At 36.1% G+C, this 72,089-nt stretch overlaps 3 protein-coding genes and 2 long non-coding RNA genes across 6 annotated transcripts in view; 3 read left to right on the top strand and 2 right to left on the bottom strand.

Moving 5' to 3' along the window:
- The first annotated feature begins 765 nt into the window (after positions 1–765).
- On the top strand, positions 766–1,536 carry LOC142530012 (uncharacterized). The gene is made up of 3 exons (XR_012816010.1): positions 766–1,042; positions 1,127–1,214; positions 1,314–1,536. It is a non-coding gene; the product is annotated as an uncharacterized LOC142530012 (long non-coding RNA).
- A 9,344-nt stretch (positions 1,537–10,880) lies between these two features.
- On the bottom strand, positions 10,881–13,999 carry LOC142530208 (uncharacterized). The gene is made up of 4 exons (XR_012816064.1): positions 13,862–13,999; positions 11,537–11,580; positions 11,314–11,371; positions 10,881–11,126 (listed from the first exon to the last, which is right to left on the bottom strand). It is a non-coding gene; the product is annotated as an uncharacterized LOC142530208 (long non-coding RNA).
- Positions 14,000–25,405: 11,406 nt separating this feature from the next.
- On the bottom strand, positions 25,406–30,426 carry LOC142529883 (uncharacterized). Of its 2 annotated transcripts, XM_075635570.1 has the most exons (16): positions 30,276–30,426; positions 30,075–30,109; positions 29,785–29,896; positions 29,582–29,679; positions 28,761–28,857; positions 28,568–28,657; positions 28,420–28,482; positions 28,225–28,299; positions 28,086–28,151; positions 27,937–28,014; positions 27,709–27,813; positions 27,534–27,611; positions 27,318–27,437; positions 26,062–26,105; positions 25,839–25,896; positions 25,406–25,651 (listed from the first exon to the last, which is right to left on the bottom strand). In XM_075635570.1, the coding sequence occupies exons 1-16, from the start codon at positions 30,306–30,308 to the stop codon at positions 25,643–25,645; spliced, it is 1,161 nt and encodes a 386-aa protein (XP_075491685.1). In that variant the 5' UTR covers positions 30,309–30,426; the 3' UTR covers positions 25,406–25,642. The 2 variants fall into 2 exon arrangements, with proteins under 2 accessions (XP_075491685.1, XP_075491686.1); XM_075635571.1 differs by lacking the exon at positions 27,709–27,813.
- Positions 30,427–61,610: 31,184 nt separating this feature from the next.
- LOC142529159 (uncharacterized) lies at positions 61,611–63,023 on the top strand. Its single transcript, XM_075634595.1, has 2 exons — positions 61,611–62,061; positions 62,137–63,023. Exons 1-2 carry the CDS (start codon positions 61,668–61,670, stop codon positions 62,820–62,822), a joined length of 1,080 nt encoding a protein of 359 aa, XP_075490710.1. The 5' UTR covers positions 61,611–61,667; the 3' UTR covers positions 62,823–63,023.
- Positions 63,024–68,248: 5,225 nt separating this feature from the next.
- The window catches only part of LOC142528908 (NADPH--cytochrome P450 reductase-like), a 5,114-nt gene continuing 1,273 nt past the window's right edge, over positions 68,249–72,089 (top strand). Inside the window, exons 1-14 of the mRNA XM_075634181.1 lie at positions 68,249–68,776; positions 69,148–69,207; positions 69,319–69,395; positions 69,492–69,549; positions 69,639–69,722; positions 69,979–70,015; positions 70,243–70,312; positions 70,411–70,608; positions 70,730–70,822; positions 70,939–71,164; positions 71,256–71,339; positions 71,422–71,573; positions 71,764–71,860; positions 72,062–72,089. The exon at positions 72,062–72,089 is cut by the window's right edge and continues 122 nt beyond it. Of these exons, the coding sequence (XP_075490296.1) occupies positions 68,423–68,776; positions 69,148–69,207; positions 69,319–69,395; positions 69,492–69,549; positions 69,639–69,722; positions 69,979–70,015; positions 70,243–70,312; positions 70,411–70,608; positions 70,730–70,822; positions 70,939–71,164; positions 71,256–71,339; positions 71,422–71,573; positions 71,764–71,860; positions 72,062–72,089 (1,618 nt within the window). The 5' untranslated portion in view covers positions 68,249–68,422. The remainder of the gene's footprint in view (positions 68,777–69,147; positions 69,208–69,318; positions 69,396–69,491; positions 69,550–69,638; positions 69,723–69,978; positions 70,016–70,242; positions 70,313–70,410; positions 70,609–70,729; positions 70,823–70,938; positions 71,165–71,255; positions 71,340–71,421; positions 71,574–71,763; positions 71,861–72,061) is intronic.

The following is a 72,089-nucleotide window of genomic DNA, read 5'->3' as shown; positions in this document are numbered from 1 at the left end:
CTTATCTTTACTCTTTCATTCTCGCATTCATCGGTTTCTCAATTCCTCACCGAAAATTTTTTTGACGAAGCTGAGAAGATTTAGAGCATAGTTCAGAATGGCAGATAATCGAAATCCAGAAGATCCCAGTGTCCTCTATTTACAAGCGACACATATGTCATCAAGCGTGTCTTCGTTAACAGTTGATGATATTGTCAAAGTGAAGAGGTCAGACCATTTGATTTGGAAGTTGTATACTGATAATTATTTACACAGGCGTGTACTCGCATATTTAAATCATATGGGTTTTTATGGAGTTTTAGAATGTGGCTCTCAAGTTCTTGATAATCATTTGATTACTGCGCTTGTTGAACGTTGGCGACGCGAGACACACAAGTTTCATTTTACATGTGGTGAAACAACAGTGACATTACAAGATGTTTCAATAATCTGGGGTCTAACAATTGATGGTGAAGCAGTAACTGGAGTAGATGTGTCACATAAAGTTGAGGAATGGCAACACATATGTTTGGATATGTTGGGATTTTTGCCAGCATCAAAATATTTGAAAGGTGGTCATCTGTCTGACTGCACTACACGATCATTGTATATCTAATCTTGTTAATGATGAAACTTCAGAAGTAGATGTTGTGAAATTTACTCGTTGTATTGCGTTAATGATTATTGGATAAATAATGTTCCCTGACTACCAAGGAGGGTCAGCTAGACTTATATTTTTGCAACTGCTACGAGATGTTGATAACGTGAAGTCTTATAGTTGGGGTAGTGCAGTTTTAGCATTTCTATCCCGTGAGTTGTGTAACGCGTCACGTATAGAGAAGACTACAATGGCTGGACCTTTATATGTCCTGCAGGTATCATTAATGTGATATGAATATTTAGCATAATATTTTGGTTAAATTTGTTAATTTTTTTATTATTATAAGTAGGTATGGGCATGGAGCAGGATTAAATGTGTTAACCCCGATCGAAATGGGTTAACATTAGTTGTACCTCCCGTTGATCCAGATGCTTTCATTCCAGTTTCTCCATATGGTGCACGGTAATGTTTAAAATTTATGGTGGTAATATCATATATATCTTGTCTATTTTGTTGATATGTAATTTATTTTTTTTATAATTGTAGGTGGAAATATGGATTTAGTTACACACATTCGCCAACACATTCTGTAAGAATTATAAGGGATTCTCTAGATTGTATGAATAATAATGAGGTATTATAAAATGTTAATACGTAATATTGATGACACGAAGACTATTTTGTTTTGATTTATTAAATGAATAATGAATTTTAATTTACTTTTTTTTTACAGTTTAATTGGAGCGTATACCAGAAAAATGACATAGATGTGAAGACGATTATTGATTCATACGATAACAAAATATGGCGATGTGTTTGTCCCCTTATATGCTTTGACATCGTGGAGATGCATCGTCCTAATCGTGTAATGCGACAATTTCGAAGACGGCAATCAATTCCAAGGTCTGCCGTCGACAATGACGATATGCATAATATCACGAGAATAGGACATCGAAACACCGATTAGAGAGAGTATCATAGAAATTCAATTGAGTTATGGAATAATCGGCTCAGATATGTTTGTAAAGGGGTGCAACACGGGCAATCGATGCAAACGGACGAAGACTACTTTCAATGGTACAATCGAATAACTGTGCGCACCATATCACCTGCAATTAATGTCGTTGGTTTTCAACCACGTCCGTGCAATACTTTTGTTGGAGAAATGAATGTTCAACAAAATTTTAGTACGCCTTCTCCGTTTTCGCATCAGTCATCATTAGGATGGGGAAGTGACATGGTTAGCCAACCAAGTGGGTTTGCAGGAGACTCTACGATTATTACGTCAACTGAATTGAATATTGCAGGAATCTCTAATACTCAACCTGATTTTTTCAGTGATCCAAGGTTCAGTGATTTTCGTCCGTTTGGTCAAACTGATTTTCAGACTCCTTATTGGTCCAACACACAAAGTTTCACGAATTTGCTTAACGTTGGACCTCAGCATATTGTGCATGACACTCGACCACAGAGGAATGTTATTTCCCCTGTCACTTATCCAGGTTACTCAAATGAGGAAATTCCTGAAAATGTAGGATTGCGGAGAGGGACGAGAAGACGCAATCCACCTGATTGTAGAACAGGAAGCCATTTGTATCATTTTAATTATGACGATGATTCTGCTAATTAACTGTAACTGTAACATTTCTATTGTTATACAGTTTGCATTGTTGCGTCGTCTAAATTTTATTATTTCTACAGTATAGTGTTAATAAACGAAAGATAAGATGAATAAAAGTGCAGGAAAAATAACACAAATAAACAAAGATGAAATCAAAAATATAAACATAAACGTTCCAATTTTTTTTAAAATTTTACACATCTTAACAGAAGAAAATACACAATCGAAAGTTAATATGAAACAACATAATTGACGTCCATCTCCTCAAATTTGTTGTTCTTTTTTTATCCTGCTCATCTGCGATAAGTAAATTATAATTAAAGAACCAAAAACTATAGTAATAAACAAAGAAGAACATGATATCACATACCTCATTCAGCTAGCATCATGAATCGTTGATCACTACTCATCATCGTCATTATCTGGTGGTGGCACTCCTGTTGCATTCCCTTGCGACTGATAGTCATATTGAAAATTGAACGGAGGAATGAACGAAGGAGGTGGATGGATGGTCGTTGTATGACATATCGGGTTCGGAATCAGTCCTCCAAATATCATCATTATTGGCCTGATCCGGACAACGAGCGCTCGTATCTAATGTTGGATTCGGCCAAAATGGAGCATTATTTTGTTCCGACGAGATATTTATATATTGATCCCAAGGCCCACTTACATCATCGAAACTCATATTACCGAGTCCTTCAGTAACCTGTGGAACATAAGATTCTTGCTCCTGGAAACCACCATATGTAGACGTACCGGGTTGGTTATAAAAATCTGAATCGGATTCATGTGGAACGTAAGATTCAGGATCATCAAATCCAACATTATGCTCAATTGAATTTGCTTCCACGTACAGATGCAAAACATGCATGTTGTCACATTGCATTATGAACTGTAAAGCATCGTCATCAACGAGATTGACTTCAATTTCATGCCAAGATGCTCTCTCCATGAATGAATACTTTGTTGACATCTTCAGAGAAAAATTCGCCGGATCGATTGCTAACATTTTATGCACAACTTCAACTAACTCCATCAAATTAATAGATCGTAATACTCGTATCGGTCTAACAAATGGAATGCTATATTCAATCGATCCATTATCGCTAATTACATGACCACCAAAATATAAGAGTACGTCGATGTTAGACATTTTGTCAATGAAAATTGAGAGAAAATTTAAGAGAAAGTTGATACCTCGTTCCTCGAATTTTTCATCAATTATATAGGAGAAGAAATGTGAAGACTGTATAGCTTCTATTCTTATTTGAATTATTGGTCTTCACGTGATTTTTCAGAATCTCATATTTCACGTGAAGTTCTCAGGCATCGACTGAATGAACGCCTTTCACGTGAAGTTGTCAGGCATCGACTGAATGAACGGACATTAAAAATCGAAAAAATATATAAAAAAAGAAAAAATTTACAAAATACACCGTCCGCGCTTACCAAGCGAGGATTGCATTAGTTGTGCAAACATTTTTTTTTTCAAATTAGTTTTGAAATAAAATTTTAAATTTAAATTATTTTTAAAAAAACCCCTTATTTAATATATTGAGTAAGTCTCTTATGAGACAGTATCGCGGATCTTTATCCATAAGACGGGTCAACTCTACCAATATTTATAATAAAAAATAAATTTTTTTGCATAAAAAATAATATTTTTCTTTGGTAACCCAAATAAAATATCATTCTAAGAAAATTAATCCGTGAGATCGTCTCACATGAGTTTTTATATAATATATTTGGGATGATTATTTGGAAAAATATTTAACAAGATTATTTGATATAAGTCCTACATAGCTTCCTCATAGAGATACTCTTCCTCGATAAAATGACTATTTTTTGTCAGTACAAACTTATTAAATTCAAACACTAGCCTAAAGCCATACTTGACCATCAATGAACTTGACAAGAGGTTCTTTCTTGTGTCTGGAACATGTAGTTGTTGCATTGTTTGCAACTCGCAAGTGTACTATGTCAAATTTTAGTACTCGGTAGAGTACAGATATCGATTCCACAGAGAGTGTAATTTAATTATAATTTAATTACCACAATTAAAATACTCCGACTTTGATTAGAAAATTTAATAGAACGTATGTTGTTGATTTTGAACTAAAATTAATGAAAGCACGCAAACAATTTAAAATCAGCGAAAATAAGAGTCTAGAGATACGATTTCACTTGATCTTCACTATATTAAGTTATTATTGACATCTATATTTATAATCTCAACTCGTTTATTACCAAAGAATTCTCAACTATTCCAACTCTCTTTCCCAAGTGGCGGTGGAAATCAATTATCTAAAGTCAATTTCAATATACATATAAAAAATCAAACAATAAATAATTTAAATAACACTATAGTTCTTTTAATGGATTCGTAGAGTTTTAAGTCTTCCGAACTCTATAAACACCAACGATATATTTTCCTGCGATCTTATTCAAAATCTCCTCTCCTGAGTGATAAATAAATCAACAATTCATAAATATATATTCAACCAAACTACATCGTACTCTAGATTAAATAAATGAGTTCATGAATGAAAAACGACAAAATAAATTCATGTTCTTCAACATCCTAATAGACTAAAATTAAGAAGAAAGGAAGAAGAATTGAATCAGAGTTGCGACTTCCTCGATAGATGCGCTATTCGTCTTCGTTCTAGATCTATTTCCCGTTCTATGGATTTTTGTGCGTGACTGCGGTTCTCTTTTTGTAGCTAAGGTTTAAATTTTTTATATGTTCGTGAATGGTTGTAAAATCCCAAGAAAAGCCCGTCAGATTTGCGCTGTCACCAGTGCAGCCGCGCGCAAGCTTCTGTTTTCTGCGCGTTGCATGCGGGTTTCAGAGCGCCCGCGCTACTGTTCATGGATTTTTTTCGCGCTCCCGCTTCCTCTGCTTTCTTGTTCACTTCATTCTTCCATTTAGAAATTTCATTTATTCCTTGTTGATCGCAAGTTATGCGCTCATGCTTGATTCCTACGGTGACATAAACAACAGCAAAAAACACGTAAATCTCCTCGATAACCGCACACTTTCATGCCAATTCCTTGGGTAAGTTAAGTGCAAATCTTACACTTATCAGTAGTACATCATTAAGGGTCACTTCCATTCCTGATGACATCTTCAAGACCACATTTTCAAGTCCAACTATCTCCAATGTAGCAGAATCCCCATGTACAGTTTTCTCCCAGAACTTGGTGTGTATGTGGAGAGTATCTCATTATCGAAGCATATATGTGGAGTAGCACCCATATCAACCAACCATTTGTTTGGGTTATCCAACATGTTTGTCTCAAAAATGACTGCAAATAAATCAAGTTCAGCAAAATCAAAAGACACCGACATTTCTTGAACACGTTGGTTTGACCCTTTCCTTTTTTGGCTTCCTGCAGCCCTTTTCCATGTGGTTGCGTTTACCGAAATTGTAGAAATTTCCTTCGAATCTCTTCTGGTTATTTGGTGGTGGTGGTTGTTTCCCATCAAAATTTATCTCATTACCTTGGTTACTTGATCAACGATGTTTACTTTCGCAATCATCTTACTTGCCTTGTTTTCAATATTTTTGTTGTCATCCTCTGTCTTCAGTCTCACTATCAAGTCTTCCAATCACATCTCCTTTTGCTTTTGTTTTAGATAATTCTTGAAATCCTTTCATAGAAGAGGGTGTTTCTCGATAATGGAAGCAACTTGGAAATACTCGCTCGGACTCATTCACTTTGCATGAATCTCGTGCAATAATACTTGAAGTTATTGCACTTGACTGACAATTTATTTTGATTCTGCCATCTTGAAGTACAAAAATCTTCCATAATCAACTAGTTGAGACCTGAATCTTCTGTCATGTACTTCTTATCGAGCATCTCCCAAAGTTCTTTCGCAGTCTTGACTTGACAATACACATTGCAAATTGCATTGTCCAATCCATTCAAGATGTAGTTCCTACAGAGAAAATCAATTTGATTACATGCATCCAATGCAACCCTCTTATTAGCGTCGACTTCTTCCTCTGTGACGGTGGGTGGATCCTCCTTATAAATTTTGCCAAACTCAAATTGTAAGATAGAACAACATTTTTTTGTCATCTTTTGAAATCTGCACAGTTGAATGTCTCTGGTTTTTTCCACTTGTGCGATTGGAACACTTGTAGTAGTAGATGATGATGCCGTTTTCGAATTTCAAGATATTAAATTCTTCTTAAGATTGTTGTTGTGTTGTACCTTGAAACTCGAGAATGACAATGAAAAATCTGTAGGAATTTGAATTGAGACAAGAGTTGAACACTCTCTTCTTAAGAAAAATTTTTCCCAACTTTGGTGATCTGGTTATGACAATTCTTCCCCGAGATACTACAACTTCTTCTTACAATAACACTGTAAATTGCAAGAAAAATAACCAGAAAATATGGTGTACTCTTTAAAAAAAGAAGAAGAGAAGGCAAAATGAAGGCAAAATGTGCCAAAAAATTTGATGATCAAAAAGTGTTTTATTGTCTTCTTTGATCATATATTTATAGATCTCAATAATTATGGACATGTTTCATCTAAGAGGTGTCTTTCATCCAAAAGTCCAAAGAAAAAAAATCAAGGGGACACCATTTGGATGCAAGATATCATGAAAACTCACGACTTTCTGTCAATTAGCGCTTTCGAGCTCTTAGGCGCCATTTTACGGGTGCCTATGTGCCTCCCTCTCTGCCCTGGATATTTTAAAGGCACGAATGGCCATTGAGGCCTCCCGTTTAGATGCATCAGCGTCTCCCTTGTTGTTTGGAAAATTTCCTTGCAACCTTTTAGGCACACATTTAAACATTTTTATTCGATCGAATTTTGTTTGCTTTTTTTTTTGTGCTTAATTCTATTCATTAAGCTCAAACATTTCAACACTCTCGAGATCATCGTCAAACCAGTTGGTGATGGCTTAGAGGTTGAAGCAGTCAGTGTGTCTTTTGTCATAATTACCACCCAAATGATAATCAAACTGACTGAATGTGCATACCTAATTAGAGGTAGAAGAGATGTGTATAAAATATATTTAAATACGGAATACACTATTTTTCAAAATAAATAAAAAAATTCTTAGTAAAAAATTGACTTATTAACAACAATTGAGGATTTGTTATTGACTCAAAGGTTTGGGATGATTTCTTTTAACATATAATACAAAATATATTGTGTTATATTTTAATGTCAGATATCTGAACACCTCAAAATTTGTTCATGGGCGAAAAATGACCATGAAAGAGGATGAATTTTTATTTCAAATTTTTCCTGAAAATCATAAAATAATCAACTTTCGACTGGAAAATGTCGATTTTAGGGAAAGATTCAAGATTGAAAAAGATGCACGCAAAGCATATGCTTAGTTACAAAAGCCCACATATTATAAATAGGAGCTCATATATTAACTATTAATATTATTTAAAATATATTGATTACATTGATTAACATATTTTTAAAATTCAAAACTCGAAACCAAACTGATTTAACCAATGTTTTCTAAAACTAAAACCGAGTTTCTGAACTAGACGAACTGAATTTTCAAATTAATTCGGTGTGATCCGTTAATTCAAATTAATCTATTTTTGTTCATCCCGACCTCCAATGGATTATAGGGTTTTTTCTAAAAATATTATAAATTAATAAATATATTATAAAAATGTGGCAAATTATAAAGTTTTATAAAACTAGTACAATCCGAGACTTACTGTCCCGGATTCATATTTTTTATTTTTTTTAATAAAAAAAAGGAAAAGAAAGTGGGGGCACAGATTTAAAAAAGAAAAATAAAAGGGAATCGTCGACGGTTTACACAAAAACCGTCGCTAAGGCAAAGATTCTAACAACCTCATTCTCGCAACTTATTTCTTTCATTCGATCATATATTAATATTATTTGTTGATTTTATCGTCCATTTCATTTGAAGAGATACGAACCGTTAATGTTTAATTTCGTTGATAATATTATAATTATATATTAAGAAGTAATTTTTTTGTGTAATTTTTTTTATAATACTTGTCATTTATTTCAGATATTAGCATCGTCCGTTGATATTATTACAAGTTCCGTATAATTACGTCTGAGAAGGTAATTTAATAAATTTTTTTAATATTTTGTTTGTAGTATTTATATTATATTAATGTAATTATAATTTTGTTCACTAACATTATATGATTAAGTATAATTTAGTTAAATAGTATATTTTTAATATTAATCGCGATATTAAAAAATAGTTTGAATATTAAAAAAATAATAAATATGATTTTTTGATTTTTGAAAATATTTCAAGGTTTTAATTCCAATAAACAATTAATATTATAATTATTGTAATTATTGTAATTGTTGTAGATATAATATTATATCACGTAAATTAAATATAACTATTTTAATTATTGTAGGTATAATATTATATCAAGTAAATATAATTATTGTAATTAAATTAAGTATAGTTATTAAATATTGTAATTATTGTAGATATAATATTATATCACGTAAATTAAATATAACTATTGTAATTAGTGTAGATATAATATTATATCACGTAAATATAATTATTATGATTAAATTAAGTATATTAATTATTATTCGAAAATTCTAAATTACAGTATTACAATTCCAATAATATAATTAATATTATAATTATTGTTATTACTTAAAACTTAAAACTGGTATAATGAACGGTTTTTTTTTAAAAAAATATTATAAATAAAAAAAACTATAACATGTGAAGTTATTAATATAATTACAAAATTGTGTATTAAAATTTTGTATTTATTAATAATTTTGTTCATTGCAGGTACCATATTTATTATTTTTTTAATATTCAAACTATTTTTTAATATCGCGATTAATATTAAAAGATGGATATGATGAACAATTATTTTCGACGATGATGGAAAGAACACCCGCATTTGTACTCATCCTTAGCGACGGTTTTTTGTTAAACTGTCGCCAATAGCGACGGTTTTCAACTCCCTTTTATTTTTTTTTAAAATCCGTGCCCCCACTTTCTTTTCTTTTTTTTAAAAAAAAAACATAAAAAATATGAATCCGGGACAGTAAGTCCCGGATTGTACTAGTTTTATAAAACTTTACAATTTGCCATATTTTTACAATAAATTTATTAATTTATAATATTTTTTTAAAAAAACCCATGAATTATATGGGAAGGATTAATTCTCTACTTAATTTCATTACCTATTATTTTTCAACAATTAATTCAATCGACTATACTTTTATAAAACTTTTATATATTTTCTAATTTTTTCTTCAATAATAATATAGTCGAGTTGTTTAAAATCGATATATTTTCTCATGTACTAAGCCTTGAACCGCACACATACAGTTGTGCAATAGGTTCATTTAATAGTTACTTCATATTCATTCTCACTTTAAGAAAACATTTCGTGTTTCTATAATAATCCGTTATATCTTATTAGACACTCATTCAAACATCCAAATTTTCTTCTTGTGGAGAGATGTGCTACATATTGTTATCATTGTCCTAAAGAGCTCAAAACGTGACAAAAAAAAAGTTTCAATTCGGGCCCATGGGAGGAAAAAATGGTCAAATACAAATTAACCGCGAAAAAGTGAAGGAAAAAAAAATAATAACAGAGAGAAAAGAAAATGTGTGAATTTTATGATAAAATTTTTAGTTGATTTTTATTTTAAATTTAATTTTAAGTTAAATTGAATATTTTTAATAAATAATAAATAACAAGTCTTTGACAGTACAAAATTATGAGAAAATTATATCGTTAGTATTTTATATTTGATTTTTTTATAATTTTGGTCATCTATTTTATCAAAATCCAGTGTTAACCTTTTATCTTTCTATTTTCTGCAATTTAAATATTTTTCATCAGAAATATCGATATGACACAACATATTTTAGAGTCACATTGAAAAAAAAACCAAAATTGCACCAAAATATGATGGAGTAAGATAATTTGATAAAATAGATTATCAAAATAACAAAAAAAAAATATTTATGATCAAAAATACAATTTTCCCAAATCAAATATTAGAAACCTCACACTTTTATGGTTGTAATAATAATAATAATAATAATAATATTATTATTATTATTATTATTAATAGATAAATGGCTGACCATCGGATATCTTCAAATATCCAATCCGTTGGTTTATACATTCTTGAAATTAACAATAACTAGTGATACATGTGTATATAATAAAAAAAAATGTTACAACAATTAAATAACTATAAAAATTTATTATCTTTACAATAATTTTTGGATGAGTAGTAAAATGGTCATGTAAACTTTCATAAAATATAAATACTTTTATGAATTTTTTATTTACAAAACAGATTAAAAGTATATTTGATGTCAATTAAAAAAAACTTATCATGACATCATAATTTATATTAGACCGCTATCAATCCCAAAACTGGAACCTTCGGTCTTACATCCTTAACACATCAAAATGAGTTTGCCCCTGAGTAGCTGAGCAGCAGCACCCATGTCGTTGAAACATGTGAATAGTGAGCATAAAGAAAATCTATAAAAAATTTATCAACGGGATAGTAATATTGGAGATGCCAAGTTTTGAGCTGATTCGGTATCGTAAAACATAGCTATATGGTCAATAGTATATACACAATACTGCCACAGGTGCCGCCATTTACTAAACAAATTAACATATTGGAGATGCCAAGTTTTGAGCTGATTCAGTATCGTAAAACATAGCTATATGGTCAATAGTATACGCACAATACTGCCACATGTGCCGCATTTACTAAACAAATGAACATACAAACCGGTAAAGAGTTTAAGAACATCTGAAGACTCATGTTACGGTTAACATTAGATAAGTATAAAAGTTTTCGACTTGGGTATGCTTAAGTACGGTAAAGATCACCATAATAACATGATTGCGCGAGTCGCTACATCCGCTGAAAAAAAGAAATACACGGGTTACAATAATGTATTTGTGCCATTAATAGAATGCCATTGCGCATAAGCAAAGTTGGAAGTGATTAAGAATTCTGACATTATAAAGGTACTATCTTAACCATAGAATACACCCATAATTCTTTGAAGAAATAGAGGTAAAAAACAAGTGGAAGCAATAGATGGTACCTCAGATGGCAATGACAACAGCAAGTCCCTGTCTGTACCCATATAGCCGCTTAATCTCCTGCACAACTTCCTTTTTTAAGCTTTTATTCGATGTCCTTTCTATTTTCCGGAATACACGTCTTCAAAACAATGCATATGCACATGTGTTTGTGTTAGCGCCTCTGACTGTTATCTGTCAGAGGGCCATTCCAGTTGGAGGGAAAATTTAACAAGAAAGGCATACCTCGGTTTCTCAGGTTTGGCGAGACGTTTAGACATAATAGATGCCTGCATTAAGAGATTTGGTTGTTATTTTAGATATCAGATTTAAGAAAATGCGAGAGACGGGGAGACAACTAAGACATAGGAATATAACATAGTGTATATAATGCTAATAGATATTATTCAAGAAATTATTCAGATTAAAAAAAAGGTGGCCGCTCTTATGTTCTATTTAGGTAAAACTTGGTGTGAAATTGATGATTAGGCTGATATTAAATTGGACCCCAAGTTGGCACAAGAGCAGGATTCATAGGCCAACATAAGCAGCCTCCGTCAGAAACTGCAAAAAAAATAGAGAGAGAAGCAGAGAACTATTGGGTAGAGCTTGGGTGGAAGAATCCTTGCACTCTTCAGAGCCTCCCACCAAGAGAAACAGAAATAAACCCACAAGAACGAGAGATTTTGTGATGCACAGTGATAACAGGATTAGTTAACCAATGATAGTGATAGTGAGGTCAAATTTTGTTTGTTAATTTCTCAATATTTCATGGTTTATTTACTCGAAACACGGCTTTATAAATAAAGCAGTGTAATTTGTTTTTGAGAACTTGTGTGAAAAAGGAGTTGGTTACTCACTTGAAGAGTTCAAATCTTGGTCGAGACCAAGTTCATAAATACAAGGGCTCATCAGAAATATTCTCACTAAAATTTAGCAGCCAAGACTGCATAATTTAATATTGAAAAACATACAAGAGGTGCAAAACATGCCAAAAAGTGAGGACTTCCTTCAGAATTTGAACTTCAATTAGATTTGTATCATATTTTCACTAAAACATTTGAAGTTATATTCTAGAAATCACTAAATATTTCAAAGGTCAGGAACCTATGTTTTCAACATCAAAATAACTGTTTATTAGAAGAATTAGACGCAGAAAGTAACTTGGTTGTTGAATAGAAGACCTTTCTTGGACATCAGCAAGAGGATAAATCACTGAGAATTCAACCAGCAAGTGGATAAATCACTGAGAATTCAACCAGCAAGCGGATAACGTCACAGCCAGTGTTTGCACGGCAGTTCATGCAAAGCATGGCCAAATGGATAATCAAGTGGCAGCACAGACATGCACCACAAAATAGAATGTTGGGTCCGGAAAGCAATCCATCTGCATAGCCTTCATTATAGCCCTCTTTGAAATGGGTTTCTTCTAAATTAAGAGAGGATTCGAATATGTCCTCAATCGAGTCCATGAAATCGTTGGATAATCAGACCAGTTCCCAGGTCTCAAATTGACTTTTTGGTTATATTTTTTCGTGCAGTCACGCTTCAGAAAGACGAGCTAGATAAAATCTTATATAATTAACAAATGCAAGTAAAATGATGAAACAATACAGACATAAATACTAAATACCAACATTATCAGGATGGACAATTTTGTCATTTTTTTCTATACTAAGTGCCACATAGCTTCAAATAACATAATTAATACCTTCCAAAAAGCCATAAGCAACAAAGAGCAGCAATTGCTTTTTCCTCTGTGTGTGTCATATGTAGCTATCTAAGTGGCAAAGTGTTGGGTGCAATAATTGTCTTTGCTTGGTAGAGCGATCGAACCGTGGTGCTTGAGCTGATGTGCGATTTAAAAGATTTGAGTTGCACCATTACCAAGCGCTTTAAATTTGAAGGAATTGATTTGCATTTTTAAGTTGACACTTGGTTATATCAAACGCAATCATAAAATGGAAGGAACACTAAAAATATTCCAATCAATGAAATACGAAAGTAATCCAACCAAGTTGCAAAAGTTTATCCTGGTGGTCTCATGATGAACCATGACAGAACACACTTTCTTCGTTATGTTATTCGAGATTGAATTGGATATATTCTTTTCGGAATTGTTGTAGACAAGAAAACCAAGTTTAGTCACAAATTTAGGGTGGGGGAGACAAACAAACAAACACAAGATCAATGCACCCACGTCCATATGCAGTCAGAATGATTTCATACCCAAATTCAAGGAAATAACTTACAACCGTTGTCAGTTTGGACTTAATCACTTACATAATTATACAGGGAAAAAAAAGAACATTACGGGGTTCGTGTGAGCTGTATAAGCATGCGTGAGTGCCAATTTTCATTGAAAAAAGAAACCCAACAAAGTAATCAACTCCCAAACACTAAATTAAGAGCAGAATGAAGCCTAAAAACAGATTGGCTTGCAACTTAATACACAATACTCCCAAAACCTTAAAAGAATCGACCCTTTTCACATCAAAATCATCTAAAGGCATAACAAATCAAACCCAGACAAGGAAAGGCAAAAAATTATGTGAAAGCAACGATCTTTACCCTCCATAGATATAAGCATCCATATCTGACGTCGTCCGGAAGCTGAAAAACAAAGTCTTTAACCTCGTTTATATTGATAAACACGAGAAACCCATATGCGTGAAGAGGGGATCCATGAAGTAACGGGGCCTACGTGGGTTTTCCAGAACTCGAATCATAAATTTTTCTCTTATATATTCTTATTTATTTATTTATTTATTTATTTATGTATGTGCTCATAAATTGAGAAGCTTAAATTTAAAAATTCAGGGTCAAACAAAAGTCATTAATAAAATGTTCCTATATATATGATATCCGTACATTTCAATAGATATTCCATAGGAAAATTTTGAAAAATAATATTGGTCTGTTTTTAAATAATAATCTTCCTCAAATTTATTTGAATTCACTTATTTAATGGGTTTTTTTAAAAAAATAATTTAAATTTAAAATTTTATTTCAAAACTAATTTGAAAAAAAAAATGTTTGCACAAATAATGCAATCCGCGCTTGGTAAGCGCGGACGCTGCCTACGTGGAGGACCTTCCGCGCTTACCAAGCGCGGACGGTGCTCCAGGTAGGAGCGTCCGCGCTTATCTTACCTGATTCCTTCTTCGTTCCTCACATCCTCTTCTTTCCTCCTCTTATATTTACTCTCTCATTCTCGCATTCATCGGTTTCTCAATTCCTCACCGAAAATTTTTTTGACGAAGTTGAGAAGATCTAGAGCATAGTTCAGAATGGCAGATAATCGAAATCCAGAAGATCCCAGTGTCCTCTATTTACAAGCGACACATATGTCATCAAGCGTGTCTTCGTTAACAGTTGATGATATTGTCAAAGTGAAGAGGTCAGACCATTTGATTTGGAAGTTGTATACTGATAATTATTTACACAGGCGTGTACTCGCATATTTAAATCATATGGGTTTTTATGGAGTTTTAGAATGTGGCTCTCAAGTTCTTGATAATCATTTGATTACTGCGCTTGTTGAACGTTGGCGACGCGAGACACACACGTTTCATTTTACATGTGGTGAAACAACAGTGACATTACAAGATGTTTCAATAATCTGGGGTCTAACAATTGATGGTGAAGCAGTAACTGGAGTAGATGTGTCACATAAAGTTGAGGAATGGCAACACATATGTTTGGATATGTTGGGATTTTTGCCAGCATCAAAATATTTGAAAGGTGGTCATCTGTCTGACTGCACTACACGATCATTGTATATCTAATCTTGTTAATGATGAAACTTCAGAAGTAGATGTTGTGAAATTTACTCGTTGTATTGCGTTAATGATTATTGGATAAATAATGTTCCCTGACTACCAAGGAGGGTCAGCTAGACTTATATTTTTGCAACTGCTACGAGATGTTGATAACGTGAAGTCTTATAGTTGGGGTAGTGCAGTTTTAGCATTTCTATCCCGTGAGTTGTGTAACGCGTCACGTATAGAGAAGACTACAATGGCTGGACCTTTATATGTCCTGCAGGTATCATTAATGTGATATGAATATTTAGCATAATATTTTGGTTAAATTTGTTAATTTTTTTATTATTATAAGTAGGTATGGGCATGGAGCATGATTAAATGTGTTAACCCCGATCGAAATGGGTTAACATTAGTTGTACCTCCCGTTGATCCAGATGCTTTCATTCCAGTTTCTCCATATGGTGCACGGTAATGTTTAAAATTTATGGTGGTAATATCATATATATCTTGTCTATTTTGTTGATATGTAATTTATTTTTTTTATAATTGTAGGTGGAAATATGGATTTAGTTACACACATTCGCCAACACATTCTGTAAGAATTATAAGGGATTCTCTAGATTGTATGAATAATAATGAGGTATTATAAAATGTTAATACGTAATATTGATGACACGAAAACTATTTTGTTTTGATTTATTAAATGAATAATGAATTTTAATTTACTTTTTTTTTACAGTTTAATTGGAGCGTATACCAGAAAAATGACATAGATGTGAAGACGATTATTGATTCATACGATAACAAAATATGGCGATGTGTTTGTCCCCTTATATGCTTTGACATCGTGGAGATGCATCGTCCTAATCGTGTAATGCGACAATTTCGAAGACGGCAATCAATTCCAAGGTCTGCCGTCGACAATGACGATATGCATAATATCACGAGAATAGGACATCGAAACACCGATTGGAGAGAGTATCATAGAAATTCAATTGAGTTATGGAATAATCGGCTCAGATATGTTTGTAAAGGGGTGCAACACGGGCGATCGATGCAAACGGACGAAGACTACTTTCAATGGTACAATCGAATAACTGTGCGCACCATATCACCTGCAATTAATGTCGTTGGTTTTCAACCACGTCCGTGCAATACCTTTGTTGGAGAAATGAATGTTCAACAAAATTTTAGTACGCCTTCTCCGTTTTCGCATCAGTCATCATTAGGATGGGGAAGTGACATGGTAAGCCAACCAAGTGGGTTTGCAGGAGACTCTACGATTATTACGTCAACTGAATTGAATATTGCAGGAACCTCTAATACTCAACCTGATTTTTTCAGTGATCCAAGGTTCAGTGATTTTCGTCTGTTTGGTCAAACTGATTTTCAGACTCCTTATTGGTCCAACACACAAAGTTTCACGAATTTGCTTAACGTTGGACCTCATCATATTGTGCATGACACTCGACCACAGAGGAATGTTATTTCCCCTGTCACTTATCCAGGTTACTCAAATGAGGAAATTCCTGAAAATGTAGGATTGCGGAGAGGGACGAGAAGACGCAATCCACCTGATTGTGGAACAGGAAGCCATTTGTATCATTTTAATTATGACGATGATTCTGCTAATTAACTGTAACTGTAACATTTCTATTGTTGTACAGTTTGCATTGTTGCGTCGTCTAAATTTTATTATTTCTACAGTATAGTGTTAATAAACGAAAGATAAGATGAATAAAAGTGCAGGAAAAATAACACAAATAAACAAAGATGAAATCAAAAATATAAACATAAACGTTCCAATTTTTTTTAAAATTTTACACATCTTAACAGAAGAAAATACACAATCGAAAGTTAATATGAAACAACATAATTGACGTCCATCTCCTCAAATTTGTTGTTCTTTTTTTATCCTGCTCATCTGCGATAAGTAAATTATAATTAAAGAACAAAAAACTATAGTAATAAACAAAGAAGAACATGATATCACATACCTCATTCAGCTAGCATCATGAATCGTTGATCACTACTCATCCTCGTCATTATCTAGTGGTGGCACTCCTGTTGCATTCCCTTGCGACTGATAGTCATATTGAAAATTGAACGGAGGAATGAACGAAGGAGGTGGATGGATGGTCGCTGTATGACATATCGGGTTCGGAATCAGTCCTCCAAATATCATCATTATTGGCCTGATCCGGACAACGAGCGCTCGTATCTAATGTTGGATTCGGCCAAAATGGAGCATTATTTTGTTCCGACGAGATATTTATATATTGATCCCAAGGCCCACTTACATCATCGAAACTCATATTACCGAGTCCTTCAGTAACCTGTGGAACATAAGATTCTTGCTCCTGGAAACCACCATATGTAGACGTACCGGGTTGGTTATAAAAATCTGAATCGGATTCATGTGGAACGTAAGATTCAGGATCATCAAATCCAACATTATGCTCAATTGAATTTGCTTCCACGTACAGATGCAAAACATGCATGTTGTTACATTGCATTATGAACTATAAAGCATCGTCATCAACGAGATTGACTTCAATTTCATGCCAAGATGCTCTCTCCATGAATGAATACTTTGTTGACATCTTCAGAGAAAAATTCGCCGGATCGATTGCTAACATTTTATGCACAACTTCAACTAACTCCATCAAATTAATAGATCGTAATACTCGTATCGGTCTAACAAATGGAATGTTATATTCAATCGATCCATTATCGCTAATTACATGACCACCAAAATATAAGAGTACGTCGATGTTAGACATTTTGTCAATGAAAATTGAGAGAAAATTTAAGAGAAAGTTGATACCTCGTTCCTCGAATTTTTCATCAATTATATAGGAGAAGAAATGTGAAGACTGTATAGCTTCGATTCTTATTTGAATTATTGGTCTTCACGTGATTTTTCAGAATCTCATATTTCACGTGAAGTTCTCAGGCATCGACTGAATGAACGCCTTTCACGTGAAGTTGTCAGGCATCGACTGAATGAACGGACATTAAAAATCGAAAAAATATATAAAAAAAGAAAAAATTTACAAAATACACCGTCCGCGCTTACGAAGCGCGGACGCTGCTCCACGTAGGCACCGTCCGCGCTTACCAAGCGCGGATTGCATTAGTTGTGCAAACATTTTTTTTTTCAAATTAGTTTTGAAATAAAATTTTAAATTTAAATTATTTTTAAAAAAACCCCTTATTTAATATATTGAGTAAGTCTCTTATGAGACAGTCTCGCGGATCTTTATCCATAAGACGGGTCAACTCTACCAATATTTATAATAAAAAATAAATTTTTTTGCATAAAAAATAATATTTTTCTTTGGTAACCCTAATAAAATATCATTCTAAGAAAATTAATCCGTGAGATCGTCTCACATGAGTTTTTATATAATATATTTGGGATGATTATTTGGAAAAATATTTAACAAGATTATTTGATATAAGTCCTACATAGCTTCCTCATAGAGATACTCTTCCTCGATAAAATGACTATTTTTTGTCAGTACAAACTTATTAAATTCAAACACTAGCCTAAAGCCATACTTGACCATCAATGAACTTGACAAGAGGTTCTTTCTTGTGTCTGGAACATGTAGTTGTTGCATTGTTTGCAACTCGCAAGTGTACTATGTCAAATTTTAGTACTCGGTAGAGTACAGATATCGATTCCACAGAGAGTGTAATTTAATTATAATTTAATTACCACAATTAAAATACTCCGACTTTGATTAGAAAATTTAATAGAACGTATGTTGTTGATTTTGAACTAAAATTAATGAAAGCACGCAAACAATTTAAAATCAGCGAAAATAAGAGTCTAGAGATACGATTTCACTTGATCTTCACTATATTAAGTTATTATTGACATCTATATTTATAATCTCAACTCGTTTATTACCAAAGAATTCTCAACTATTCCAACTCTCTTTCCCAAGTGGCGCGTGGAAATCAATTATCTAAAGTCAATTTCAATATACATATAAAAAATCAAACAATAAATAATTTAAATAACACTATAGTTCTTTTAATGGATTCGTAGAGTTTTATGTCTTCCGAACTCTATAAACACCAACGATATATTTTCATGCGATCTTATTCAAAATCTCCTCTCCTGAGTGATAAATAAATCAACAATTCATAAATATATATTCAACCAAACTACGTCGTCCTCTAGATTAAATAAATGAGTTCATGAATGAAAAACGACAAAATAAATTCATGTTCTTCAACATCCTAATAGACTAAAATTAAGAAGAAAGGAAGAAGAATTGAATCAGAGTTGCGACTCCGTCCTTGGTAGATGCGCTATTCGTCTTCGTTCTAGATCTATTTCCCGTTCTATGGATTTTTGTGCGTGACTGCGGTTCACTTTTTGTAGCTAAGGTTTAAATTTTTTATATGTTCGTGAATGGTTGTAAAATCCCAAGAAAAGCCCGTCAGATTTGCGCTGTCACCAGTGCAGCCGCGCGCAAGCTTCTGTTTTCTGCGCGTTGCATGCGGGTTTCAGAGCGCCCGCGCTACTGTTCATGGATTTTTTTCGCGCTCCCGCTTCCTCTGCTTTCTTGTTCACTTCATTCTTCCATTTAGAAATTTCATTTATTCCTTGTTGATCGCAAGTTATGCGCTCATGCTTGATTCCTACGGTGACATAAACAACAGCAAAAAACACGTAAATCTCCTCGATAACCGCACACTTTCATGCCAATTCCTTGGGTAAGTTAAGTGCAAATCTTACACTTATCAGTAGTACATCATTAAGGGTCACTTCCATCCCTGATGACATCTTCAAGACCACATTTTCAAGTCCAACTATCTCCAATGTAGCAGAATCCCCATGTACAATTTTCTCCCAGAACTTGGTGTGTATGTGGAGAGTATCTCATTATCGAAGCATATATGTGGAGTAGCACCCATATCAACCAACCATTTGTTTGGGTTATCCAACATGTTTGTCTCAAAAATGACTGCAAATAAATCAAGTTCAGCAAAATCAAAAGACACCGACATTTCTTGAACACGTTGGTTTGACCCTTTCCTTTTTTGGCTTCCTGCAGCCCTTTTCCATGTGGTTGCGTTTACCGAAATTGTATAAATTTCCTTCGAATCTATTCTGGTTATTTGGTGGTGGTGGTTGTTTCCCATCAAAATTTATCTCATTACCTTGGTTACTTGATCAACGATGTTTACTTTCGCAATCATCTTACTTGCCTTGTTTTCAATATTTTTGTTGTCATCCTCTGTCTTCAGTCTCACTATCAAGTCTTCCAATCACATCTCCTTTTGCTTTTGTTTTAGATAATTCTTGAAATCCTTTCATAGAAGAGGGTGTTTCTCGATAATGGAAGCAACTTGGAAATACTCGCTCGGACTCATTCACTTTGCATGAATCTCGTGCAATAATACTTGAAGTTATTGCACTTGACTGACAATTTATTTTGATTCTGCCATCTTGAAGTACAAAAATCTTCCATAATCAACTAGTTGAGACCTGAATCTTCTGTCATGTACTTCTTATCGAGCATCTCCCAAAGTTCTTTCGCAGTCTTGACTTGACAATACACATTGCAAATTGCATTGTCCAATCCATTCAAGATGTAGTTCCTACAGAGAAAATCAATTTGATTACATGCATCCAATGCAACCCTCTTATTAGCGTCGACTTCTTCCTCTGTGACGGTGGGTGGATCCTCCTTATAAATTTTTCCAAACTCAAATTGTAAGATAGAACAACATTTTTTTGTCATCTTTTGAAATCTGCACAGTTGAATGTCTCTGGTTTTTTCCACTTGTGCGATTGGAACACTTGTAGTAGTAGATGATGATGCCGTTTTCGAATTTCAAGATATTAAATTCTTCTTAAGATTGTTGTTGTGTTGTACCTTGAAACTCGAGAATGACAATGAAAAATCTGTAGGAATTTGAATTGAGACAAGAGTTGAACACTCTCTTATTAAGAAAAATTTTTCCCAACTTTGGTGATCTGGTTATGACAATTCTTCCCCGAGATACTACAACTTCTTCTTACAATAACACCGTAAATTGCAAGAAAAATAACCAGAAAATATGGTGTACTCTTTAAAAAAAGAAGAAGAGAAGGCAAAATGAAGGCAAATGTGCCAAAAAATTTGATGATCAAAAAGTGTTTTATTGTCTTCTTTGATCATATATTTATAGATCTCAATAATTATGGACATGTTTCATCTAAGAGGTGTCTTTCATCCAAAAGTCCAAAGAAAAAAAATCAAGGGGACACCATTTGGATCCAAGATATCATGAAAACTCACGACTTTCTGTCAATTAGCGCTTTCGAGCTCTTAGGCGCCATTTTACGGGTGCCTATGTGCCTCCCTCTCTGCCCTGGATATTTTAAAGGCACGAATGGCCATTGAGGCCTCCCGTTTAGATGCATCAGCGTCTCCCTTGTTGTTTGGAAAATTTCCTCGCAACCTTTTAGGCACACATTTAAACATTTTTATTCGATCGAATTTTGTTTGCTTTTTTTTTGTGCTTAATTCTATTCATTAAGCTCAAACATTTCAACACTCTCGAGATCATCGTCAAACCAGTTGGTGATGGCTTAGAGGTTGAAGCAGTCAGTGTGTCTTTTGTCATAATTACCACCCAAATGATAATCAAACTGACTGAATGTGCATACCTAATTAGAGGTAGAAGAGATGTGTATAAAATATATTTAAATACGGAATACACTATTTTTCAAAATAAAAAAAAAATTCTTAGTAAAAAATTGACTTATTAACAACAATTGAGGATTTGTTATTGACTCAAAGGTTTGGGATGATTTCTTTTAACATATAATACAAAATATATTGTGTTATATTTTAATGTCAGATATCTGAACACCTCAAAATTTGTTCATGGGCGAAAAATGACCATGAAAGAGGATGAATTTTTATTTCAAATTTTTCCTGAAAATCATAAAATAATCAACTTTCGACTGGAAAATGTCGATTTTAGGGAAAGATTCAAGATTGAAAAAGATGCACGCAAAGCATATGCTTAGTTACAAAAGCCCACATATTATAAATAGGAGCTCATATATTAACTATTAATATTATTTAAAATATATTGATTACATTGATTAACATATTTTTAAAATTCAAAACTCGAAACCAAACTGATTTAACCGATGTTTTCTAAAACTAAAACCGAGTTTCTGAACTAGACGAACTGAATTTTCAAATTAATTCGGTGTGGTCCGTTAATTCAAATTAATCTATTTTTGTTCATCCCGACCTCCAATGGATTATAGGGTTTTTTTAAAAAATATTATAAATTAATAAATATATTATAAAAATGTGGCAAATTATAAAGTTTTATAAAACTAGTACAATCCGAGACTTACTGTCCCGGATTCATATTTTTTATTTTTTTTAATAAAAAAAGGAAAAGAAAGTGGGGGCACAGATTTAAAAAAGAAAAATAAAAGGGAATCGGCGACGGTTTACACAAAAACCGTAGCTAAGGCAAAGATTCTAACAACCTCATTCTCGCAACTTATTTCTTTCATTCGATCATATATTAATATTATTTGTTGATTTTATCGTCCATTTCATTTGAAGAGATACGAACAGTTAATGTTTAATTTCGTTGATAATATTATAATTATATATTAAGAAGTAATTTTTTGTGTAATTTTTTTTATAATACTTGTCATTTATTTCAGATATTAGCATCGTCCGTTGATATTATTATAAGTTCCGTATAATTACGTCTGAGAAGGTAATTTAATAAATTTTTTTAATATTTTGTTTGTATTATTTATATTATATTAATGTAATTATAATTTTGTTCACTAACATTATATGATTAAGTATAATTTAGTTAAATAGTATATTTTTAATATTAATCGCGATATTAAAAAATAGTTTGAATATGAAAAAAATAATAAATATTATTTTTTGATTTTTGAAAATATTTCAAGGTTTTAATTCCAATAAACAATTAATATTATAATTATTGTAATTATTGTAATTGTTGTAGATATAATATTATATCACGTAAATTAAATATAACTATTTTAATTATTGTAGGTATAATATTATATCAAGTAAATATAATTATTGTAATTAAATTAAGTATAGTTATTAAATATTGTAATTATTGTAGATATAATATTATATCACGTAAATTAAATATAACTATTGTAATTAGTGTAGATAAAATATTATATCACGTAAATATAATTATTATGATTAAATTAAGTATATTAATTATTATTCGAAAAATTCTAAATTACAGTATTACAATTCCAATAATACAATTAATATTATAATTATTGTTATTACTTAAAACTTAAAACTGGTATAATGAACGGGTTTTTTTAAAAAAATATTATAAATAAAAAAAACTATAACATGTGAGGTTATTAATATAATTACAAAATTGTGTATTAAAATTTTGTATTTATTAATAATTTTGTTCATTGCAGGTACCATATTTATTATTTTTTTAATATTCAAACTATTTTTTAATATCGCGATTAATATTAAAAGATGGATATGAGGAACAATTATTTTCGACGATGATGGAAAGAACACCCACATTTGTACTCATCCTTAGCGACGGTTTTTTGTTAAACTGTCGCCAATAGCGACGGTTTTCAACTCCCTTTTATTTTTTTTTAAAATCCGTGCCCCCACTTTCTTTTCTTTTTTTTTTAAAAAAAAACATAAAAAATATGAATCCGGGACAGTAAGTCCCGGATTGTACTAGTTTTATAAAACTTTACAATTTGCCATATTTTTACAATAAATTTATTAATTTATAATATTTTTTTAAAAAAACCCATGAATTATATGGGAAGGATTAATTCTCTACTTAATTTCATTACTTATTATTTCTCAACAATTAATTCAATCGACTATACTTTTATAAAACTTTTATATATTTTCTAATTTTTTCTTCAATAATAATATAGTCGAGTTGTTTAAAATCGATATATTTTCTCATGTACTAAGCCTTGAACCGCACACATACAGTTGTGCAATAGGTTCATTTAATAGTTACTTCATATTCATTCTCACTCTAAGAAAACAGTTCGTGTTTCTATAAGAATCCGTTATATCTTATTAGACACTCATTCAAACATCCAAATTTTCTTCTTGTGGAGAGATGTGCTACATATTGTTATCATTGTCCTAAAGAGCTCAAAACGTGACAAAAAAAAAGTTTCAATTCGGGCCCATGGGAGGAAAAAATGGTCAAATACAAATTAACCGCGAAAAAGTGAAGGAAAAAAAAATAATAACAGAGAGAAAAGAAAATGTGTGAATTTTATGATAAAATTTTTAGTTGATTTTTATTTTAAATTTAATTTTAAGTTAAATTGAATATTTTTAATAAATAATAAATAACAAGTCTTTGACAGTACAAAATTATGAGAAAATTATATCGTTAGTATTTTATATTTGATTTTTTTATAATTTTGGTCATCTATTTTATCAAAATCCAGTGTTAACATTTTATCTTTCTATTTTCTGCAATTTAAATATTTTTCATCAGAAATATCGATATGACACAACATATTTTAGAGTCACATTGAAAAAAAAACCAAAATTGCACCAAAATATGATGGAGTAAGATAATTTGATAAAATAGATTATCAAAATAACAAAAAAAAAATATTTATGATCAAAAATACAATTTTCCCAAATCAAATATTAGAAACCTCACACTTTTATGGTTGTAATAATAATAATAATAATAATAATATTATTATTATTATTATTATTAATAGATAAATGGCTGACCATCGGATATCTTCAAATATCCAATCCGTTGGTTTATACATTCTTGAAATTAACAATAACTAGTGATACATGTGTATATAATAAAAAAAAATGTTACAACAATTAAATAACTATAAAAATTTATTATCTTTACAATAATTTTTGGATGAGTAGTAAAATGGTCATGTAAACTTTCATAAAATATAAATACTTTTATGAATTTTTTATTTACAAAACAGATTAAAAGTATATTTGATGTCAATTAAAAAAAACTTATCATGACATCATAATTTATATTAGACCGCTATCAATCCCAAAACTGGAACCTTCGGTCTTACATCCTTAACACATCAAAATGAGTTTGCCCCTGAGTAGCTGAGCAGCAGCACCCATGTCGTTGAAACATGTGAATAGTGAGCATAAAGAAAATCTATAAAAAATTTATCAACGGGATAGTAATATTGGAGATGCCAAGTTTTGAGCTGATTCGGTATCGTAAAACATAGCTATATGGTCAATAGTATATACACAATACTGCCACAGGTGCCGCCATTTACTAAACAAATTAACATATTGGAGATGCCAAGTTTTGAGCTGATTCAGTATCGTAAAACATAGCTATATGGTCAATAGTATACGCACAATACTGCCACATGTGCCGCATTTACTAAACAAATGAACATACAAACCGGTAAAGAGTTTAAGAACATCTGAAGACTCATGTTACGGTTAACATTAGATAAGTATAAAAGTTTTCGACTTGGGTATGCTTAAGTACGGTAAAGATCACCATAATAACATGATTGCGCGAGTCGCTACATCCGCTGAAAAAAAGAAATACACGGGTTACAATAATGTATTTGTGCCATTAATAGAATGCCATTGCGCATAAGCAAAGTTGGAAGTGATTAAGAATTCTGACATTATAAAGGTACTATCTTAACCATAGAATACACCCATAATTCTTTGAAGAAATAGAGGTAAAAAACAAGTGGAAGCAATAGATGGTACCTCAGATGGCAATGACAACAGCAAGTCCCTGTCTGTACCCATATAGCCGCTTAATCTCCTGCACAACTTCCTTTTTTAAGCTTTTATTCGATGTCCTTTCTATTTTCCGGAATACACGTCTTCAAAACAATGCATATGCACATGTGTTTGTGTTAGCGCCTCTGACTGTTATCTGTCAGAGGGCCATTCCAGTTGGAGGGAAAATTTAACAAGAAAGGCATACCTCGGTTTCTCAGGTTTGGCGAGACGTTTAGACATAATAGATGCCTGCATTAAGAGATTTGGTTGTTATTTTAGATATCAGATTTAAGAAAATGCGAGAGACGGGGAGACAACTAAGACATAGGAAATATAACATAGTGTATATAATGTTAATAGATATTATTCAAGAAATTATTCAGATTAAAAAAAAGGTGGCCGCTCTTATGTTCTATTTAGGTAAAACTTGGTGTGAAATTGATGATTAGGCTGATATTAAATTGGACCCCAAGTTGGCACAAGAGCAGGATTCATAGGCCAACATAAGTAGCCTCCGTCAGAAACTGCAAAAAAAATAGAGAGAGAAGCAGAGAACTATTGGGTAGAGCTTGGGTGGAAGAATCCTTGCACTCTTCAGAGCCTCCCACCAAGAGAAACAGAAATAAACCCACAAGAACGAGAGATTTTGTGATGCACAGTGATAACAGGATTAGTTAACCAATGATAGTGATAGTGAGGTCAAATTTTGTTTGTTAATTTCTCAATATTTCATGGTTTATTTACTCGAAACACGGCTTTATAAATAAAGCAGTGTAATTTGTTTTTGAGAACTTGTGTGAAAAAGGAGTTGGTTACTCACTTGAAGAGTTCAAATCTTGGTCGAGACCAAGTTCATAAATACAAGGGCTCATCAGAAATATTCTCACTAAAATTTAGCAGCCAAGACTGCATAATTTAATATTGAAAAACATACAAGAGGTGCAAAACATGCCAAAAAGTGAGGACTTCCTTCAGAATTTGAACTTCAATTAGATTTGTATCATATTTTCACTAAAACATTTGAAGTTATATTCTAGAAATCACTAAATATTTCAAAGGTCAGGAACCTATGTTTTCAACATCAAAATAACTGTTTATTAGAAGAATTAGACGCAGAAAGTAACTTGGTTGTTGAATAGAAGACCTTTCTTGGACATCAGCAAGAGGATAAATCACTGAGAATTCAACCAGCAAGTGGATAAATCACTGAGAATTCAACCAGCAAGCGGATAACGTCACAGCCAGTGTTTGCACGGCAGTTCATGCAAAGCATGGCCAAATGGATAATCAAGTGGCAGCACAGACATGCACCACAAAATAGAATGTTGGGTCGTGAACGCAGGACCAAACAGCCCAAACTATGCTAAGTGTATAGAGTGTCGTGTATAACATTTAAGGGAATAAAATCCTAATTTTCGGTTGAAAATATCTGAAATGCAGTCCTTAAATACCGTATATTACCTGCTCTTGAATGATACTCCTTGCTTCAACGAGCTGAGCTTCTAGCTCTAATTCTCTCTCTGTTACATCTGAAGTGAGTTCTGCCACCTTATGTGAATCTTGGAGTTGAAACATGCGCTCCTTTGAATTTGAAATAGCAGAACACACAAAATCTTTAGCTGTTCCAGAATTATGTTCTACTCTCTCAAATTAATAGCTAATTGCAATCTAATCAACCTTTATAGAAGTCATTTTTGTTCGGAGACTTTCTTCTATTTGATCTCTAGCCATGTGAAGAGGCAGATCAAACATGTCCTGCAACGAAAGAAAGCAAGCCTTATTGAACAATGAACTATTAAGGCAGTTAAGCTGCATAGAAAAAAGTGATTCTTTTTTTAAAATTCTGACACACCGTCCTTCCACCTAATGGGGACATTGAAGGGTCTGTATCTGCCCTTTCATTGACAGGACACGACGGCTTCCCATTTGGAGCATTTAGAAATTCACGCATATCAGCCTGAAATCAGTTTTAATGCCTCAAAAACATATACTTGCAGAAGTAAAAGCTCTTCATTAGTAAATCACATGTCTAAGTGATGGAGTTTGTTACGCCACTATTTGCAGAAACTTGAATTGATACCTGCATTGAACGTAGCAATGCCCTCAAATCAGCATTCTCTGCGGCAAGTTCTTGATTTTTGACTTCATAAGCATCCACCTAAAAGCAACAAAGTCATGTGACCTTCGAGAAAGGCAGGAGAAACTTAAATGTTTCATTCGGGTACATACAATCTTTTTGTAGAACTCATTATCAGCCTTTTTTCCATTCCAAGTACCACGTGGCCGGCCTTCTTTCTATTGGCATGAAAATATTAATACAATAATTGATATGAAGCTACAGAAGAAAGAGTGAGACTAATACATTTACCTGTAGTAGATTCATAATTTCCATTCCAGACCTAGATTCCTTCTTTTTCTCCACTAATACTTGATTAAGACGTTCCTGCAAGAAATAGCCCATCGCTAGCAGTTTAACTTGATCATACTCCCTTCATGATTTATATTACACTCCTAACTCCATATTTTGTGCCGATAAGGAACGTAAAAACAACATACAACATACCTGCAACTTTATATACTCTTTCTCTTTTTTCTTCATCTCATGTATCTGCTGAGTTCTAACTTGCTGCTTATTGTATAAATTTTTGAAAAAAACATATTATTATAATGATCATGAGCAATGTGACAATCAAAAGAAGGATAGGTGATACCTGATTACCCAAAACCATCTTCTGAAATTCATCTCGCTCCTGCTGCAACTTATCAATTTGGGACTTGAAAGCTGCAGTAGCTTTAGCTTCCTATTCATGTATCGATACATACATTGAAAGTTATGTACTAATATCATGTCAGTTCATATATAAACAATTCGATGCACAGCAACTGGTTTGGTTTTTTGCTAACCGTTCTAGTCATTGTTGCTATGTCCCTATCTTTGCCAGATAACTGTGTTTCCAACCTCTCAACCTTGGCTTCCAACCTTGAAATGTCTGACATAAGTCTTCAAAAGGAGTAAGAAACCATGAGTCATTTGCTTCATAAAAGGAGCAGAAAAGCTGAAAACAGTTGAGGATGAATCCCGTGTAAAATGTAATGAGAAATTGAGAATCAAATTATTTTTGTTTCCTCGTATTAATTCAAAATATAAGGTGGCCACAAAAATTTGCTAATACGATATGAAAAGCTCTTTCTATGTCAAAATAGAGCATAGTTTGTGTGCAGCTCTTTGACCAAAACCATTTATTCATGTCGTCCTTCCAAATATCAACACAATGAATCAACGTAATTTAAATAGTATCTCAAAATTTCAACATCATTCATTTTCACTCTAAATTAAACCAACCACAAAATAATGTGTTCGCTATATCACCTCAATAATCAAAGTACTAATGCCATTTTAGAAACAGGCCCTCCAGAATCCAATGAAAATCTTAATCTCAAACACAATTCAGAACAAATGTCCACGCAAAATAAGTCATAATGCTTCATCAGCATTTACTTTATCTTGTTTTCTTTTGACAAAATGTAAACCACAATTGAGCTAAATCACCCAAAATAAAGTTGTTTTCTTCATTATCTTTATACAGTTTTCTTTGATACTATCAGATGCATTCATTCATCACATAATTATGAGTAGAAATAGCAACAAAAAAAAATCATTCATCTTCAAATGAAGCAAATAAACATTATCAGAACCATCACAGTCAAAGAGTAATGGAAGGTACCGTTGCCTCTGTTCATTGGCTGACTCCCTGAACTCAATGTCCCTCTGTCTCTGCTGCAACAATGCATACATGCAATTGCAAGTCCTAGCCACCGAAACCTATGTTTAATCGGTGAAAAGAATAATCAAATTTAAAGCATTACCATAAATATTTACACAAAAACCTCAAAGAATCATAACAGACACATTGAAAAGTAATCAAACCGGATCATCAGCGAAGAGATCGAGCGAAGCAGGGAAGCCGAAGGTCACGAGGGTTTGATTCAAATACTTAGCACAGTGCTCCAAGTTGTTTATGTCCGCAAAAGCATACTCACTAGAGAAAAAAGTCCAACACTTCCATATTAAATTAAAACGTCAAAAATTGCCACAAAAAACCAAAGAACATATATTTTCTTTGGTTGCCATAACTTTCTGCACTACATCGTATCATAAACTGAAACGTTTTAGTAAATAACAAAAGCCCATATTTTGTAATGCTGTTTGTTTCTTACCTTATACCCAGAGTAGTTGGATTAGCTGAAGATCCCTGTAAAAAAAACCACGTACACCACAACAGAGCAGTTACAGTTGAAATGTAGCAAAAATAAATAAAAAAAACGAAATGGGTTCCCCAGATTTCTCGGGCCACATGGGTTACCTAAATACAAAAAACGAAATGGGTTTTCAGAAAGGAATGACTGAAGAAAATTTACTCTGAGATCGGTGTCAAATTCAGCAGAAGACATTCCTTCTCTTTTTGTAGAGTGTGTGTTGAAAGGAGGAAGACGAAGCGTAGATCTGAATGGTTGGCAAATTTGAAATTGAAATAAGAGATAATTGGAAATGGAGATTACACAATGTTGGTTTCGGGAATATATTCTTTGAAAAAATAACATTTGTATCTTAGAAAAAATTTGTGTGAGAGTCCTCCGTCGTGTCTTGTCAGACAGATCTTTTATTTGATTTATGCATGAAAAAATATTACTTTTATGCTAAGAATATTATTTTTTATTGTAAATATCAGTAGATTTGACATGTCTCATAAATAAAAATTCGTGAGATCATCTCATAAAAAACCTATTCTTGTACTTTTTTTTACTATTATTTTTCTATTTATATTAGATAGATTAATCTTTTGTGAAGATTTTGAATGCATTATAAATTTTAATATTTTTAAATAATATATATATACATATTTAGTGTAAAATGATGTATGAGTTCATGCGTAAATACTTTCGTTTAGCCGTGTAGTGAATGTTTGAGAAGGGGGCTCTCGTGCTCCACTGAACACTCCAAATGTTTGGAAATTCTTCTATTCAATTTTTTCCATTTTCTTGTAGTTAGATATGTCGTCTGTATAGATATTCTCTTTCTTGTTCGAGCTTTTAATGAAATATATTTCTTAGTGGAACATCGGAAAAGACTTCTTTTTATCACGAGACCGATCGGATCTGTTCGTAGACACCAAAGAGACCTTGTTTGGGAGATAGGTTATGTAAGTTTTATTCCTAAGTTATATTTTATCACAATTTGCCAAAGAATAGCACTTTTAATGTATTGATGGTGATTTTGTATGTTTGTTTAAGTTGGTAGAGTAAATAAGTGATTGACTAATGTTCATGAGTTCGATTCTTATTTCCAATACTTTTTCGGACTATCTTGCTACTCTATACAACAATCATTCATTGTAAGATTTTATATAAAAAAAAATTCAAAATTAATGTCAACTGAGTAGTTTTGCAAAAATTAAATTTGACGTTGCCAAGGCACATGGAGGATATGCTGCAAGGTGTAGTTACTCCATTTTGGCGCAGGGGAGATGCTCCAATGGGAGGTGCGCTATTTCTGCGCCATATTTGGCGCAGGGAATTTCTTTTTTTTTTCATTTTTTTTTGTTTTTTTTAATTATAAATATATTTATCTAATAATATCATATTATTATTATATTAATTTAATAATTAGATATATTTAAATAATATTTTTATTATTTTTATAATTAGATATTTAATAATAAAAATTAAAATATTTAATTATATAAATTTATAAAAATATTTTTAAATAATTTTATTATTAAACATCTAACACACAAATTTATTGAATAATATTTAAATATTCAAGTACTAAGTTAAAATAAAAATAAATATTCGAATTCAGATAATTTAAATGTAAATATAATAAATGATAAATAAACTAAATCATCAATAATTTGAAAAATCGGATCCGATAATATTATAATAAAGGATAAACAAACTAAATCATCAATAATTATAAAATTTAATTATAATTATATCACTAAATTTAAAAATTATACATTTAATAACTAATATTAACATTAATTATAATTATATTGTTAAATTTATAAATAAATAGTAAACAAATGGAATATTCTAGGAATATACTTTTTAGTGTAAGATTTGAAGTAAATGGGTTGGAGATGAATATTATATTTGGTGCAGAAACTGCACTATTTTGGTGCAGTTTCTGCACCAAAATAAATTTATGGGTTGAAGATGGCCTTAGAGTGTCTGCAACAATGTTGGCGGACACTGCAAAGTTTATATAAATTTTTCTATTTAAAAAGATTGGGGACATGTCCCTTATTTTTAAAAAAGAATTATGAATGGCTCATTTTATTTTATTTTAAAATTTTTGGTTTAATATAGTATCATCATTTTGTATCCGGTCACTCAAGCATATTGGGCACAATTCAAAAATTTTGCATACCAAAATTTAAGATATTAGAAAATATTGGTCATGCATAATTTTGAAATTATCTAAAGTTTTAAAATTATTCAATATTTATCCATTTATTATTATTATTATTATTTTATTATTATTATTATTTATAAAAAAATAAGTGGGCCAACATACATACACACCTTCCTTTATTTTTTTCAAAAATTAAATTAATGCATATTTATATAAAATAAAAAGAGCAGAAATATTTTTTAAGATAAATCATTAAATATTATAAAATAGAGATTATTTAAACAAAATGGTTGATTGATTCACCATTTGAAGATTATTTATCTTTCAAATTAATACACTTCAGCTCCAAATCTAATATTTTATTGTGTATAATTTATACTCTAACCTCGACCTAATCAGCATCAAACAACACTACGACTTATTGGAACTAAGTAACTTGATGTTATCTTTAAGGCACTACCCAAATTAGGGTTAATTGATTTTTCAGTCGATCACACATATATTGATGAATATCCACCTTTGGATACACACTTGATGTATGTTAGGATCAAAATGTGTCTAAGGGGGTGAATATCCACTTTAGATAATTGCTTCAAATCTCCACAGCTTTTCGACCGGATGTCCACTTCCACATACATAAATCCGTGGTCATACTTTACCGAGTGGAGAGGTCCCCGGTCATGCTTTACCTTTTTCCAATCTCATAATCATACATTTCCAATCATTTTTTATCGGGTGGCCACAAGACAAATCACATACCTCCAAAATAAAATATTTTTGCACGTAGATCATACTTAAACAAGTTGAGGGCTTAATTAGAACGCTCTGGACATGATGCCCCAACCACAGCATCAAAGATTCAGGAGATCCCAACGAAGACTACAACCAAAACTCGACAAAACGTGAAAAACATGCACAAATTTTCACAGCTTGAGCGCGGTTTTACAAAAAAAATCATGTATCTCTCATTTCTTATCAGAAAATTTCGAGTTTGCTATCGAATCAAAGATAACACAGAGTAATACAAATCATATGTTGAAAACATTTCCAGAAAACTAACCTATAAGTTTCAGAATTCGAAATAACAAAGGGTGACGAGTTTTGTGATATAAAAATTTCACATCTTGTGCGATTTTACGATAAAAATCATATGTCCCTCGTTTTTTATCAAAAAATTACGAATTTGTTATCGAATTGAAGATAACATAGAGTGCTACAAATCATATGTTAAAAACATATCCAGAAAACCAACCTATAAATCGCAGTATTCGAAATAATAGAGGGTGACGGGTTTTGTGACACAGAAATTTCACATCTTATGCGGTTTTACGACGAACATCGTATTTCTCTCGTTTTTTATCAGAAAACTACAAATTTTCTATCAAATCGAAGGTATTACAGAGGACTACAAATCATATGTTGAAGACGTTTCTAGAAAATGGATCTATAAACCGCAGGAATCGAAATGACAGCAAATGGTAGGTTTTGTGACTCAAAATTTTCAGAAATCGTTTAAATCATAACTCATCATACTTTGCACATAACGAACGAATTTTCATGCACAATATACATCAAAATACATAATATGACGAGATCGATGCGTAAAAGAAAAGTTTATACATGCCTTTGCGCCAAAACGCTCGAATAAACGAATATCGACGCGAGGGTACGTGGAGGATGAATGGATGACGATTTCTTGAAGTTTTTCTTGACAAAAACTCACCAAAATCTCCAAAATATTGCTAGTAATTAGGGTTAGGAAAAGTCTAATAAAATAAACTAATAGGCTAATCTCATACTAATTTAATTATTTAGACCCACTCAAAAATTTAATAAAATATTCAAGTACCAAATTTTTAGATTAAAATCTCCAAATTTCGAAATAGCTAAATGGAGTACTTAAAATTTCGATTTAACTTGAATACTAAATAAATAATTTAATTAAGACATAAAATTCATTATATAAATATTTTACACTCAATTTAAGGATTAAATCCTCAAATTCCAAATTTATATTTAAAGCGCTTAAAATCTTATAAATCGTCTAATAATTTAAATTGAATTTCAAAATGATAAAATTCATACATCATTTAAATAACTAATTTTCTTGACTTAAAATAAAAATATAACATTTAATTTTATCGTCTTAATCGTCTTTGTCTCCTATCCCCGGCCAATCATCGAATATTCGCCTGAAAAACTCAAACTCAAGAAATGCATTTAAATCTCATAAAAATAAACGTATAAATATTTAAAATAAATTAAACATGTTGAATTCATTAGTTAATTATTTTAAATCAATTAAATTAATTAACCTATTAAATTATGCATACGGTTTACGTGTATTGATTTTTGGACACTACATTTTACGTTTCTACTGTTTTTTAGGACTAAGAGTAGTGGTTTTACAAAGTACACCCAAAATTATAATTCCTTACCGTTTCGCTCTTTTTAGTGCCAAAACCTAGTAAATACAGTAAAATATACATGCATAAATAAAAAAGTAATAAGAAATAACAATTAATAACAACATCCAAAGTTAGTGAAAACAAGTCTAGATAAGAGAAAACAATAATAACTCAGGTCTAAATTATAGAAATTTAGTTGATGAGATACTACAAGGTGTGAATCTCGAAATTTGTGAAGAATTTAGAGTGTGTATTTGGCTTAAAAATAATTCTTTGAAAGAGAAGTTCTTTTTGGGAGAAAGAATACTAAATATAATTTTATTCCATAAAAACTATATATTCATTTTTGAGATATTTTAACATTAGGTTTTCTATTTATTAATGATATTTTCCCTTCGGTCAAATTAATCAAAACACGTGAAAAGCAATGAGGCACAAAAAAATAAAGAGAATTCGACCAATATTCAACGTGAAAAACAAGGTAAGAAGAAGGCACATGATTTTCTTTTCCAGTTTTCTCTATGATTCTAGTTCAGTTCTTTTCTTTTCTTTTTTATTTATTTATTTATATGAAGATTGTAAACTAAGTAATGCTTGGCTAAGGTTTTATTTTTAATTCAAAAGATAATTTCTTTACTTCAATTTTATCACCGTAAGGTTTTGTGTTTAATTTAATATTCTTGTTTGTTTCAAGTATTTTTTTATTTATATTACTTTTATGAAAGCTATTTGTCAATTAATCTGACAATTTAATTCGAGATATAATTTTCTATTGTTATCCATGAATTCATTGATCTGTAATTTTCATGAACGATTGGTATATGAATAGCGCTAGATTAGGTTTGTTGTACTATCATAGCATATTCAATTTAAATAAATCAAAGAAACTCGATCTATCAATTACAGGTATCTTGGCTATTAGATTTTAGGATTAATTATTTTCACAAAATAAAAATGCTATTTTTTTATCAATATGGAACATTATCGAGCCCAGTTAGTTATTAATAATCCTAAGGTTAATTGCTTGGAAATGCATGAGAAAATCAAATGTTAACTAATGAAAAATGACATAATCAAATATTAAAATCCTCTTGAATCAAAATTTGCTCATATTGAATTCTTCATTTAATTCCATTTACCTTGATTGATTAAATTCTCGCTATAAATTTATTATTTCTCCTAGCTTACTAATTTTAATCTTAGTGTTCTATTTAGTTCATATCACAAAATCCCTATTTCTATTTGTTTTTTTTCTCGAAAAAATAAATCTACAGTTCTATGTAGATTTGACTATACTCACAATTACACTCGTTGTTATATTCAAAATTAGAAATTTAAGTTTGGTGGCTCAATGACAACACATCAATTTACTAACTTGTAAAATGTTGTTTCATTCACTCAATGAAATACATTATTCTATAATTTCTGTTTGATATTTAAACTACTTCAAATGTATACAATATAATTGGTCTAGCAACTTAGTTTTGTCATTACCAAAAAAGAAGGAATTTTTATTTTGAAAATACCATATGTTTTGGTGATAACAAACAAAATCGAGTTGTTTCAAAGTCCAACTACTGGTTGCGCGTGTTTACAAGCCTCTAGATGGAAACCATGAAGTCAAACTGAACAATGTTCACGCACTAATCTACATATCCTAAAGTTAGACTACACTTCTCTTTGTTTCACTTGAAGTTGCATTCAAGACTCTAACAGGAACGAGTCAAAAGCTCAACCTGTAGATTGGTTTCTAGCTGATAATGCTCGCACAATCAAGTCAGCTCAACTTTATAAAGTCTCTTTGACCAAACAATGCACATTACCCAACATCTCCAATTGGCAAGAGTGTATCCTAAAAATAAAAACATATGTTGCAAGCCTTTCTCTCTCATGAATTAACTTTTAGAAGTCGTTAGTTACTATATTTGGATATATTCCAAGATGCATTAATTGCGATTTACTATAAAGAAAAAAGGAGTCAAAATACATCTCGACTTTATGTTAGATGCCATCACATATGATCGTTGGTAATCTTTTTATCGTTTAAGGATATTCGATGTAAATATGAATATTTAATATTGAAGGCAAAAAGACAAAAGACCAATTTCACTGATTTATCTAATCAACTATTAGCTGCAAGATTTTGAACACTAGACATTTTTCAATCTCAAGTCAATCATTTTAGCACACACTCATTTCTCATATCAAATAATCAAGCATTAATTAATGCTACCTTTATAACTATAGCCCCTCAAGCTATTTGCTAGAAGTGTTGAAGTTCTATCTGTGTGAACATGAGGTTACATAGATATCTAAATATTTGTATTCATATTATGGTGATATTAAGAGTTTTGTTTTAAGGCCAGCTCCAGTTTTTTTTTTAAAAAAATTAAAGTGTTCATTCATCTCCTCTAAATATATTTTCGATCCTAACAAAAGCTCCATTCTCCATATTCTCACTCTATTTATTGATTATTTTCAACCATTTGAGGCAACATGTACATCTTATTTTCTTCTAAATCTTTACACATTTTTCTTTTCGCATTGCATTGACAACGGAGGAGAGAAAAATAATTAAATAATAATAATAAAATATGGCATTTTTGAGTTTTCAAAATTGTAAAGATTATTTTGGTAGGGTGAGGAGCTAAAACTAAAAAAACAACATGATTGTTTGCACAATATTTGATTTGCGGGCGTGCCAGGTGCGAAAGTGCACCGATTTGTGTGAAAATGATAAAAATCTAACTTCTAAAAACAAACGAAAGTGAATTCTAAATTTGACCGTCGATTTTAATCTCCTAAAACAACTATAACGGCAAAATGAAGAAAACTATTGGAATTTGAGGAATAAACCCCTGATATTGTTTATATTTTCAATAAACCGTAGGAATTTACAATACATAAAAATATAACAAATAGAGTTGATGAAATCTAAAACGAGAAGACGTAAATTGCTAGAAATATGCTGGAAAGCTTGAAAAAAAAACTATTGCTTGAATATTGGAATTTTAGTAGAGAGCTTTTGCAAATTTGTCTGTAGAGTTGAGTTGTGTAGCCGTGTTGTTTCTGTGCTTGCCGATGTCTTTTTCTTCCAAGTGTTGTGCAGTTTCTCTCCACTCTCCCATGAGCCATGTTCCCCGCTCTTCACGCCACGATCTCAACCTCTCCTCCCACGATCTTCTCCATTTTCAGCACTTTGTGACCAGTTTATGAATAAATAAAAATTAATCCGCTACACTTGATGGGCCTATATAATTTAATTGGGCTTCCATAAATAATTATTTTTAGTCCAAACAATTGCCCCCCGCAAGCATTGGCCCGATGGGCCAAAATGCCTGTATATAAAGCCAAATTCTATCTTATTTCATCCATTTACAATAATAAGGCCCAAACTTACCTGTATAATTGGACCTTGACTTTGGTAGAAAAGCCCAAAAATAAGCTCTGATCTCCAGTACGTATCATAAGCAAAATTCAAAAATTCCTCAACTCTTCAACAGTTGCTCCATTTATTCCACCAAGCTTAACTCCCCGTCGACCATGACTTACTCGTCAATCCCCTACCAGGTAATTGGTGCATTTTACGTTAGTCGTTTCAACCAATAAGTCACTTTGCTCATCATTGCGCCTTAAAGGTGTTTGTGAATTTGCCCAAATGAAAATCTATTAAAATTTTGTTGCTTTCATCTGCTATCCCAATAGAAGCCGCCCAAGCTGAAAGGCTTCCATGATTTGTTCCAATGCGCATTGCTCGCCCATAATTTTCACATTTTTCAACCAAGGGAGAGAAGACCTTCTCAATATGCTCAAGTTCTTCCTAATATTCATCTTCTGTGTACCACAGCTGCTCAAACTGTGCTCTCCGGTCGGCAAAATTTCCAGGGTTAACACGAATTTTGTCAAAGCCTTCAGCGATTCGCATTGCCATGGGTTGTGCGAAATGAATGTCTGCCACTAGAGGGACGTTATAGGTTTTCTGGACAATGGAATTTTTAATTTCAAAGCAGGAATCTGCTTCTTTCTTTCCTTGCACTGTTTATTCGAACGGATATTTGCTCCTTGGTATGCTATTCTCATTACCTGTTCAACAGTTGCGACAACATCCTTTGTATCTGTTATGGTCATTGTTTGAATTCTGATGGGATGCTCACTACCAAGAGCAACATTTCCAAGCATCACTGTGCTGGTTTTTCTCCTCACTGTTTTGTGTATGGATTATGGAATCACAGTATTTCTGTCTAGGAACTAAGAGAGGGCTTCCTTCTGATGCCGGCTCGAGTTCAACGGTTTCTGAACATGGACTGGTAGAATTTTTAATCACTGCAACCTTGGTTTGTTTGCTAGTATCGAGTTCCTGTGGGGAGTTGGGTGGTTTTGTGCACCCCGCCGACAAACAACTGATTCAAACCATGTGTTGGCATAGCTCCCCGCTATATCACTAGCTCCCTCGTTCAATTAACCTGCATGTGACCATGAATTGGCAGCCAAGAGGTAACTCTAATATTTTCTTTGTGTGTTGCACATCACTTGGGTCACATTCCCCCTACCCAAGCAGCCATTTGCATGCATTGCACTTCAGTTGGACCCCTTTCCCACATACACGTTTACTTACTGTTCTTGCATGCGGTGACTCCGCTTTGTATTTGTTGACTGTTGGTTTGATGTTGTGGTTGTTGGGTAATAGATGTGGAATGAAGGTGGGTTTGTATGTGATGTTGTGTATTGGATGTTGGAAAGGAGTTTCTATTCGTTCTTAATCCACTTAACCCAACTCATTTCAATATCTTCAATCAAAACCATAGATTGGCTTAAAACTCCCCACTCGAGATTATTCTCTTCCTTGATTCCCTATCGAAACACAATGAATCCAATATGATAAAAGTGGCCTACTGGCCAACTTTCATTGATCTTTCTCGTTTTTTGAATCATAACCAACAAATATTTACATTAGTGGCCTTACGCCCTACTTAAAACAAAATTTTACAACATGAAGCTAAAAACCGTACAAAAATGGCTAGATAGCCTATTTCTATACCAAATTCCACTTCTGGGTTCTCTTGGGGTTCGCATAACGCCCTTATTCTCTTCTGTTCTTCATTATTATTCGTTGTTCCGTTCGGTGAGCCCAACTCCCCGCTCGGTATGTTTCTTTCTTGCCCTATTCTAAGTGGCCTAAAGGCCTACTTCATGAGTCTGTCACTGCACATGCAAACAACCAATTTATAATGGCGGTATGGTCTATTTCACCATGATTTCTTGTACCATAAAAACATTGGAATAAGTTGGCCATAAGGCCGACTCCCTAGTGAAGCAAAGGGCTAATGAATGAAAGTGGCTTACTGTCCCACTCTCTCCTATCAATTTAATTGTTGAATCATAAACAACAGATACTTATTTCAGTGGCCCTAAAGCCTACATCACGTGACATCTTGAAATAGGGAACCTAATATATACAAAAGTGGCCCTGAAGGCCAACTCCCCATTGAAGAAGGTCAACTCCCCACTGAATATTAGCCTTCGTGTTTGCTTCACTCGCAAGCTTTTCCTACTTCTTCCCTCATACTTGGAAAATACGGCTTGAGATACTTGCCTTTTATGCATCTTTTGTGTGGATGGCCATCTAAGCTTGATAGCCAATATGCATTTTCGTCTAACACCTTATGTACCTTGAATGGTCCCTCCCAGTTGGGAGACCATTTGCCCAGCTCCCTATCCTTTGTTCCGAGTGGTAGTATGGCCTTCCACACTATTTCTCCTTCATGGAAACTTTTCTTGTTAACTCTTTTGTTGTAGATTCTCGCCACTTTCTGTTTCTGTAACAGCAAAGCATTATACGCTTGGATTCTCTGCTCATCTAGTTCTTCTAACTCCATGATCATTGATTCATTATAATGCTCAAGGGAGAGTTCATTTTTCTTTGCCACTCGCATTGATGGCACCATAATCTCCAATGGGAGCACTGCATCATGGCCAAAGGTAAGGGAAAAAGGGCTCACTCCAGTGGCAGTCCTCTTGGATGTTCTGTATGCACACAACGTTTCTGATAATAGCCTTGGCCAATCTCTGGGATTCTCTTCCATCATCTTTTGTAGAATCTTTATCAACACTTTATTTGACGCTTCGGCTTGCCCATTGGACTGTGGGTAATGAGGGGATGAGTTTGTCAATTTAATTCCATAGTCTTCTGCAAATTCCCTCATATCAGAGCCTGTGAACATAGTTCCCTGATCTGTGGTCAATGACTCTGGGATTCCAAATCTATGAATAATATTTTCTTTCACAAAGTTAATGACATCCCCTTGCTCCGCTTTCTTCAAAGGCACGGCTTCTACCCATTTGGTGAAAAAATCTGTAGCCACAAGGATGAACGAGTGGCCTTTAGATGATGAGGGGTAGATTTTTCCTATTAAGTCCATGGACCAGCCCTTGAATGGCCATGGTTTGACAAGGCTGTGAAGCTCATCCGCCGGAGTTCTTTGGATGTTCCCGTGTCTCTGACATGGCTGGCATCCCCTAGCATATTTGATGCAATCTTTCAGGATGGATGGCCAATAGTAGCCATACCTCCTTATCAACCATCTCATCTTTATTCCAGATTGATGCGCTCCACACACTCCCTCATGAACTTGCTTCATGATCTCCAAAGCTTCTGGGAAGCCTATGCATCTGAGGAGCAAACCATCTAACCCTTTCGTGTACAAATCTCCCTCCACTAAGACGTAATTAAGAGCTCTCATTTTTAAACCATGTGGAATATCTCTCCCGGTTGATTCTAGCACCATTTTCATGTCATCCCTCCAGTCACCAGCTAAGTTTATATCCAAGTTGAGCGTGTCTACCTGAATCCCTCTTTGCTGAATTGAAGGGTGGTTTTTCTTCTGAATCAACACTAGCCTGTGTGTAAGTTCGGGAGACATCTTCAATCCCGAAGCAACCTGTGCCAACTCGTCTGCCTCCCAATTTTCTTGTCTTGGGACGTGGACTAATGACACTTCCTCAAAATCATCTAGAAGTTGGGATGCCGCGGTATAGTAAGGAGCCAAGGATAAACTTGTACATTTGAACTCCCCTGACAGCTGTTTGAGTACCAGCTGAGAATCCCCTGATATTAACAATTCTCTTGCCCCTAAATCTTTCAGAATTTCCAATCCAATTACCAGTGCTTCGTATTCCGCTTGATTGTTGGTGCATGGAAAATCCAAATTAAAGGATAGAGCGGTTTTCACACCTCTTGGGGAGGTGATCACAATACCAGCTCCAGCTGCTGTTTCTGTACTTGATCCATCGAACTTCAACTCCCAGGGTTGAACTCCCACTCCACAAACGGGAAATCCAACATGTTCTCCAATAAACTCATCAAGTGAAGGATGATCAGCTAAAAAATCGGCAATAGCTTGGCCTTTTATTGACTTTTGGGGGTAATAGGTCAATGTAAACTCGGCCAATGCCAAAGACCATTTACCAATCCGCCCCGAGAGAATGGGTCTATTAAGCATGTATTTAATCAAATCGGTTTTAGCCACCACAAACACTCTTGATTGAATCAAATAATGTCTTAACTTAGTACATGTATAATACAGTGTTAAGAATAGCTTTTCAATCACAGAGTATTTCACCTCTACTGGAGTAAGGAATCTACTCAAATAATAGATGGCTTGTTCATTTTCTTCATGATTATTTTGAACTAGTAGGCATCCAATCGATTCATGAGCAGTAGAGATGTATAATTTAAGGGGCATTCCATACCTGGGAGGCATAAGAACAGGTGGATTAGATAAATATCTCTTGATCACATCAAAAGCTTTCTGATGCGACTCTTCCCATTTGAACTCCCCGCTGTCTTTAAGCTTCAACAGCTGTGAAAACTCCTTTGTCTTCCATGCAAGGTTAGAAATAAAACGCCTCAAGTAATTCACTTGCCCAAGGAAGCGTTGCAACTCTTTCTTGTTTCTAGGCGTATTTGCTTCCATAATGGCTTTGGCTTTGTTTTTATCCACTTCAACTACCCTCTGATGCACCAGAAATCCCAAAAAGTTTCCTGATTTCACGCCAAAGGCACATTTCAATGGATTTAACTTCAACTCATGTTGCCTCATTCTTTGAAAACTCTTCCTCAAGTGTTCAATGTGATCAACAGCTTGTTTAGACTTCACAACAATATCGTCTATATACACTTCAATATGATGTCCTATCATATCATGAAAGATCGAGTTCATAGCCCTTTGATACGTGGCTCCTGCGTTTTTTAGCCTGAATGGCATAACAAGCCATTCAAACGTACCAACAGCTCCTGGGCATCTGAATGCAGTTTTGTGAGTGTTATTTTCTGCTATTTTGATCTGGTTGTATCCCGAAAACCCGTCCATGAAGGATAACAATTCATGCCTAGCCACTCAATTAACATATCAGGTATCGACATCACATATACATCTTTGGGAGTTGCACAGTTGAAATCTCGGAAGTCGATGCATATTCTGACCTTGCCATTCTTTTTCATGACTGGCACAATGTTCGAAAGCCATTCGGTATATCTGATTGGTTTTATAAACTTGGCCTTTAACAATTTCTCAACTTCTTCTTTCACTTTCAATTCGACTTCTTTTGACATGCGACGAGATGGCTGCTGAAATGGTTTGAAACCTTCTTTGAGTGGAAGCCGGTGTTCTACCAATTTTCGATCAAACCCTGGCATGTCATCATAACTCCATGCAAAACAATCTTTGTATTCCTTCAACATGCTGATCAAGTCTTGCCTCAACTGCTCCTCCAGTAGTTTACTCACGTACACCACTTTTGGATTCTCAAGCTCCCCCAAGTTAATCTCTTCCAATGGGTCTTGAACTTCATGTTGGCCATCTTCCATTTGAGATGGCGCCATCAACAACTCATCGACTTGGAGCTCATCATCTTCGTATTCTTCTTCTTGGACAACTTCAGTTCCATAAGTGTCACATGCTTCCTCTTCCTTTAGTTTGTCCAGTACTTGCTGCACATGTGCCTTCCATATAGAGGTTGCAGCTACCTTCTTTTCTTTTTGGTTCAAATCAATCATAAATCTCCTCAATCAGCGGCTGAATTATCGGCCTAGACGGCACGATAACAGTAGGTTTGAGGATTCTTTCCAACACCGAGCTTGGAGTTGGTGTTTGCATGTACAGTGGATTTTCTTTCTTGCTATTGCTACGGATTTTGATGGGCCCAAAATCCCCATTGTAATATCTAGCCTCAACTGCACTTGCATTTGTTTGAAACGGCTGTCCATCAGCTTCTACAACCTCCACATCATCCCCTTTCCAAAATAACAACAGTTGGTGCATTGAGGATGGTATGCATTGGTTTGCATGGATCCAATCTCTGCCTAACAACGCTTGGAAGTTGGCGGAGGAGTTTACCACGAAAAATGCACATAAAGATGACATACTCCCCACAGTAACATCGGCGGGGAATACCCCAATGGTCTTGGTGGTTTCCCCTGTAAATGCAGCAACCGAAACTTCCGAAGGAATCAAGTCTTCTTCATTTTTGCCCAGACTTTTCAGCATTCTTACTGGAAGAACATTCACAGCTGAACCATTGTCAATCAACACCCTGGAAACTGGCTTCCCATTCACGTGGGCTTTGATGTACAGCGGCCTTATGTGCTTGGTCATGGCCGGTGTAGGCTTCTCAAGTATCACTTGCTTAGGCTTATTTGGGTGATCCTCCTTTATAATCACTCTTGAACTCCCTTTAGGGAGTTTATTTGCCTGATCTTCTTTTTGCGATGATTCATGGGGCATCAACTCCCCATTCCCTTCTTCTATCATTTTAAATCTCTCTGGTAGTATCACCACTCACGTGGCACAATCCACAGTGATGTGAAATTCTCCAACGCGAAATTAATTGTTTTCCTTGCTTGATCATCTTCTTCACTTAACAAATCATCATCATCTTCAACAAACTTATCCTCAGTAGCCGATCTTCCAAACTTAGATTTACTCCCCACTGGCTCCCTGGAGACTGGAACATCAATTGTGGATTCATTTCTCAACTTAGCGGACTCCTCTCTTCTTGCAATAGCTCTTTCTCTCAACAGTCGTCTCTTTTGTGTCCTAGTCGGTGGCCTAGGGAACTTTTTGTGTTGGGCCACTCTCCAAGACTCACTGAACTCCCCTCTGGTTGGAAGGACGTATCTCGGCTTTGCTCCCCTGCTCTCAATCATTTTTCCTTTTGACATTTCGTATGAACGCCGCTCTCTGCCTTGATCAGCTGATACTTTTCTGGTTTCCACCCTCCGTGACTCAAATTCATATGCATTTTTCCTGTCTGAATAGCTTTGGCGATGATTGTGAGATGACTCCCCTCTAAACCATTGTTTTTCCACCACTGGTCTTTCAAGGAAATGTTGATCCCTCGGCCTAAAGGCCGCGGATTCACCAACACTTCTAGGGAAACGCTGCTGAACTGTTGGCATTCGATCGGCACTATGCCTTCCATGAGCTTCAAACAATTGACCCTTTGGAATCCAGTATTTCTTGATTACTCGGTCTTTCACTGCAAAGGATCGGCTTCTTTTCTCATTGAGAAGATCCCTCAAATCTGTCATATTCACATTAACCAAAGCTACTGGGGGAAAAGGATCATCATCCACCGCCGTAGACTCTTGTTTGTTAGGGAATTTCACAACTCCCTTGTTAATTCTGTCCTGCAAGATGTTCTTGAATGCCCAACAAGACTTCGTAGCATGATTGTAGGAGTTGTGGTACTTACAATACTCTCGTCCCTTCAGCTCTTCTGTAGGTGGCATCTTGTGATCAGGTGGGAATGTGATGAATTTTTCCTTTACCAAGAAATCAAAAACTTCATCGGTCTTTGACACATCAAATGTATACTGCATGTCTTTGGGGAGTTGGGAGCTGTTCTTCTTTTCAGGTTCTGCTGGCTTCTTTTTTAGTAAGGGAACTGTGCAAGAACCAGCTGACCGAATCTCTGCCAGTGCCACATCTTCCACCTCTTGATAATAAGACCCCATAGCAGTTTTCTTCTAGTACGACTCTTCCCGCAATAGTTCTTCATATTCAGCCACTTTGGCAGCTAGCTCGAAGAAATCCCTGAACTCCATTCCCTGGAATTTCTTCCTTAATTCAAAATCCTGCCCTTTTTGTGCCATCTTCACGAATTCGATCTCAGGTAGGAATACCTTGCACCTATTCTTTATCTTCTTGAACCTGTCTATGAAATATTCCACAGACTCTCCTTTCTTTTGAGTAACTCTCGATAAGTCAGCAATGCACACTTCTGGCTCTGTTCTATAGAATTGAATGTGAAATTGTCTTTCCATCTCTTGCCAACTCATCACTGAATTTCTTGGGAGTGAAGCATACCAAGCGAATGCAGTCTCAGTGGGGGAATTCAGGAATAGCCGCAACTTTAGATTGTTGAAGTTCTCCAAGTTGGCTAATTCTCCGCACTGGATGGTGAATCTGGCTATATGTTCCATGCTGGACTGGCCATCCTCCCCGGAGAATAAACTGAAATCATGAACTCTATAACCCCTTGGGTACGGGTTATTCACGTCTATGTAGTCTGGATAGGGTTTATGAAATTCTGGGCGGCCTATCTGCTTCAAGGCCGGCCCATATAGCTCTTGAACAGCCTCTCTCACTATTTCTGGATCAATCCCGTGCATGTTCCGAGCGGGGAGTTGGTGATGGTAGTAATTTGCCCCCCGAGCTTGAAACCCTGGATTTAAACCAATATTACCTCTTGGGAAGCCCCCATCTACTCCTTGATAATCCATGTGTGACATATCTTCATACGCTCCCGGTTGGTACAGAGGATTGGTCACGCTGTACACTTGAGTAACTGGTTGTTTCGAGCTCCCCACTCCATGAGCACGTGGATATGGCTGAGCCCTCCCTCCTAAGCTTTCTTCTCTCTTGTGAGGTGGTGTATACCTTCTTTCTGGCTGATTTGGGAGAGTAAAATCCAGGCGGCGAGGATCGCCAGCCCTTGAGTTTCCAACTCCCTGGTCGAATTCATGGACTTGGTTACTTCCCTGACCAGTCTCTTTGATAGTGGTATTTTGCTCCCCTCGGGTAGACTGGTTCGGTTTACTCAGTAAAGTTTTTAAACAGTCAGACATGGCTTTAGATAATGCCACTGAGATCTCTTCAATCTTTATAGCAGTCAGTTCTTCCATCACCCTGTTTGAAACTTGACCGTATGTAATAGGAATCTGCACCAGATCTACTTCTTCAGCCTGTGTTTCGACAACAGGTTGCTCCGGCTGTTGAACCTGAGTTCCCTCTTGATTAGCCAGAGATTCCCCGCTCTCCTGAGTGACGTTTTCTTTTCTTCTTGGCGGCATAGTGAGGTCCCACTGGGCGTGCCAAAAATATGTTTGCACAATATTTGATTTGCGGGCGTGCCAGGTGCGAAAGTGCACCGATTTGTGTGTAAATGATAAAAATCTAACTTCTAAAAACAAACGAAAGTGAATTCTAAATTTGACCGTCGGTTCTAATCTCCTAAAACAACTATAACGCCAAAATGAAGAAAACTATTGGAATTTGAGGAATAAACCCCTGACATTGTTTATATTTTCAATAAACCGTAGGAATTTACAAGACATAAAAATATAACAAATAGAGTTGATGAAATCTAAAATGAGAAGACGTAAATTGCTAGAAATATGCTGGAAAGCTTGAAAAAAAACTATTGCTTGAATATTGGAATTTTAGTAGAGAGCTTTTGCAGATTTGTCTGTAGAGTTGAGTTGTGTAGCCGTGTTGTTACTGTGCTTGCCGATGTCTTTTTCTTCCAAGTGTTGTGCAGTTTCTCTCCACTCCCCCATGAGCCATGTTCCCTGCTCTTCACGCCACGATCTCAACCTTTCCTCCCACGATCTTCTCCATTTTCAGCACTTTGTGACCAGTTTTTGAATCAATAAAAATTAATCCGCTACACTTGATGGGCCTATATAATTTAATTGGGCTTCCATAAATAATTATTTTTAGTCCAAACAATGATAATAGAGAGCTAAAACAGCTTTTTTCTGAGAAAGGATAGATCTATAATTGAAAATGGATCTTGATCTTTGTAAATTACCTTTATGTGTGTGTGTGGGAGAGAAAAAACATATGAGTGTGTATGTGTGTGTGTGGGAGAGAAACGTATGAATGTCATTGATTTTATATTAATGATGAAGATGTTTCCCTACCAATACATATTGGCTGCATTTGGTAGGATGATAAAATAAAATAATGATTAGTATGTAAATGATAAAAAAAATGATTGTGATAGAAATGTAATATATGATGTAAAATAATATTATGTTTGGTATGATTTTTACGTATGAGATAATTTTGAATTTTATGATTAAATGACAAAATTGTCTTTTTCTTTATTTTTTCTTCTTTACTCCGGCGGCGGTCAGCGTGCGGCGTCAGTGGTCTGATGGCCGTCGGCGGGCAACGGCGGTGGTCCGACGGCCGGCGACGGGCCGGAAACGGAGGTAGTCTGACGGCCGGCGGCGGTCGGCGGTCTGCGACGGAGGTGGTCCGGCGTTGGTGAAAGAGAAAAAGTAAAATTGAAAAGAGGGTAGAGATAGAGGAAGGATAAATAATCCTAGGAGGGAAAGAAGTATTATTTAATCACACCTAATACAACCTAATCATTTATAGGAGGGATTGAGTTGGTTAAATAAAAATCGTACCAAACATTGGATTAGGTGGGTTTAATCATGCATACCAAACGCACCGAAAAAGTAATTATCCGTATTAATTCCCTCCCTCCTCGCCAATTTTCAGAATTTGCCCAGCATATAGAGAATAAATTAGTTCTCCATGATTTTTTGCATGCCCAAATTCTTCAATTTGCAAGTAGAATTTGATGGCCGGTGTTATTGCAATAGGGTAATTTCAGAGAGACGTGGGTCGTATATCAGTAGATATCTTGACCTCAACTGGGCTTCTTGAAATTTATATGCTAGGTAAAATCATGTTCCTCGCCATCACCTTTAGAGAAAAAAAACGTTTTAGTGGCAAATATTAAGGGTGAGAATACTGAATAAGATTCTTGATATATATATATATATATATATAGACACACACACACACACACACACACGAGAAAGAAAATAATCGTGAAGTAAAAAAATTAAAACATTGAAAATGGCGGAATGCTAAAAAGGTCGATGAGATTCTATTCGAGTCGTAAATGCTAGCCTCATTTTTTAAAGTTGATATATCGATTATTATTGTCTCCTGACTCTTCAAGCTTGGAAAACAAATTCCTATATATCAAAAATAGAATTCGATTCCATGGAAAATGAAAATTGAAGCTCAAGTTCAATAATTTAAAAGATATATTATCTTAAAATGGTGAATCTGTCAACAATTGTTTTTCAAAAACGAAAATTTATTTGTAAAATATTAGGTAGTTTATCTTTCAAAAATAATTGTATTATTTTTTTAAAAAAATTATATTTAAATATGTGTTAGTTTAATTTTCGAAAAAATAAAAATATTTATATGTTTATCGGTCCATTTATTTTTTTTATTTAAGTTTTACTAGTAATATGATTAATAAAAAATTAATAATTATAGTAGGAATATGTATTCTGGAATTTTCGTACTTAAAATCCTTGAATTTGTGCTCCAACTTCCATTTTAGGTATGTGGACTAATTTGAAAGATAAAACAATTTAAAATGATCTATTTTTTAAATTATTGAACATGAACTTCAACTGTCATTTTTGGTATGTGTTCTCAAGTGTCTTTTTTAAAATAAGAGATGTTCCCAAATTTGAAAATAAAAAATAATAAAAAAAAGAAAAAGAATTGCTGCCAGCAGAAACAGATGATGTCTGTTTTGGCAGACCCTGCAAATTTAATTGAACACGAAGTGGAAAGTGGAAACTATATAGGGGACACATAATTAAAATATTATCCGCTATCGGGTTATTCGAAATAAAAAGAGAGGAACAAGATAAATAAATTAAATTCATTGTTTTATTAAAATGTTATATGTATTGTATTTTGAAATGATGTGATCTTGCTGAAATGGGTGAGTCGGGTTAGGAGCTCTCACGGATCAAATCAACAATTTATAGTGTTAGGGAATTTTGAGTGAAGATAATGACTGTGATGACACCTGCAAACAATGAAAAGAACTCGTGAATGGGCGTTGGAGGGGTGTCCGGCGTGGCCACTCCGATGCTAAAGTCAGCAGGTTGAAGATGAACACAAGCAATATTTGAGAGAAAATATCTGTAAAGTTTAGAGTTCAAAGATTTCAGAATCATTAAATGAGAAGTATACCTGCTATTTATAGTAGAAAATGGGTAGTTACCTCGATTCTCGTGCCACCTACTAAGTATGGCAAGTCGGCTGCCCATACTCTAGCTTCTGATGACTTCTAGGACACTTCAAGTCCAAGTAGTTCTGACAGATTAGACGACCTGTATCAATCATACTCGAGTGTGGTGTAATTTTCGAGGTGGCCCGGGTAGTCGGTTACCCGGGTACTTGTATGAGAGCTCGGGTTATGATGACTGCCCGGGAAGAGGAGAAGTGTCCGGGTGATTGAGTGAGAGAACGGGCTGCTTGGTGAACATTCAGGAAACCACGCGGTACTCGGGTTCTTGATGGTACCCGGATCATCAATTACCCGGATCTTTATGGGGGTATCACCACCCATCCCTAAAATAGTCGGGCTAGAGTTTTGACTCGCTGTCCCGATTAGTCATAGTTGTACATTTGTTGAATTTTTGAGTGTGTTGAGAGCATCAGGGTCTTCAAATTTCCCGGGCTCTGAATAAGGTGAATAAGATACCGGGACCTCAAATCTCCCGGGTTCCGAATAAGATACCGGGGCCTCAAATCTCCTGGGTTCTGAATATTGTGTCATTTGGTATTCTCGGGTAGTCCAAAGAGTGTCATTATTACCCACGCTTTTAGCATTAAATTCCCGCCGAAATACGTTCCGTATCCCTAGAATCCGATAAGTCTGACATCTTGATATATGTGCACGTCCTTTCGCATGCCCGGTACAATTTACGCGGTGCATCTTGATCGTACACGTGTTCTTAGATCAACGGCTGAGATCTCCCTCCTCCCGCCTATATATATTAACTCACCTATTTTCAAAAAATCACTTGCAAATTCAAAACCTCGGCGAAGCCCTTGCAAAATTTTTTCTCGAAGTTCTTCAGCGAAAACTCCTTCTTCTCCGGTGAACTTCCGCTGCTGCAACCATCCATCTCTCTTTTAAGATAGTAAGTTTTCTTCATTTTATTCCCTTTTAACATGTCGAATTCCACTTCTTCTACTTCGGGGGCAAATGCGCGAGGCTCGCCTAGTGACGAGTCCACCGCGATGCGCTCCAATTCATCCTCATCTCCCCCTCGCCGTCGTCTTATTACCCAAACCTCTAAAAAATCAAAAATTCTTCAAACCAAACCTTGTTCCTCAAAACCCTCCTCCTCGGGCACCTCCCGTGTCTCTAAAATAGACAAGGGTAAGGGCAAAGCCCGGGCTTCTGGCCATCCTTCCACGGAGACCCCGGGAGTTCCTTGGTTCTCCTCAATGAGCAGCTCTCTGTGCTCAGGGGCGGACGAGGAACTTAGAATTCTGGGGTCTATTCCTTCTTCCTATTCCATCATAATTCCCGGGACTTCTGACAGGGCAAACAGTCCTCCCCCGGGTTATACCACATTTTTCCGGGACCAACTCAGAAATGGTCTTCGTTTTCCCCTCCCTCTTTTTTATATTCAGGTCTCCGAGTTTTTTGGCGTGCCTGTCAATCAATTCCATCCCAATTCCTTCCGTATCATGGCTTCGGCCTATGTCTTGTTTAAAATGAATAATCTTCTTATCAACCCCCTCATTATTCACTATTATTTCTCTTGTCGGCTCGGGGATAATGCATTTTCCCTGACTCCCCGGCAAAATGCACGATTTCTTGATGATATCCCTTCCTCTCAGAAAGGGTGGAAAGGAAGATACTTTTTTATTCAACTCCCATGTCCTCTCCCTTGTCTGACCGGGTTTCTTTTTTCCCTTCCCACACAACCCTCCTTTCCCCAAGCCTACAAATTTGAGGAGCCTTTCCTCATGAGTCAAACCCTGGTGGAGGGCCAAAAATATTCCTCCTCTGTTCTCATTTCAAATGAGAATCTGGAAGCTTATGGGTTGAGTGCACGGGTTGAGGACCCTCAGGACAGGGTGATTGACGAGGTTGCTGGCTCGGGTGCTCAGCCTGGTATATTTCTTTCAAACCTGTCTTTCAATTTTATTTTTATATATACTCGCAATTTGTACTAACGTTTTCTCTTCCCTATTTGCGCAGATAACTCAAGAATGCAAGAGGCCTTTGCGAAGAAATGGGCGGCTGAAAAGGCAGCCAAAGAGAAAAAGTTGGCAGCCCGAAAAGCTGCCCTTGAGAAGAAACAGGCCGAGGAACAGGCAGCCCGGCAAGCTGAGTTGAACCGGGCGGAGGCCCAGCAAGAAGAGGTGACCCGAGATTCATCCCATGAAAACCCTGAAGTCCACATACCCCTTACCCAGAGGAAGCGAATGGCTGTTACAAGCCCGGAGCCAATTCTGGTCGAGGATAACCGGGAGGTGGGTCAAAGCTCCTCCCAAGCGACTCGGTCAACCACCCCCCGACAACCATCCACCCAACAGCCTCCCCTCCTTGAGTAGCCTCCCCGAGCCCATATCCTTGATGCGGGATCCTCGGCAAGGGGTTTGAAGATTCTCAAGCAACTCCTCACTCTTGATGAAGAGGTCCGCTTGAAGAATTCCCGAGCTTCTGCCAAGCTCTTTGAGGGTTCAAACAAACTCTTGGAGGTAAGTTCTCATAAATTTCCTTAATCTTTTCTTGCTTTGATCATTGTTTATTCTTACTGATCTTGTTTTTGAGCAGGCTGCTCACCTACTGGTCTCGGCCTTCGAGGAGGTTGCCGGGGCTGCCACTATCTCTGGTAAGCGAGCCCGGCACTTTCAAGATAATCAGGAGAGGCTACAAGAAGAGTTAGCCCGGGCCCGAGCCGCTCACGAGGAGGAAGTGGCTAACTTGCGCTCAGCCTTGGACAAGGCCCAAGAGGACATCAATGAAGGTCTTTTCTGAGAGGAACGTCTGCAAGGCTCTTTGTCTGTCTCGAAATCGAGGATCCACGCTCTTTCTGAACAGGTAGAGGTGCAATTGCACCGGGCCGAGAGAGCTGAGAGCGCCCTGGCCTTGGCTGAGTATAATAAAGGCAAATGGCAGGCCTCTTTCCTCCAATCTCCCGAGTTCAAGAAGGCCGTGGTAGATAAGACATATCCTCTCTTTCAGACCGGCTTTGAAAAATACCGGGAACAATTTCAGGAAGCCGGACTTCTGCCCCAAGATAAGAAAAAATTTCCTGATTTTGGCCTGGCTATTGCATCCCTTCCCAAGGATGGCGAGGAGGAGGAGAAGACAACCCGAGAAGAGCAGCCTGGGCCTGAACATGTAGATATAGATTAGGATTGTATTTGCTTTTTTCTTTTCCTGTTTTGTAATTTCTCGGCCTCCGGGCTTTAATTAATGAAAATTTTCATTTCCCCTTATCTCCTTTGCGATCATATCCCGATAAATCTTAATAACTCGGGTGATATAACTGCTTGTATGCAAATAACCAGAGAATTTTTTAAGTATTGCGAATTAACTTGTAACTTCAAATAAGTACCCGGGATCTCCATCCCCGTAATAAATAAAATGCCTCATACTTAGAAAGACCCAGATGTAAGCAACCCTAAACCTGGATATAGAACCTTGGTGCGTATAACCAAAGTAGAAAAATCGAGCAAGAGAGCATATCTTCGGGATTTAGAATGGTCAAGGTGTGGTACCCCGAGTCAGGGTGTAATGCCCTTGACTTTTAAGAACCAAGGTACGGAGCCTTGGGCAGGGGATCATGTCCCAGGACTTGGGAATGGTCGAGGTGTGGTGTCTCGAGCCAGGGTGTAGTGCTCTGGGCTTTTAAGAACCAAGGTACGGAGCCTTGGGCCGGGGATCATGTCCCGGGACTTGGGAATGGTCGAGGTGTGGTGTCCCGAGCCAGGGTGTAGTGCCCTGGGCTTTTAAGAACCAAGGTACGGAGCCTTGGGCCGGGGATCATGTCCCGGGACTTGGGAATAGTCGAGGTGTAGTGCCCTGAGCCAGGGTGTAGTGTCATGGGCTTTTAAGAACCAAGGTACGGAGCCTTGGGCCGGGGATCATGTCCCGGGACTTGGGAATGGTCGAGGTGTAGTGCCCTGGGCTTTTAAGAACCAAGGTACGAAGCCTTGGGCCGGGGATCATGTCCCAGGACTTGGGAATGATCGAGGTGTAGTGCCCCGAGCCAGGGTGTAGTGTCCTGGGCTTTTAAGAACCAAGGTACGGAGCCTTGGGCCGGGGATCATGTCCCGAGACTTGGGAATGGTTGAGGTGTAGTGCCCCGAGCCAGGGTGTAGTGCCCTGGGCTTTTAAGAACCAAGGTACGGAGCCTTGGGCCGGGGATCATGTCCCGGGACTTGGGAATGGTTGAGGTGTGGTGCCCCGAGCCAGGGTGTAGTGCCCTGGGCTTTTCTTTAACAACCGGGGCCTAGTACCTCCCGTCATAAGACAATAGAAACATTCATAACACTCTTTGAGAGAATATATCTTTCATTCATTTCTTCCATCAAATAATTACATCTGTTATGCATAGTACTTCTTTAAATTAAATACATTCCAAGGCCTTTTGAGGGGATGTCCTTGAGCATTCTCTAAATAAAAGGACTTCTAGCTTCCTAACATCCCCAGCAGGGTTGACCTTCTTCATGACTAGATCCCTTATTTGGAAGTCTCGAATTCGTACCTTTTTGTTATATGATTTCATAACCCGGCTCTTGTATGCCTCCATTCGAATGAATGCTCGGTCTCTCTTTTCTTCTACCAAGTCCAGATCCATGGCTCGGCTTTGGTCATTATTATCCGGGTAAGATTATACTCGGGAAGAAGTTTGCCCGACCTCAACTGGAAGGACTGCTTCAGAACCATATACCAAGTTGAAAGGAGTTTCTTGAGTAGGTGCGCGGGGAGTAATTCTGTAAGCCCATAGAACACTGGGTAATTCTTCCACCCAATCCTTTCCTTTGCCTTGTAGCCTTGTCTTCAGTGCTTGTACAATAATTCTATTGACAATTTCTGTCTGGCCATTAGCTTGAGAATATGCAACAGAGGTAAAAGATTGAGTGATCTTCATTTCCCTGCACCATGACGTAATTCCTTTGCCTTGAAACTGTCTCCCATTGTCCGAGATCAGTCTTCTGGGCACTCCAAACCGACACACAATGTTCTTCCACAGAAATTTCAATACCTCACGTTCAGTGATTTTTTCCAAGGGCTCAGCTTCTACCCATTTGGAAAAGTAATCAACAGCCACTAACAAGAATTTTTTCTGAGCCCGGGCAATTGGGAAAGGACACACAATATCCATGACCCATTGATCAAAAGGGCAAGATGCCCAGATAGGCTTCATGAGAGTGGTCGGGCTGTGTTTAAAATTCGAGTGATGTTGACAGCCCTCACAAGCCTGGACCACCCAAACCGAATCTTGACTAAGGGTTGGCCACCAGAATCCGACAAGCATTTCCTTCCGGGCCAAAGATATTCCTCTGAGGTGCTCAGCACAACACCCTTCATGAATCTCTCGGAGGACATAATCCACCTCCTTCTCAGATAAGCATTTCAAAAGAGGTCCCTGGAATGATCTCCTGTACAAGATATTATTTAAGAGAACGAACCTGGGAATTTGTCTCTTAATTTTTTGAGCTCGGGCTTTGTCCTCTGGTAGTTCATTATTTACAATGAACTTGATAAGAGGTGTCATCCAGGAGTCCTCGGGTACTGGTAATATTTCTTTCTCGGTGGAAAGGGTCAGCCGAGAAACATGCAGGACCTCCTGGGTGCTGACTTCTGACAAAGAAGCAGCCATTTTTGCTAGAGCATCTGCCTCGTCATTCTCCTCCCGGGGTATTTGTTCAATACTCCAATCAGCAAAGATGTCTGCTTGGGCTCGAATGAGCTGTAAATATTTGAGCATCCGGTCATCCTTAGTTTCATAAACACCTCTTATCTGCTGAGTAATGAGTTGCGAATCAGAATATAGAATAATCCGGGAAGCTCCGACTTCCCGGGCAGCTTGGATACCTGCTAGAACGGCCTCATACTCGGCCTCATTGTTGGTCACCCGGGAATCGATTCTTAATGCCAATTTAATCCTTTCTCCCGGGGAGATATATTTACAACCCATACTCCACAACCCGCAAGGCTAGACGTCCCATCTACAAATACTCTCCATTCTTCTTCTTCCTCGGGTTGAATCTTCTCGGATAAGAAATCTGATAAGGCTTGTGCTTTGATGGCAACCCGAGGCTTGAACTCTATGTCATGTTCTCCCAACTCTACTGTCCACTTGATCATCCGCCTGGATACTTCTGAATGAGTCATGATCCTGCCAAGAGGACTATTAGTAAGAACAATGATTTGATGTGACAGGAAGTAAGGTCGTAGCTTCCGGGCGGTCATGATCAAGGCCAAAGCAACCTTCTCTATTTCACTGTAACGGAGCTCGGGTCCCATAGAGCATGGCTGACATAGTAGACAGGCTTTTGATTAGAGCCCTCGTCTTTTATTAGGACCGAGCTGACAGCATACTCCGTAGTAGAAAGATAAACAAATAATTTTTCCCCGGGCTCCGGCTTTACCAACACAGGGAGCTCTGCAAGGTGAATCTTCAAGTCTTGGAAGGCCTGCTCACATTTCTCATCCCACCCGAATTGTTGGGCCTTCCTTAGAACCTGGAAGAAAGGATAACTCCTGTGTGCTGACCGGGATATAAATTGAGACAAGGAAGCAATCCTCCCGGTCAGCTTCTGTACTTCTTTGACAGATCGAGGAGATGGCATACTCAATACGGATTTGAATTTTTCTTGATTTACATTGATCCCCCGATCTGTCACTATGAATCCCAAGAATTTGCCACTCTTCACACCAAAAATGCATTTGGCAGGGTTGAGCTTTATCCCGTAATACATTAGAGTGGCAAAGGTTTTCTCTAGATCAACAATAAAGCTCGCAACCTCCCGGGTCTTGCCCAGAATATCATCCACATATACTTCCACATTTCGTCCCAGCTGCTTCTTGAATACTTTGTTCATCAGACGCTGATAGGTAGCCCCTACATTCTTCAACCCGAAAGGCATTACAATATAACAGAAAGTACCTCCCGAGGTGATGAAACTGGCCTTGTCTTGATCACTCTTGGCCAGGGGGATTTGATGATACCCATGGTATGCGTCCATGAAACTCAGCAATTCGAAGCCTGAGGTGGAATCCACCAACTGATCAATCCTAGGTAGGGGATAATGATCCTTGGGACAAGCTTTATTAAGATCGCGGAAGTCTACACACATGCGCCACTTCCCGGTAGATTTTGGCACCAATACCACATTCGAGAGTCATGTAGGGAATTGAATTTCCCGAATGTGGCCGGCTTTCAGAAGCTCTTTTACTTGCTCATCAATAACTTTGTCCTTTTCAGGACCAATGTGTCTCTTCTTCTGCTTCACCGGGTGAGATCTCGGGAGAATGTTCAGTTGGTGCTCCAATATTAGGGGAGAAATCCCTGTCAACTCCTGCTGGGACAAGGCAAACACATGAATATTAGCTTTCAAACAGTTAATCAAACTAACTCGGGTGGATGCATTGAGATCCCGAGCCACCCGAATTTACTGGCCTGGTCCGACTTCTATCATTTCCTGCTCCTCCTCTGCTACAAAATGCACTTCCCCTTTCTCCACCACTCTTCTTCCCACTTAATTCACCCTTGCTTTCTTCCCTTCCCTCTTGGTTTTGTTCTGATCAGCCCGGACTGCCTCCACATAGCATTTTCGAGAAGAAGGTTGATCTTCCCAGACTTCTCCTACCCGGGTTCCCACAGGAAACTTTAACTTTTGGTGGTAGGTAGATGCCACAGCCCTCAGCTCATTCAGAGCCGGTCTCCCCAGAATGATATTATATGATGAAGGGGAGTATACCACCGTGAAAGAAGTCATCACCGTCTTTTTGAGATCAAGGGAGCCCAGGGTTAGTGGTAAGATAATCTCCCTTTCCGGGTAAACCACGTGGCCTGCAAAGCCAAAGAGGGCAGTTTCCATAGCTTCCAAGTGATAGCCCTGCAAATCCATCTGCATAAAGGCATATTTAAAAATTACATTTACAGAGCTGCTTGAGTTAATAAAGAATCCCAGAATATCATAATTTGCCACCCGGGCTTGGATGACCAGGGCATCATTGTGGGGCAGATTCATCCCCTTCAAATCCTCCGGGCCAAAACTGATGACTGCCTCGTTCCTCCTCGTCCCTTCTACCTCCATACACTCACTCCTACTCCTCGATTTCCTCGCCCTATTAGAGTCTCTATCAATAGAGCCTCCTGATATCATTTTCATCAACCCCGTGGCAGGGGGCGAATTCTTTTTTCTCTCAGGCTCGGGCTCTTCTCTTCTCCCGGGCTCTTTCCTCGGACTATTCCTCATACCTCCTCCCCGGGCATTGGACCCTTGCTGCCGAGATGTCCAAGGTGGTAATCTCAGTCCCTTGTTGTTATGACTGGGTTCCGGGATGGGAGGTAAGACATAATTCCCCTTCAGTGTCTTACAGTCCTCGGTATTATGGTAACACACTGTGGAGAGAACAAAATCCTCTCCTCTCTGGACGGGGTAATTGATGGTTCGGGACCAAGTCTCTGCTGCATTCTTGCACTTTCCTCTCCCGGGCAATCTTTAGAGGCACGTGATGAGAAAAGTGCCCTGGATTGCCCTCTTCTGTCCCCTCTCCTCGGGCTTAGTCACCCGGTCTCCTCTCTCCTTCTTGACAGCTTCCCTCTTCTGCTTCTGAGCCTCTTCCATATTAATATATTTCTCTGCCCGGGACAATAAGTCTTCGAAATCCCCGGGCACCTTCTTAGTCAATGACTTAAAAAACTCACCCTCCCTCAAGCCCTGGGTGAACGCGGTAGTCTTTGTTTCAGTGGCACAAGTGGGAACGTCTAAAGCCACTCTGTTGAATCTTCTGATATAAGCCCTTAAAAATTTCTTCCGGGCTCTGCTTGACCTCGAAAAGACTGAAAGCGGTCTTGTTGTACTTTTTGCTGCTGCTGAAATGGTGTGAGAACACCTTCTGAAATTCTTTGAAAGAACTAATACTCTGGGGGGCCAAACCCTCAAAACATCTCTGAGCCGAATCCACCAATGTCATTAAGAACACTTTACACTTTATTCTATCAGTGTAACAGTGTAGCATGGCCATGTTCTCAAATCTGGCCAAGTGTTTCTCAGGGTCTGCGCATAGTCCTTTATTTTGGCAGACTTGAAATTTCCGGGCAGGGGTTTCCGGACAATAATGTCAGCAAATGGACATCCTCTAGTGACAGCCCGGGAAGTGCTCCGGTTCTCCAATTGTTCTTTGAGGACCCTCATCTTCTGCCTCAGCTCGAGCAACTCTTCTGACACGGTTGGAGATTTGGACCCGGCACTGGACTCCTCAGCCTCCTGTCTCTCCTCCTCCTCTCCCAACTCCTGCTCTTGCTCCTGCTCACTCTCTTTTCTATTTCCGGGCGGTGTAACATGCTGAGAAACTTCTTTCCTGGCCATAGCTTGCTTCACTGCATCGGATATCATCTTTTTCAATTCTTCCGGGGTCATGGTAATGAGATTTGGCCCGGTGTTATTAACACCACCTTGTCTCGAAGTTTGCCCTCCATCTTCCTGGGCCCGAGAATTATCTTGGTTGGTTCTTCTCGTACGAGCCATATCAACGTCTTGAACTCAAGTTTCCCACAGACGACGCCAATGATGTGATCTTGCTGAAACCGGTGTGCCGGGTTAGGAGCTCCCACAGATCAAATCAACAATTTATAGTGTTTGGGAATTTTGAGTGAAGATAATGACTGTGATGGCACCTGTAAACAATGAAAAGAACTCGTGAATGGGCGCCGGAGGGGTGTCCGGTGTGGCCACTCCGATGCTAAAGTCAGCAGGTTGAAGATGAACACAAGCAATATTTGAGAAAAAATATGTGTAATGCTTAGAGTTCAAAGATTTCAGAATCATTAAATGAGAAGTATACCTGCTATTTATAGTAGAAAATGGATAGTTACCTCGATTCTCGTGCCACCTACTAAGTATGGCAAGTCGGCTGCCCATACTCTAGCTTCTGATGACTTCTAGGACACTCCAAGTCCAAGTAGTTCTGACAGATTAGACGACCTGTATCAATCATACTCGAGTGTGGTGTAATTTTCGAGGTGGCCCGGGTAGTCGGTTACTCGGGTACTTGTATGAGAGCCCGGGTTATGATGACTGCCCGGGAAGAGGAGAAGTGTCCGGGTGATTGAGTGAGAGACCGGGCTGCTTGGTGAACATTCGGGAAACCACGTGGTACTCGGGTTCTTGATGGTACCCGGATCATCAATGACCCGGATCCTTATGGGTGTATCAGTAAATGTAATGGACTTTTTTTTTTCCCAAAACAAGGAATAGACTTTTTTTTCCCAAAACAAGGAATAGACAATGAAACTAGATAAGTGCTTAATTAAAATGGTTTATATAAAGTGGAAAAATAGCATAAAGAGAGGAAATAATAAAGATGAAAAGCCCTTTTTTTTAAAGACGAAGTAAAAAATATTCTCTATAAACCGTCGTAAACCATACAAAAAAAATACACAACGTGTGAACAATTTAGATAAACAAAAGAGAAGATACACGGACAAAAATATGCTCAAATAACAAAGAAAAGAATCAACATCAAATCCGATGATGAGAAACAACTTGTGAAAATCAGAGATGCCGAGACCATTGTTGAATTCAATCAAAGAATGAAGCATAAAAAAATATGAAAAGAAACTGAATGAGGTTAAATTCAAGCAAGAAAATAATTGAACAAATCACGATTTTATGAAATGATCGATAAAATACAAAATAATATTTGCCATTAATGAATAGGAAGAGAATAAATCATGCATACGTTATTTTGCAAAATTTACGATCACTCATAGCGTACGATGTCATAAACTCAAATGCAATTGCTCATGGTATTATATATATATAATATATTCCAGTCGTAAAGGCTTGTCTCCTTTTTTAAAGGTCATATATCGATTATTCTTTTATATATATATGTATGTATATATATGTATGTATATATATTCCAGTCATAAAGGCTTGCCTCATTTTTTGAAGGTCATATATCGATTATTCTTACATCGTCAATGTTGGAAAAATAAATTTATGTACCCAAAATGTAATTCGATTCCATCTATCTTGCAAGACCAAGACAAGGAAACTTTCGAGATAAAACTCATGTCTAACAAGTAGAGTAGTTCTCTTGTGAGACGGTCTCACGAATCTTTATATGTGAGACAAGTCAATTCTACCGATATTTACAATGAAAAGTAATACTCTTAGCATAAAAAGTAATAATTTTTCATGGATGATCCAAATAAGATATCTGTCTCACAAAATACGACATTTGAGATCGCCTCACACAAGTTTTTGCCTAACAAGTGCATGTATAATAGTATCGGCGTGCGGGGACACACATATATATATATATCTTATAAACAACGTTGGATGTTCATGATGATTATTATATATAACTTAATATAATTTTTAAAGGCTAGAATTGATTCTGGCTTGATGGTCTGTTTTGACTGAATTACCCTTGTAGCATATGAATTTGATTCCTCGATCATGCTAGAAAAGGGAAAATTCTAATTCCAATGGTTAAATGGATTCTCACGCTAAATCAAGAAGGAATCACACCACTTCCACGAAACTAGAATTTTGATCTGTTATTTCAGGCATCACGGTTCCTATATAAATATAACCGAGGTAATACATCAAGAAAACATAAGACACAAATATACAATTCGCTCTGTGTCCGAAGAAAATGTCATGGTTCGGTATCAACAAGAATGAAGGCCGGCACCACACTCACAACAAGCCGAAATCGGATGAGCTCGGGCACGTCCATCGTCCAGTGATCATCGATAGCAACGGTGTGAAACATCCTATACATGGCTACGAAAGCCACAACTCCAAGCAATATATGGCCAGAACTGAAGCAGTTGTGAAGTATATACGTTTCCCGGGCATGGCAGATGAAGAATACACCACTTCAAGAATGGGGGAGTATGGAACAGGTGACCTATCTGGTAGGAAGAATGAATTCGCTCCCAAATCCCACGATGAAAGAGTAGGCAGACCGATGAATGATCCGCCTTGGGGCAATAGGTTCAGATTCAACAGCCCTCCATCAAATGAGCATCATCATACCACTCACGGTAAGGCCTGTTATCTTAATTTCTATATCAATTATCCGGTCGCTAATCTTTTAAATTTTGATACCAATTGTACAGATGATGACACACGCGTCGACAATACTAAAGGGACAAAGCCAAATAACAGGAAAGAACAAAACTACTACGATGATGAAAAGAATAGAAGAAACGGCTTTACTAAACAAGGGTCTAGACCAAACTATCTCAAAGATCAAGAAGATTACTATGAACGTGCAAATCCCAGTACAAATGGCTATAGCCCTCCTAAATACGCATTCTCCATACCAACTCACCAAGTGAAAGAAAAGGAAAACGATTACGTCACTAAACAAGGGTCTAGACCAAACTATCTCGAAGATCATGAAAAAGATTACTATGAACGTGCAAATCCCAATACAAATAGCTATAGCCCTCCTAAATACGCATTCTCCATACCAACTCGCCAAGTGAAAGAAAAGGGAAACGATTACGACGCTCGGGGTGCTCGTATGGGTCCATTCGGGACACCACCAAATAACGAAAAAAGCTATGAAACATCCAACTTTAAGCCGAAAGCAAACAGTCCTCCTCGGCTCAATCCACAGCCAAAAAAAGAACAGGGAAACTACAATATTCCAGAAACCATTGATAGCACCGAGGCTCGTAGGCGATATGGGAAGGGAGCTCCAGGGGCTGCGCCTGCAGAAGATCATAAGTACAGTGGAGGGACTATAGACAGCAAAGCAGCGGCAAAAAAATACAACGGTGTCCTTCTGACTGATTGATGAGAAAAAAAAATATGCTTATGATCTCTTGGCTTGTGAGTCTGTGTTAGTACTTGTGAAATATATACATTCCGCGAAAAATGTGTGTGTGAATTTGGCCATGTGTTGCGTTGTGTTGGTTGTGATTAAGCCTAAAGAATATGTAACGTCCCAAAATCCGATTACGTAAACCGCGTACATGAAAATCATTAAATAGCTAAATTATTTTAATTAAATAATTTTGAATACATGAATGATATATTTTGAATGACTAAATAATTAATTATATAATTTAAGGATTTTAAGGCGAATATCGGTGGTTGACCGGGGACAGAGAACTGGAGACGATGAAGACGTTAAAAATTTAAATGTTAAATTTTTATTTTTAGTTAAGAAACGATTTATTTTAAATGATTTAAGAATTTTAGTATTTTTGGAGTCAAATTTAAATTAATTACTAGAACAAGGAATTTATGTAATTTTTATGGGATTTTTGGAAATAGGTGATTTTAAATATTGTAGTTTGAGTCCTATTGATTTTATTTATTTTATGAGCATACTTAATTATTTAAATAGGATTAACTTAGCCCATTAATTAAGTTTAGAAAAGTCTTTTTATTTTTTTAAATAAACCCTAAACTACACGCATGCACACACCTAAACATCTAGTACACTCACGCACACAATTCACGCACTAGCAGCGGTCGCACGTCCAAGGTCTTACCAAGGGAGTTCTTCGATTTTTCTTCCTCGTTCTTCCTTCCAGCAACGAACACTCGATTCCCTTGCACCCTAAAGTAGGTTTTCCTGTCGGTTTTGTCGATAAAAAAAGATAGAAATCGTCATCCGTTCGTCATCAACGCTCCACCACACCGATATTCGTATTTCGAACGTTTTCAACGCAAAAGCACGTTCTAAACCCTTCTTTTTGCATCATTCAAACTATATTATGCACGTTTAATGTTTTTTTGCATGAATAATTGTTAAGATCAAGCGCTTACCACTAGGTCAAAAGTTATAGCTGTTAGACAAGGCGCAACTTTATTTCCTTATACTTGTGACAGTGTATATATAGTGCACCTACTTGGGTGCTAATGGGTCGGGCTGTTAGGCCCATGAGTCCGGGGAGGTGCATATCAATCGGCTGGTACTGTCTCATATCCCTTAGAGATCAGTCTTATCATTTCCTTACTGTCGGTCCTGTCCCCATCAAAGACAGTATTACCCGTTAAGATCTGATGTCACTCTTTTACAGCCCACTTAACCAACCAGATCAAGTGGCGTAACATCAACAGCTTGACACATGAGAACTTACTAGGAGTTTATCCATCCCAGTACTACTTTAACTCATGCACACTTAACCCGACAATAATATATATGATTTCGGTTTTATAAAGTTGTAACACATTATACGTGGTATCGACGTTTTAACGAATATTTTGGATGGTTATTGATGCAACATAATGTTGCTGCCATAGGGGACGCTTGGGATGGATGTTTAGATGTTAGATGTATGATTTTACAAGGTTTTAGTCGTCTGGAAGTCGAGCCAAAGGGCTGGGAGGAGGGCCACAACAGCTGCACGTATGCAGTCGTCGAGGGGCTGCGCGACTGCGGTTCCTTTGAGCCTCCTCTTCGAGTCACAGTCGACCAACTTCTTGTGGTTGGATAAGAGCTGCATGGGGTTTTGGTTTAGGGTTGAGGAGTGCCTAAAGTTGTGATTAATGGTTGGAGTTGGAGGTGGAGTGCAAGGGTCGGCGCAATAAGCTTGGGCGTGCGGGTTGCGGGTAGTGGCAGGGGCTTGGGACTAGACTTTAGGGACCTCTACCAGATAAAGAGAGGTTGAGGGGCTCGTTCCAGGGGCTGGTATGTGTCTTAGGAAGGTGCTTAGGGCTTGGTTATGTCCGGGTTTGAGTCATGGGCTGTTGCAGCAAGTGTAGTCGCTTTATAGGTTGTAAAAAAATTTACGGAATGGCTTAGAGAGGACTCGGGTAGAGGTCGAAAGTATAAAATTGAAGAATGTAAAGTTTAGCGGTTTGTGGTAACATTCCGAGCAAATTCGATAACCCGAGAAATATATTTTTGAGTCATATGTAAAGTATGATTTTATAATATATTTTCGACGTAGGAAAAGTTTATGATGCGAAAATATTATAATTATGCTCTAAAATGTCGAGACATGTGTATTTTAGAATTTTCAAGGAAACAATACTTATTATATAAATGGAAGAAAAAGAAAATATTTTGAAGGATGTGATTTGACACAGTGAGGGATCCGTCATAAAAAGGGTCGGTGAACTTACTTTATTTTATAGGCCACGGCCCAGTGACAATAGTTGTTGATGTCCCCGCCGTCAAGTACCATGGTTTATAGATTGATCAATCAAACAAAGTATAAAAGATAAATGATAGTCACTTTTAATGATCAAATTTCACTAAAAAATGATTTATGATAAATGACGATGAAATGCTATATAATGTTAAATATTTTAAATGAGTTATGAAAATATGTATGTTAACGATTTTTAAGTCAAATGTATTTTGTTAAAAATATTCTTCTTAAATATATATGCTTGTATATGTATTATTTGCTATTACTATTGGGATGTGTTGAGTAATTAGATTCACTAAGTTTGAATGATTGCAAGTGAGGAAAATGATGAGGTTGGAGGTTTCGACTCTTGAACGGACTGGGCTGGACAGTACCTACCCGAAGACCTCTCGTTTCCAAGTTGTTTTTAAAGGATTGAATGAAAGTTGATTTTTATTTTGAAGAGTTTTTAATACTTGATTTTATGGTGATTTGCGTAATTTTTGAGGGCTATGGATTTATTTGGTTAGCATTTTTTTTTCCAAATTGAAGCTTTAATTAATTATTTTCGGTGATTAGTAATTTTTGTGATGAGTAGATATAATTTTTTAGTATTATTTAATTAAAGTAAGAGTGTGAGACGTTTCAAAATAAGCCCAAGAACGTGCATTGTATCTCACACACACACACACACATATATAATTTAATATGTTGCTCACTTATTGTGCAACTTTTTGTCCACCAATGAAGTGATACTCATCTACTGGATGTGATTAAGCATATACAAATTGATATATCTAATAGGTTAATGTTATCTATTGGTGGCTACAAAAATGTACATCATATCAAAACTATATATATGCAACTCAAGCTTCCCTAATCTGATCAAGTATTGATTTTAAGGAGGGACACTCCAATTTTTGCTTATATATATATTTTTTTGTATAATTTCTTGTAAGAATTAATATGTCATTTCTATTTATTTAGTTTTAACCTAATCAAAGCAATCACATATTCTTGATATTACCAATTTAATTATGTTTGTTCAAAAACAAAAATTATGATTATCTTAGTGAAATCAAATTCTAACCTTTTGCCAACTTTTCGGAACTCTTGCATGAATGACATTAATTTCCCATGAAGATCAAAACATAAATTCTCTTTTTTCGGGTTTGTGATTTGGTTTAGTATATATTTAAGTTCAAATATAGTCCAATTTAATTAAATTTTTATTATCAAAATCATTCTTCTAATATACCAAAAATTTAAATTTGGTCATATTATATAATATGATGTGCATATTTGGTTAACATTTATAAAATTATATGGAATTCTTTTTTATATTAATAATAAGACATAAAAGTATACTCGTGACGACCCTTAACATTGGTGTAAAAGGAAAAAATCTATGTTACATGAGATGAAATACTATCATATTTAAGATATTTATACGAATATTTTATACAAACACACGAAAAGTAGAACTTCATGCTCGAGACGTTGTGTATTATTGAGCCACACACTTCTAAACGTTTCACGCTCGATCAAATGTTTTGGGGTCGGCAGCCCAACATCAAAAAAGGGACGCGTCGAATGAAATGATGAAACTCCGGACAAAATGGGAATAGAATACCTACCAGTTGTGTTGGGTTGTTGACACGTGCTTTCTGAACTTTTTCTTTAGTTTTATATATATATATCTATATATATATATATATATTTGAGAACTGAAATATGGGTGGTTTAATTTGTTTATTTTCTTGGGAAAGAAATAAAGATTATTGTACGTAGTTGTGTTGAACTCTCTTTAAACACGTTTTCTATCTTAACAAAATAGTTGTTTACACAAGTATTTTGCAAGATGCTAGTTTTTAGAATGTTATAATTTGAAATATTTGCTGCTTAGTAAATATTAGGCGGGTTAAAAAAGATTAGATCTCTTGTGAAACGGTCTTACAAATCTTTACATATGAGATGGATCAACCTTACCGATATTCACAATAAAAAGAAATACTCTTAGCAAAAATAATAATATTTTTTCATAGATGACCCAAATAAAAGACCTGTCTCACAAAATATGATTCGTGAGATTGTTTCGTACAAATTTTTGTCGTTAAAAAAACATTAGATTTTGTCAATTGAAGAAGCTTAATATATTTTGTTGTTGATATTTTATAGCATTTTTTGTAGTCAAATTTCACTTTGTAAAGGACACGTTCATGGTAGTGGGATGCAGCAGATGACGTACACGATGACGAGAGACTCGAGCGCATTTTCTCTTCTTCGATATGGTCATCGGAGAGGAGACACAAAGGGGCATTTTCGAGAATACAAAAGGTTGAGGGGTTATACCTTAACATGTTTTGTAGTAAAAATAATAATTTGCAAAATTAATTATTGTTATTAAAATTAATGATTTGGATATAATCATTATTTTACTGTGAATTTAATTTAATTTAATTAATAAATAGACAAGGTTTACGTTTGTATTTATTACTATCATTAAGGTTGAGACATGGATGGTAAATTGGTAATCACTTTTGGTATTTTATGTGGTGCTAATTTTTTTCTCCAAAATACTCTTATCCCATAATTAATATTATTTTCCAAATAAAAAATAAATAAATTAGTGATTTAAAAAATACACAACTTTAAATAAAAATTACTTTAATCTAATATATTTAATATACAAATTTATCACAAATAAATATAAATCTATATTTTAGATAAAAATTTAATTTAATTTTTTATAATTTTGAGAACCCGCAGCTATCATTTATGATGTGTTATGAGTAAATCCAAAATGTCCACAAAATATCATGCAAATCACGTTAACCGTGCAAAGTACATTGAATAAATCTCTGGTGACCGACTTAAAGATGAGATAACAAAGACACGAAGAGATTGAACTCTAACCTCTCGATGGTTCAAGTTAAAAAAAAAAAATTACTTGGACATATTGTGTGTGTGTTTACTATTATTCCATAAAATTAGAGGGGTGAAGTGGTATTATTATTAATTAAAATTTGCCAAAACTAACCATGGTTAGCTAGTGTTAATTAAGTGGATTAACTGTGAGGCTTGCCACCCTACCATCCCTCTCCGCCTATAAATAAAGATCACACCTTTTCTTCTTCCAACAAGAATTCAGTCTCTCTCCAACGCGCTTTCAACTAGAAAAAGAATATATCTTCGGAGGGAGGGACTCTGGGAGGCACCAACCAATCATTTTCCACCCATTTTTGTTGATTTTTTTTTCAAGTCGAAGGTTTCATAACTCTGTGTTAGTTTGGAAGTCTACCTTGTATACATGGAACCCACTTCGGAAAGGCTCTCGCCGTTTGATTTGATGGCTGCTTTGTTGAAGGGAGTGAAGCTCGAGAAACTAAATGGTTCGTCGGAGGTGGCACAGCCGGCGGTGTTGACGATGCTGGTGGAGAATAGGGACCTCATGATGGTGCTTACAACCTCCATTGCGGTGCTCATTGGCTGCGTAGTGGTGTTTCTTTGGCGGCGTGTTGGCGGATCGGCGAAGAAGGCGGTGGAGCCGCCGAAGCTGGTGGTTCCGAAGGCGATCCTGGAGCCGGAGGAAGTTGATGATGGGAAGAAGACAGTTACCATATTTTTCGGAACCCAGACTGGTACGGCTGAAGGCTTTGCTAAGGTAAAAAGGGGGTTTTACTTTTTATTGTTCGAAATTGCTTTGACCAAAAATGGAAAAAAAAAGTGAGAAAATTTTGACATTTCATTGGGATCTTTGAAAGGGAAAGGGGGATAACAGGAATCTTTGGAATTTTCATGCCTTGAAATGTATGATTCACTAAAGATTATGAATATTACTTCTGAGGTTACAAGAATTGTCTAGTTAATCATTTGAAATAGTTTGGAGGACTCGCCATTTTGTAAAAAAATTGATATTTGGACCTCTCTGCTATAATGTTTTACTTGGCCGTGATGATCTGGTGATAATTCTTTTATTTGTTCATTATTTATTATTCTAAGTTAATGAATGGTTGATTTTCGTGTTGAATATAGGCGCTTGCAGAAGAAACCAAAGCAAGATATCAGCAGGCCAAGTTTAAAGTGGTTGATTTGGTCAGTTTTTTAACTTGGTCTTGGAACAAAAATTTTGGGTCTTTTAGGAACTTTCATCTTCTATCTACTTCTTCTTTTGTGGTTGCTTCTTTATCTTTTTTATTTGTATAGGATGATTATGCTGCGGACGACGAAGAGTACGAGGAGAAGCTGAAGAAGGAAACTGTGGCCTTCTTTTTCCTGGCCACGTATGTTTATTCATATTTTTTAACAAAACACCGATTTTTAGAACCCTTTTGCGTGCATGCGATTTATTGAGTTGGTTGAGTGGTGGTTGTTTTCAGATATGGAGATGGTGAGCCCACCGACAACGCGGCTAGGTTCTACAAGTGGTTTACCGAGGTAAAATAAAGCGCGGAATTTAATAGTTTCGTCAGGTTTCTGTGTATAGCGTGAAATTTGGGATTGATTTCAAAGATTTTTTCTGGTAGGGAAAAGAGAGAGGAGAATGGATTAAGGATCTTCATTATGGCATATTTGGGCTTGGGAACAGGCAATATGAGCATTTCAACAAGGTCTGTACTTGGATTTTTTACATTCATGCGTGCATGGTGAACCCAAAAGTTGCGAGGAGGGGCGACCAAACTGAACTCGCATCTCCTTAAAAATTGCACATTGAATTGTTTTTTTTTTAATTTAAAAAATCCATCTAATGGGGAAATCACCCCCATTGCCCCTGCTTGGTCTTCCCCGGCTGATGGGATAATGTTGCTTTGTTCACTCTTATATATGTTGCCTGATTTTACATATTGTTCATCATTTGATTAACAGATTGCTAAAGTGGTAGACGGCATATTCTCTGAGCAAGGTATTTGTTTCTATGGGAAATTTACTTTTATTTGGCTTCTGGATTAAAATTCGGATGTTGAGTGATGCTAGATACGCTTTATGCCCTCAAAGATGCACGTCATTATGTCATTCTATTTTTTTTTTTTTTTAAAAGAATTTGAAGGAAAACTCAGGCTCGCTGAAGGACCATTTCTTGGTTTTGTGCTATTTTGTTTTCCATCTGTTACCACCGTATGTCCTTTTCAGGTGGAAAGAGGCTCGGCCCAGTGGGTCTCGGGGACGACGATCAATGCATTGAAGATGACTTTACTGCATGGTAATGGATTCCTAATTAGATGTCAAATCGACCAAATTGTGCCATCTGTAACATTCTTCGATAATTTTTCAAAATGTTTTAATTCGGAAGTAATGCAGGCGTGAGTTGGTATGGCCTGAGTTGGATGCATTACTTTGTGATGAGGATGATGCAACTGCTACTACACCATATACTGCTACAATTTTGGAGTATCGTGTTGTATTCCATGACCAAACAGATGGATCAATTTTGGAGAACGGCTCAGCCAATGGCCTTATCAATCATAATGCCGTTTATGATGCTCAGCGTCCCTGCCGGTAATGAGCATGTTTCTATTCAATTTTCTTTTCGTTTTGGTCTGTGTTTCCTGTGTAGTTTGAATGTGGGCAGCTCTCCCCTTGTGCTAAAATTTTTTTATGTCTTGTTTTCTTTTTGAAGATCAAATGTCGCTAGAAAGAAAGAGCTTCATACTCCTGCTTCAGATCGTTCTTGCACTCACTTGGAATTTGACATATCTGGCACTGGACTCGCGTAAGTTTCTGATATATGTAATTTGGCCCATTTCGTATTCAGAAATTCTGAATGCCCTCTTGAAATTTCGAAATAACAAAGCTTAATTGTTGAACTGAAAACTTCTCTATCCACAGGTATGAAACGGGGGACCATGTTGGTGTTTACTGTGAGAATTTGATTGAAACTGTGGAGGAAGCAGAACGGTTACTAAATTTGCCCTCACAGACATACTTCTCAATTCATGCTAATAAAGAGGATGGCACACCCCTCAGTGGTGGCTCTTTGCTACCTCCCTTCCCACCATGCACTTTAAGAACAGCACTGACTCGATATGCAGATCTTTTGAGTGCTCCCAAAAAGGTTCAATTAATCACCGTAACATCATATTCGTAGTCTCTAATTTTATTTTATGTTACTTGAAATTTTGGCTCATATGTGTCTGCTGTTCCAGTCTGCTTTACTTGCATTAGCAGCTTATGCTTCGGACTCCAGTGAAGCCGATCGACTCAGGCACCTTTCTTCCCCTAATGGAAAGGTTGTATACATTTGATTCCATCTTTTGACAATTGCTTTCCCTGATTGATTTTCTTATGATTATTAATGTATGTTATCTTCAGGAGGAATATGCGCAGTATGTGATTGCAAGTCAGAGAAGTTTACTCGAGATCATGGCAGATTTCCCCTCTGCCAAGCCTCCTCTCGGTGTTTTCTTTGCAGCAGTTGCTCCACGCCTGCAGGCCAGATTTTACTCTATCTCATCTTCCCCAAAGTGAGTGTTTATCTTACCATTCCTTTGTATCTACTTTTGGAGGCTGCACTTGCTATATGGAATGCAATTCTAGCGGCCATATAAGTTGGTCATTTGTGCAAATTGATCTTGTGTGTGTTGCTCGTTGCCTTTTATTTTCTCGTTATATTGACAAATCTTCAGGAACTCATTTTCTCTTATTGTTTTCCAGGATTGCACCATCAAGAATCCATGTAACTTGTGCATTAGTTTATGAGAAAATGCCCTCAGGAAGAATTCACAAGGGTGTCAACTCAACATGGATGAAGGTATGTTTCTCGTTCTTGAGATAAGGTTATATGTTTAAGTCTTTTGTTAATTTCCTAGATGCAAAAAAGTCAGTTATTGTGTTAACCCACCAGTAGATGGTGCCATGCGGTGCACGTACTACGTACTTTATCCCTCGTTTCGTTGGGCATAATCTTTTTTGGTAGCTGTTTCTTGGATCTTAGTTTTTTCATTCCTTTTAGAATGCTGTGCCTTTGGAGAAAAGCAGCA

This window comes from Primulina tabacum, chromosome 16, assembly GCF_025594145.1.
Source record: "Primulina tabacum isolate GXHZ01 chromosome 16, ASM2559414v2, whole genome shotgun sequence".
In the NCBI taxonomy this organism is placed as follows: domain Eukaryota; kingdom Viridiplantae; phylum Streptophyta; class Magnoliopsida; order Lamiales; family Gesneriaceae; genus Primulina; species Primulina tabacum.
The sequence above is the reverse complement of the archived record's forward strand: the minus strand, read 5'-3'. Positions and strand labels throughout refer to the sequence as shown.

What these genes read in the sequence shown, in the direction of transcription:
- LOC142529883 (XM_075635570.1), bottom strand. Translation starts at nt 30,308, where the DNA reads ATGTCTTCTGCTGAATTTGACACCGATCTCAGA. An exon ending in AGATGGTTTTGGGTAATCAG is followed by an intron (nt 28,483 to 28,567) that starts GTATCACCTATC and finishes TACAATAAGCAG; the next exon opens with CAAGTTAGAACTCAGCAGAT. An exon ending in GCCAAACCTGAGAAACCGAG is followed by an intron (nt 25,897 to 26,061) that starts GTATGCCTTTCT and finishes GAAGTTGTGCAG; the next exon opens with GAGATTAAGCGGCTATATGG.
- LOC142529159 (XM_075634595.1), top strand. Translation starts at nt 61,668, where the DNA reads ATGTCATGGTTCGGTATCAACAAGAATGAAGGCCGGCACCACACTCAC. An exon ending in GCATCATCATACCACTCACG is followed by an intron (nt 62,062 to 62,136) that starts GTAAGGCCTGTT and finishes CCAATTGTACAG; the next exon opens with ATGATGACACACGCGTCGAC.